Source organism: Acipenser ruthenus, chromosome 53 (assembly GCF_902713425.1).
Source record: "Acipenser ruthenus chromosome 53, fAciRut3.2 maternal haplotype, whole genome shotgun sequence".
Classification (NCBI taxonomy): Eukaryota; Metazoa; Chordata; class Actinopteri; order Acipenseriformes; family Acipenseridae; genus Acipenser; species Acipenser ruthenus.
Window position 1 is genome coordinate 5,222,672 of NC_081241.1, and position 72,089 is coordinate 5,294,760.

A 72,089-nucleotide genomic window follows, 5' to 3' on the forward strand; every position below is an offset into this window, starting at 1 on the left:
GTCAACATAAACTCCTAGGTCTTTTTTCACAGATTCCTTCTTCAGTTTCAGTATCTCCCACGCAAGCCTAGTCTCTATGCTAGTTCTCTCCACCCCCACCGCTGTGCTTCTAGCTCATATGATTTGATTACAAATACACACAGGCTTTGTATACTGAATAGATATATTTCAGTTATAAAGCCAATTAACTGCTATCTCTATATTTAGAGAAAGCGAAGCCTGTTTGTTCAGCACTGGTGTGGTTTGAGATTTCCTGTTTGAAATGTTTATGTGTATTTTCTAATGCAATGAAGTAAGCGTTAACACACAACAGGGAGTGCATTAAGCTACCCCAACACAGACCTTCTCTATATGTATTGTATTGTAACATCTTCCCCTGGGAAAAGAATAACCAGAGAGAATAAACATCCGGACTAGCTAGCAATGAACAGAACACTCTTTAAATCATTTTCTGAGTCGTGTAAGCTGCTAGTTTTGGTTTTGCAATGTGTCTGTTACCTGGACCCAGGAAAGTGTTAGCTGTGGCCCTTGATTTAGATACTTAATGATCTGCTACTTTCCATGTGCACAATATCAGCCAGGAGGACTGCTGATTGGTCAGTTACCAGCTGCTATTCCTTAAGGGAATTGACTGAGCCGTTTAAAAGACCAGAGTTAAAGGAGAAGGCTTGCTGGCAGACATAAGCAACAACATTGAAAGTGTTTAATTGTAAAGCTTTGTTTAACCAGTTAGTCATTTTAAAGACAATCTTGTCTTTGTAAGTTTTGAAAGTAGTTGTGTGTTAGCTTATGTTTTAGCCCTCTATGTAGTTATGTAGTTGATCCCCAATACAGCAAAGACAGCCTGAAGCCTAGCACCCTTTTAGAACATAAGAACATAAGAAAGTTTAAAAGTGAGAGGAGGCCATTCAGTCCATCTTGCTCGTTTGGTTGTTAGTAGCTTATTGATCCCAGAATCTCATCAAGCAGCTTCTTGAAGGATCCCAAGGTGTCAGCTTCAACAACATTACTGTGGAGTTGGTTCCAGACCCTCACAATTCTCTGTGTAAAAAAGTGCCTCTTATTTTATATAATTAATTTCTTAAACTAAATGTATGCAATGTGTATAGACTAGGAGAGAAGTGCCCACTCTGGTAAAACAGCTTCTCTATCTTAATGAACAATTGAATCATTTCACTGAAACAACGTATTAGTATCAGTATGAAGACAATGATGCTGATAATAAAACACATCGGGCTCTATCCACAGTACATTTAGCACTGTGATAACCGTCCACCATTGTCAAAGCAATGCGCTTACAGAGATAGCCAGAAACAATTGCATGTATGAACTCTTTATTTGCATGCAGGAATTACGTGTTGAAGTTTTTTAAAATCAACATTGTGTTATCTATGTAGAGTAAAAAAAAAAGCATCTTAGCATCGGCTCATTGTGAACAGTTTATCAACATTCATTATTTAATACAACACAAGAACTGTAATCCTTTAGTTTTAATTGTGTGGGTTATCAAGACATCAGAAGAAGTTGCAAATTCATATGATACCAGGAATAATGCATGTGCCTCTATGCAGAGCTTAAGAAGCCTGCTCTGTATTGAAGGGTTCAAGACTGTGGAGCACAAACTGTGATTCTCATCCTTCAAATAACACTGAAGGAATGTGAAGCTCACAGCACTTTACTGAGCAGTTATCATTGCTGCGTTTTCTTTTTCCAGCTTTCTTTTTTGTGCTTCTCCTTGGATGCGTTGTCTTTCCTCCATCTCCTTTTGTCTTGCTCGTTGTTGCTTTTGGATTTCCATTTGCTCATTTTGTCTTTTCGCTTCTGCACTTGCCCTTTCTGCTGTTTCAGTATTATGACATGATCTGCAGTAAACTGCATTGCCGTATGTGCCATAATCACCAGTGATTTGACAGCTGCATCTGCAACAATGATATACTTTAACATATTCTTTACTAGGACCACTGCCACCCATATTTATTCTTCTCTTGAATGTATTCAGTATGCAGACCTAGCTTTTCTAATTTTGCATTAGAAAATACATTTCAAACAGGAAAACTCAAACCACACCAGTGCTGAACAAACAGGCTTCGCTGTCTCTAAATATAGAGATAGCAGTTAATTGGCTTTATAACTGAAATATATCTATTCAGTATACAAAGCCTGGGTGTATTTGTAATCAAACCATAGGAGCTAGAAGCACAGCGGTGAACTAGCATAGAGACTAGGCTTGCATGGTGCAGTGCTCCCTCCATAGAACAGAGTGTTAAATTTGCAGACGACACAAAAATAGGAGGAGTGGCAAACACTGTTGCAGCAGCAAAGGTTATTCAAAATTATCTAGACAGCATTCAGAACTGGGCAGACACATGGCAAATGACATTTAATAGAGAAAAGTGTAAAGCAGGCAATACAAATGTGCATTATAAATATCATATGGGAGATACTGAAACCAGAACTGAACACAATATTCTAGATGAGGTCTTATTAATGCATTGTAAAGTTTTAACATTACTTCCCTTAATTTAAATTCAACACTTCTCACAATATATCCGAGCATCTTGTTTGCCTTTTTTATAGCTTCCACACATTGTCTAGATGAAGAAATTTCTGAGTCAACATAAACTCCTAGGTCTTTTTTCACAGATTCCTTCTTCAGTTTCAGTATCTCCCACGCAAGCCTAGTCTCTATGCTAGTTCTCTCCACCCCCACCGCTGTGCTTCTAGCTCATATGATTTGATTACAAATACACACAGGCTTTGTATACTGAATAGATATATTTCAGTTATAAAGCCAATTAACTGCTATCTCTATATTTAGAGAAAGCGAAGCCTGTTTGTTCAGCACTGGTGTGGTTTGAGATTTCCTGTTTGAAATGTTTATGTGTATTTTCTAATGCAATGAAGTAAGCGTTAACACACAACAGGGAGTGCATTAAGCTACCCCAACACAGACCTTCTCTATATGTATTGTATTGTAACATCTTCCCCTGGGAAAAGAATAACCAGAGAGAATAAACATCCGGACTAGCTAGCAATGAACAGAACACTCTTTAAATCATTTTCTGAGTCGTGTAAGCTGCTAGTTTTGGTTTTGCAATGTGTCTGTTACCTGGACCCAGGAAAGTGTTAGCTGTGGCCCTTGATTTAGATACTTAATGATCTGCTACTTTCCATGTGCACAATATCAGCCAGGAGGACTGCTGATTGGTCAGTTACCAGCTGCTATTCCTTAAGGGAATTGACTGAGCCGTTTAAAAGACCAGAGTTAAAGGAGAAGGCTTGCTGGCAGACATAAGCAACAACATTGAAAGTGTTTAATTGTAAAGCTTTGTTTAACCAGTTAGTCATTTTAAAGACAATCTTGTCTTTGTAAGTTTTGAAAGTAGTTGTGTGTTAGCTTATGTTTTAGCCCTCTATGTAGTTATGTAGTTGATCCCCAATACAGCAAAGACAGCCTGAAGCCTAGCACCCTTTTAGAACATAAGAACATAAGAAAGTTTAAAAGTGAGAGGAGGCCATTCAGTCCATCTTGCTCGTTTGGTTGTTAGTAGCTTATTGATCCCAGAATCTCATCAAGCAGCTTCTTGAAGGATCCCAAGGTGTCAGCTTCAACAACATTACTGTGGAGTTGGTTCCAGACCCTCACAATTCTCTGTGTAAAAAAGTGCCTCTTATTTTATATAATTAATTTCTTAAACTAAATGTATGCAATGTGTATAGACTAGGAGAGAAGTGCCCACTCTGGTAAAACAGCTTCTCTATCTTAATGAACAATTGAATCATTTCACTGAAACAACGTATTAGTATCAGTATGAAGACAATGATGCTGATAATAAAACACATCGGGCTCTATCCACAGTACATTTAGCACTGTGATAACCGTCCACCATTGTCAAAGCAATGCGCTTACAGAGATAGCCAGAAACAATTGCATGTATGAACTCTTTATTTGCATGCAGGAATTACGTGTTGAAGTTTTTTAAAATCAACATTGTGTTATCTATGTAGAGTAAAAAAAAAAGCATCTTAGCATCGGCTCATTGTGAACAGTTTATCAACATTCATTATTTAATACAACACAAGAACTGTAATCCTTTAGTTTTAATTGTGTGGGTTATCAAGACATCAGAAGAAGTTGCAAATTCATATGATACCAGGAATAATGCATGTGCCTCTATGCAGAGCTTAAGAAGCCTGCTCTGTATTGAAGGGTTCAAGACTGTGGAGCACAAACTGTGATTCTCATCCTTCAAATAACACTGAAGGAATGTGAAGCTCACAGCACTTTACTGAGCAGTTATCATTGCTGCGTTTTCTTTTTCCAGCTTTCTTTTTTGTGCTTCTCCTTGGATGCGTTGTCTTTCCTCCATCTCCTTTTGTCTTGCTCGTTGTTGCTTTTGGATTTCCATTTGCTCATTTTGTCTTTTCGCTTCTGCACTTGCCCTTTCTGCTGTTTCAGTATTATGACATGATCTGCAGTAAACTGCATTGCCGTATGTGCCATAATCACCAGTGATTTGACAGCTGCATCTGCAACAATGATATACTTTAACATATTCTTTACTAGGACCACTGCCACCCATATTTATTCTTCTCTTGAATGTATTCAGTATGCAGACCTAGCTTTTTTGATTTTGGAACCCTTTTGATTGAAGTCTTCTGTTCCAATGATGAGATGATTCCTACAAGATGGAAGTAAAATGTCAGCAACATTCATCTCCTGCCACGGCAGTAAATTACAACTTTGTCAAGTCAGGTCTTAAAGGATCGAAGTGATTCTGTCACCCATACCATAATGCAAGATGATGATTGCTTCCATTCACTTCAGTCAAGCAAAACAGTGGGGTTATGTAGCTATGAACTGACTGCTCTGCTCATAACCAACATTAGATAGCATGTTGGAATGTTACATTTCAGTGTGAATTCCAACCCACAGCTTTCATAGCTTTGAAACAGAAAGATACAATGTCAGAATGTTGGCTTTCTGGTGACACAGCCTGCTCTAACAGCTCCAGCCACTCACAGCTGAACTTCCATTTGCATTCCAGTAAGAACTCCAATATTCAATGTGTAGTATAATAGAGACAAGCAAGCAGACTCAGCAACATCGTGACTCCTGTACACTCACCAGACCCTTTTGTTATCTCTTAAATACAGTTTAGAAGATTGAACACATTGAAAATGAGGAATTTGATGATGTCGCTTTTTTAGTAATTTGTGTCCTGCATTATGCCAATGACAACCCCCCACACAAATAAAATCAATAAACACAAATACATGTTTGAAAGTGTGAAGCATTCAAATGCATACTGTACATGGTTTTCAATTGGCACTTAAAAGAAAAAAAAAATAATGATGCAAAATCAAAGAGAAAGGGAGAGAACACCAGCTGTATTTTTGTGAACATTGCTTTAAGTTTATAGACTGCAGTGAAACATGAGAACTAAATTCAAACCCTTATTAAAAACGCTGGGTGATAAAGAGTTCATAAATGCACAGCACTTTTTTTCTAATAGGGACCATTGTTATTTAATAGTATACCATGGTGTTCTCCTTAATACGGCATTCATTACAAACTATCTTTTCCTTTTATGGTAATTTTAACATTTATTGATTTTAGTTTAATTGGACACATTATTTAAGTCCAGTTTAGTCAAATGTCAGTTTAATGTATCTTATCTTCACACATTATTTATTTAAAAAAAAGAAATTGAATTGAATATAAGCTATCCCAGTAATGTATCACAGTTATGGAAAGAAGAACAAAACATGTTAATATATTTTACCAATAATCCTGAAGAGAATATCCTAATTCTGAGCCCAGTTACTTTACCAACACAACTGCATTTATTTTATACCTTTACAAGACTATGGTCACAAAATAGTAAAATGACAGAAAAACTAAAGCTTCTTACCTGTTTAAAAAGCACCCCTTTAAATAAAGCTATGTCAGTCACTGTCTCCGTCTTATCTTTTTCACTAACTCTCCCTAGAGTGGTGAAAGCCAGGACCTGACCTCAAGAAACTCATTTTAAACCTTGTGACTTGGACAGTAAACAAGAATGCAAAAAGAAAGAGCAAGCGCTTTTCTTGTTTGAGGAACTTTGTTAAGCAGAAGCAGAAAGTATTGTAGTCATTTTGATATAGGAAATCTCATTTTGAGATTTCAACACAGCTTAGTAAAGGGAACTTGGAAATCTAGGGAAGATAACTTGAAGCAGACGGTGAAGCAAGACCTCCTTGTGCTCTGTCTTTCGGGTGAGACGTAGTTGTAAGTGATTCTACACCCTAGTCTCTGTAAGTCGCCTTGGATAAAGGTGTCTGCTAAATAAAATAATAATTTTGTTTTTTATGTCCACCTTTTAAAGATATTCTTTTTTCACCAGCAGTAAATTGTTAAAACACAATAAAAACATAAATACATTTCAAAATAACTAGAGACAAGTGAAATGTCTCCTTCTTGTACTGGACAGAGCAATCTTTAGCAGAAATATATCTCCCATCTTTGATGCAGCTGGAGTCTTTTTTCATTGAAGACATTTTAAAGAAATCGAGCAGCTCTTTGCAGTGTGTTCAATCATTTACCGGAAGCAAACTAAACCGGCTGCCAGGTTTCTAAATGCAGTGTAACAGGTAGTGTGTCAATATGGCAAACGTTTGCTGTATTTATTTTTAAGTGATACAAATGTGTATATTTACAGTATTCATTCAGAAATGCTCAAGGGGAACTACATATTATACGTCAATAGGTACATTTCACAGAAACTGTTAAATCCGTAATATCTTTGAAAATAATACAGGTACTTATTATGTGTGTTCTTTATACTTCTCTATTGTTGTTTCTGCTCAGATCAGTATTTGTCAGGCTTCTTGCAATCCAATGGAATGAGATGTAATAATACAGGTACCTATTATGTGTGTTCTTTATACTTCTCTAGTGTTTTGTGGCAAAATAAACTGGTTTCAGAAGATTTTTTTTTTTAAATTTTGTAAAAAAAAAAAAAATCTGTACAAACAAAGCCACTATGTTAGCTTTTACTACTTTACTTTAAATACAGAGGAACTACAGGGCAGTAGCTTCCTGTGACATCGGTACAGGGTTTGTGAATTGCATTTGTCATTTTGCAGTCTTACATTGCTTTAATGTGGCAGGGCGGTTTGATCCCCTGAGGATATTTAATTACATGTTTATTACACACCCATTAACAGTCATTGTGTCTGGATGTAGAGCTGAGAGTATCAGTGTGTTGGAAAGATTGCTAGTTACTGGCACCACCTTGTGGCAAGAACACATTCATCTTACATTTGAATAGGTATTGGGATCACTGAAGTGCACAGACATACAGAGCTCTCTTTATAAGGTTCATGTTAGATTTGAATAGGTATTGGGTTCACTGACGTGCACAGATATACAGAGCTCTCTTTATAAGGGTCATGTTAGATTTGAATAGGTATTGGGTTCACTGACGTGCACAGATATATAGAGCTATCTTTATAAGGGTCATGTTAGATTTGAATAGGCATTGGGTTCACTGAAGTGCACAGACATACAGAGCTCTCTTTATAAGGGTCATGTTAGATTTGAATAGGTATTGGGTTCACTGAAGTGCACAGATATACAGAGCTCTCTTTATAAGGGTCATGTTAGATTTGAATAGGTATTGGGTTCACTGAGGTGCACAGATATACAGAGCTCCCTTTATAAGGGTTATGTTAGATTTGAATAGGTATTGGGTTCACTGAGGTGCACAGATATACAGAGCTCCCTTTATAAGGCAGCCCTTTATACCTGGCTCCCGATTCCCACATACTGTCATTACAGGAGCCCTTTGTCTGGAATATTTCCTCAGAAGTGATTATTTCTCTATGTTTCTATTTGTTGCCCAATAAGGCTTCATTTATAATAATAATAATAATAATAATAATAATAATAATAATAATAATAATAATAATAATAATAATAATATGTGTACAAAGGAAAAAAGGAGTTCTGTCCCAATTTATAAAATCTTAGAAACATTAGTTTAATATACAAAATCACATAAGACTGTCCCATTGTTGGCAGAAAATTGAAGACTAGTGCTATTAAAAAGGTGAAGAGGGAAGTGTATCACAAGATTCCTGTACTCTGCTATTTCTCAGATAACACGTGCTATTGAATAGGGAATAGAACGGTTTCAGTTCTGTTTAACTTCTGCAGTTGAGTAATGCCACATAAGCAACTACTGAAGTCAAGAGAGTTAGCAGTTCAGGTATAAAAGGGGTTATTCAATGTGAGCAAAAACTACACTTCCGTCAACTGCTTTGAATTTCACAGGTTTCAGTACTATGGTGAGTATTATTTTCTGTTGTTTTTTTTTATTATTATTTCAAGTTGATTGCCTTTTCTTATTTTAAAATAAATAAGTACTATTAAATGATTCTTTACAACATCTACATTTTCCAAATCTGTAATGTTATGGTGTTTAATAACCGCATGTATGTATGATCGCAGTCGCTATTTTTTTTTCTTTTTTTGCTTAGATCATTACATGACATACTTATTAACATACTTATATATATATATATATATATATATATATATATATATATATATATATATATATATATATAGTTTGAGAAAAAGGAAAACTGCTGTGTACCAAAATGATCAATAAGAAAAAAGAAAAAGAAAAGGATATTCGACTGAATACAATATATATATATATATATATATATATATATATATATATATATATATACCGTATTTGCGCAAAATGTTTTTTTTTTTTTTTCTAAAAAAAATGACACAAGCTATGTATTTCCTACGTTGGTGTCTAGTCATTTTACATTAGTGGCTTGTCATGATGACGTATTCGCTTGTAATCGCTTCTTATTCACAGCGTAATTGGCACAGTAGTCAATAACCTTTGGTGTATCATTTAGACAAGACATCAATTTAAAATAAGGAATATTAGTTTAATATACAAAATCACATAAGACTGTCCCATTGTTGGCAGTAAATTGAAGACTAGTGTTATTAAAAAGGTGAAGAGGGAAGTGTATCACAAGATTCCTATACTCTGCTATTACTCTAGACACATGCTACTTTGAATTTCACAGGTTTCAGTGCTATGGTGAGTATTATTTTCTGTTGTTTTTTTTATTATTATTATTTAAAGTTGATTGCCTTTTCTTATTTTAAAATAAATAAGTACTATTAAATGATTCTTTACGCCATCTACATTTTCCAAATCTGTAATGTTATGGTGTTTAATAACCGATCGTGCATGTATGTATGATCGCTATCAATGTTTTTTTTTTTTTTGCGTAGATCATTACATGACATACTTATTAACATATATATATATATATATATATATATATATATATATATATATATATATATATATATATATATATATTATATATATATATATATATATGCAGGACCACCATTTTTTAAAGTTTTGTATTAAGCAGCAATATCATTTACAGGTAGTATATTATGTATACTTAATTTCCTGTTTAGAGTAATTTAAATGTATTAATTTCACAGACTTGCGAATATATGCAAGATATTCAAAATGGAAGCAGAGCTGCATAAAAGTTGCTCACATTTTCACAATCTTTGAATATCTGGCAAAATAACTGTGCTACATTCAGTGTCGTAGTCCTACATTATATTTGCTGTATTTAGAAGAAAATAACAAAATAAAGACAATAAAGTAGACGACAATTAATTTGAGCCTTTTTAGGAGAGCACAACGTTAATAACTTAACTCACCACCTCCTCCTGTACTGTTTCTGAATAAAATCCAATATCAGGTTGGTCTTAAAATAAGCGAGTAGCCTACAATATCAAGGTAACCGAACACGTGATACATTATGTACAAAATAATTGTGTGTGATCCGAGTTCTTATTAGAGACTTGACTGTACAATTAAACAGCACGTTTACTGATAAACAATTCATTAGACTACATAAACGTATTACAAATGCATTAAGCTGAGCTGTAGCCAGATGCAAGAGAGAGACTGGGAAGGTGGCTTGTGATTAGTGAAAAGGAAACATCATAGGTAATAGCTAATCACGATTTGTTTTTAACTGTTTGCATGACTGGCGGTTTTTAAATTGTCATTATTATATATATATATATATATATATATATATATATATATATATATATATATATATATAGCGTATTTGCGCAAAATGTTTTTTTTTTCTAAAAAAAACAACAAAAAAACAAACAAAAAAAAAACAACAAAAAAAGTTAATGTACTCATATATACAGCCGGCTGTAAACATTTTAAAAATTGAGACAATTTTATCCCGTGTTTAAAAGGAATGTCTTATCCAGACAGGCTAAAAGAATTGAATCTATTCAGTTTTGAACAAAGAAGACTACGTGGTGATCTGATTCAAGCATTCAAAATCCTAAACGGTATTACGTAGGTCATACAGGTGATACAATTAACTTGTGTCATTCTATCACTCTTGCAGTTAACCCTTTTGTGGCCACTGTAAAATGTTCCAATTTGGAAGGACTACAGGTTGAGGGGCACATTTGTACATAGTACTTGTACTCTGCACAATAATGTCTGTAATCTCTCACTAGGCAATCATTAGTATTTTACAATGTGTTTATTTTTTTCCATTGTATTTGCATAGTCCAAACTGTTTAAACATTATGTATAGCCTACAGTTTAAACTATCAGGAATAGAGAAGGACTATTTGACCAGTACAATACAATAGTATTTGTGTTAAGTTGTTGAATGCCACTGGTCTCTTAAAAATAACTGATCAATTATAACCAATTCACCATAAACAAAGAAGCTGAAAATACTGAGTGCTTTGTAACCTTTGCTTGTATCACTCAGTCATGTACTGTAATAGAACACTTAATTTAAACCTTAAATGACAAGCATTAAGAAATATTACACTATGCAGTAACTGCGGTAGAGAGGGAGTTTTGTTTCAAGATATCCTAAAAAAGGGATGATGTTATAAAAATGTCTAAGTCAAACAATGCACAATAGGGGCTAAAAGTCCCCTCAGATGTATTATGTACCGGTAACAGGTATTACTACTACTAATGATGTACTTGGCCATTTTAATCTCCATAGTATCTCCATAGTATCTCTGTATATCTACAACAGGACCTGGCCATGCTACAATAATAACCTTGGATTAGAACATATATCCCTGTTTCTTTTATTTATTTTGTACTTATTACTTCTCTTAGAATAATATGTTATGTGTGCTTCTCTGTTGTGTTTCTGTGTAGATTAATTACCATGATCTATTCCAGAAAAAAATATTTTTCAGAAGAACAGTATAAAAGTAGACTTTTTAATTTTTTATCCCTGGTATTGTGGTTTCTGCACAAGAAACAAAGTGGCAAAAGACACATTTTCATAAAGTAATATCATTACTGTGGTTTACTTCTGCCTTTTTTTTGTGGTTATGCACGGAAGTGAAAATGATAGGTTGCGGATGCAACCCCGGTTCCCTGAAAGAGAAAATAACCATCAAGGTATGGGATATTGCTGTCAGGCAGTAGGGATTGGCTGAGCTGTATAGCAAAGCTGCCAACAGGCCTCTGCACGAACTGCCGCATAAACCCGTCCCCTAGGAGCTTGCTATACACAGCGCGCAGAGACTCTCTTCCTCTTTTGCTCTTCAGGTCGTGAAGGCTTCCGGAGCGACCTCGAGGCTTGATACTTATTTTCTCTTTCAGGGAACCGGGGTTGCATCTGCAACCTATCGTTCCCTTTCAAGTCGAAAATAACCATCAAGGTATGGGAACAGTGTACCCAAGCCTTCGCGAGGGAGGATTCTCGGCAGTAGGACAGACTAGGACAGTCATAACGCAACTGCGTAGGCAATACATCTACGCATATGCAGAGCCGTGCCTCAGCGTCTACGCTCGCAATGACACGTGTCCTAAGGTGAAATCAACACCATATTGTAACAATATTCAATATGACTGCCAACTAGGGCATCATAGAGTGTAACACGGATGCTCCAAATGACAGAACAGAGGATTCCAGTACATTTAAACGATAGAACCTCATAAAAGTATGTGGTGTAACCCAACTGGCTGCAGCGCAAATGTCAGACACCGGCACCCCTCTAAAGAGGGCTCAGGATGTCACCATAACCCCAGTGGAATGCGCCTTCAACTGCCCTGGTGGAGGAAGGCCTGCAGATTCATAAGCTAATTTAATAGCATCCACTATCCAATGGGAAAGGCGTTGTTTAGACAACGGCTGACCCAAAGTCCTAGAACCATGGAATATGAACAACTGTTCTGTTTGCCTCACAGTTATTGTACGGTCAATATAACACCTCAATGCCCGAACTGGGCAGAGCATGTGTAACCGTTCTTCCTCTGTGGAAGAAAAAGGAGGAGGATGGAACGCCATCAACTAGACTGGTTGGTTCATATGAAACGGGAATATGAACTTGGGAAAAAAGGCCGGATTTGGACGCATGGAGACCTTAGAACCGTCTCCTGCGAAACGAGAACATGATGAATGCACTGATAATGATGTAACTCACCCACGTGTTTGGCTGATACCACTGATAGCAAAAACACAGCTTTTATAAACACGAGCTTCATATCCACACTGTGGAGAGGCTTGAACGGTGCCTTGATAAGGGCTTCTAACACCACGTCAAGGCTCCATGACGGTAAACTGGTCATCCTTGGAGGCCGCAAGCATCTTGCGCCTTTTAGGAACTGAGATGCGAGAAAATGGCAACCTGGTGATAAACCGTCAATGCGTACATGGCAAGCCAATATGGCGGCTAAATACACCTTAAGTGTAGAGGGAGATTTTCCGTCATCCAACAGTTTCTTTAGAAACTGTAGTATCACTGCCATAGGGCAGGATATTGGGTCATGCCCCTCAGCCAGACACCAACTTTGAAACAACTGCCATTTGTACGCGACCGAGTAGAGGGAGCTCTGGCACTCTGAATGGTCAAAATCACCGCCGTTGAAAGCCCTAAGGCTGACAGGCGCTCCCGCTCAGGGGCCAAGCCCATAGCTGCATGAGCTTGGGGTTCGGGTGCCACAGCCTCCTTGGGCTTGGGACAACAGGTCCGCTCGCAGAGGGAGCTCCCCTTGGCGACCATGCAACAACTGCACCAGACTCGGGAACCATATTCTCCGAGGCCACCGAGGAGCAGTCAGAATCACTGTCGCCTGCTCCACCCTGACCTTCTCTAAGAAGGCGGGGAGCATAGGAATCAGTGGAAATGCATATAGGAGCCCTGGTGGCCATTTGTGAGCCAGTGCATCGACTCCTAGGGGGCTGTCAAGGTCCTTCACTGAGAACCATAGGGGGCAGTGCATGTTTTCTCACGAGGCGAATAGATCTACTTGCGCTGTGCCGAACCATTCCCAGATGCGCTCTACCACCTGAGGATAGCAGATCTGCTGCGTAATTGACTCTGCCCATTTGGTGAACTGCACGCAGAGAGGTTAAACGCGGTTGTGCCCATAGCAACATCCGTGTTACCATCCGGTGAAGAACGGGGGACCGCAAGCCGCCCTGGTGGTTGATATACGCCACAACTGTGGTGTTGTCTGACTGCACTAACACGTGCTTGCCTAGAAGCACTGGCAAGAAATGCCAAAGGGCGAGGTCCACCGCTCTGAGTTCCAGAGCATTGATGTGGACTGACCTCCAGGGTCCTGACCACACTCCACGGATCCCTGCCCTGTTCCAGACTGCTCCCCAAACTTGGTTGGAAGCGTCGGTCGTTATAACTTCCCTCCGGAAGATGGGACCCAAACGTACGCCCTGGTGGATGTTCGACGGAACTTTCCACCAGCGCAGCGCATTCCAGCAGGTTCGGGATACCCTCAACCTGCGGTGTTTGTCTCTCCACGGATGCAATGCGAAGGCATTGAACCAGGCCTGCAGAGGTCTCTGGTGTAGTAATCCCAAAGGAAGGGCTTGCGTGGCGGCAGCCATCAACCCCAGCATGCGCTGACACAGCTCCATGCCAAGCGCGTCCGCTGCTGGGGGATCTATGACCAGATGTCAGTTGGGAGGACGGACTCCTGGACAGCCACAGCCTAACAGGCGGAGTACTCGCAAGCGGTGTCTCTCCCTATTCAGGTTGAGAGAAACAGTGGGCGCTGCGTTCGCTGCGTTGGTGAAGACGCCAACGCTATCTGGGCTGACCAAGGATCCTGCATGCCTGAACAAACAATGCAGGATCACGGAGGTGCACCTCAAAAAGGGGTATGCTGCGGCCACAGAGGCAGTCAGGCTGTCAAACATGGCCAGCCTCCTAACGGTCTACCAGGCGGCGTTCATTCGAAACCTACCTGAATGCCGATTCCTTGCCCTTAGGACCGAGCTGGGTACAGTCGCTCAGCTGCTGGTGAAGCTGGCTCAGCTAAATGCGCGAGCTCAGGGCAGGAGCATCGCATCCCTTGTGGGGGCAAGGAGGCAGCTCTGGCTCTCGCTGGCGATGGTATAGGAGCCTGATAAGGTTGCTGGATGCCCCAATCACACCGGGGCACACATTTGGCCCAGCGGTGGAGGAGATGCTGCAACTCTCCGCCAAGGCGCGTAAGGCGTTCAAGCAAATGGCTAGGATGTGGCCGAATAAGCCTTTCCAGCCCAAGCGGCCACAGGATCACCAGTGGCGTAGGACACCACCACAACAGCAGGTGCACCCACGGGGCAATAAAACCTTCCCTTCAGGTGCATCAGCGCGCGGCCAACCCGCGTTTGTAAGACCGCAGCGCGGAGGGTGGCACCCTAGAGGAGGTGGCAGGCCACGCCCCCGTGGCTCTGGCCAGGCCCCTCGCAAACCAGCGCAGCCCTGAAAATCCCAGGCAGCTGTTAACCCACCCCTACACTGTCCCACAGCTCCAGTTCTCCACCAACGACATCTAGGTGGTAACTGCAGTGAAGGACTCGGTTCAGTCCTCAACTCTGAATGTGGAAATACAGGCATTGCTCAAGAAGCGTGCCATTCAACAAGTAGATCCGGCTCTGATCGACCCAGGGTTCTACTCCAAATACTTCCTGGTGCCCAAAAACGGACGACGGGCTCCGTCCTATCTTAGATCTGCAAGTACTGAACAAATACCTGAGAGTGTTATCGTTCAGGATGCTTACGCACAGGCACATTATCCAGTCAGTCCGACACGGCGATTGGTTCACCACCGTGGACCTGACAGATGCGTACTTTCACGTTCCCATCTGCCCGGGTCACAGGAAGTATCTGCGTTTCGCATTTCAGAGCAGGGTATACAAGTTTTGTGTCCTTCCATTCGGCCTGTCACTAGCTCCTCGAACCTTTTCGAAATGTATGGATGCCATTCTAGCTCCCTTGCGTGCTCAAGGCGTCCGACTGCTGAACTATCTGGATGACTGGCTCGCCTGCGCGCAGTCGAAGGAGCAGTTGGCACAGCACACAGTGATGGTTACAGACCATCTTCACTGGCTAGGTCTGAAGGTCAATTCAGAAAAGAGCCGCCTCATGCCGAGCCAACAGACCAAATTCTTGGGTCTGCTTCTGGACTCAGTGTCCATGGAAGCGACCTTGTCGACACAAAGAGTTGCCTCGATGGAGCGGTGTCTCTCCTTATTCAGGTTGAGAGAAACAGTCAACATGGAGCTGTGTCAGCGCATGCTGGGGTTGATGGGGCAGACAGGGTGTGAGACGACCCTGAGGAGGGGGAGTGATCCCCACCTGCCTTCCTCGCCCTCTGGGAAAGAGTGTGTGGCTGAAAATTGGCGCACAATGCGCAGAACGACCTGTCCGCCAAGGCAGACACAGCGTGCTCTGGTCCCAGGCATGCCACACAGTCCTCGTGGGGGTCACTCGCCGGCAACTTGGCAACTTGGTGATGCAACGGTGGAACCCAGACATGCTGAGACATCGCGCGCTGGAGCGTCGAGGCGCGTGCACCGAGCGTTGGCGCAACAAGCACCGAACGTTGAGGGAGCGTGCACCTAGTGCGAACACCGAGGGTGTGTGCACCAAGCGCACCGAAGGTGCGTACACTGAGCGCCGAGCACCGAAGGTGCGTGCGTCGAGCGCCGACGCGTCGAGCGTCGAGCTTCGAGCACCAAAGCATCGAGCGCTGAAACGTCGAGCACCGATGCGTCGAGCGCCAAGCACCTAGCGTCGAGCACCGAGCATCGAGCCTCGAGCGCTGAAGCGCCAAGTCCCAAGTGCTGAAGCGCCAAGCACCACGCGCCAAGGTGCTGACACCAAAAATGCTGGAGCGTAAGAGCCGGAGCGCGAGTACCAAGCGTAGAGACGCTAGCACGAGACGCCTAAGCGTCAGCTGACCCGCAGACCGGAGAAGCTAGTGCTGGTACGGTGTCTGATGCTGTGCAATACTTACCTGAGGTGCTTAAGGGAATATGTGCTTGGTGGTCATCTTCCTCAATAGTGAAAAGGGAAAAAGTTTTTTTTTTTTTTTTTTTTTGGGACGCAGCAAACACTATGTAGTGATTATGTGACTGAGCACAGTACAGCGACCATGCGGTTGGTGGAACACACCGCAGAGGTAGTATGTGGGAGACTGCCGTGCAGGCTCCACACGTGGTCTAGCCAAGGTAAGACTGGGGCTGCAGATACACGCGTGGCCAAAACCAACGCAACGCGCATCCTTCACAAAAAATATATACATAATATATACAATTTTTATTTACAAAAAACCCCAAAACACAAATAATAATAATTATAAAATAATTATTAACAATTAACACAGGAAAGACGAAGACCACGAAAGTAAACAAAATGCGATGCCAAAGCAAAGCGTGAAGGAAATATATAAGTGTAAAATACAAATTATATAATCCTTAATACAAATAATAATAATTACTCCGAAGAGTATAACTGAAATAAACTCGGAGAAGGGGCAATAACCAGCTTCTCAAGCCTAAGCTTAGTGATTACAATCAGTTAAGAGCTCTATTACCTACCGCTACCGATGCTGAAGACAAATGAGGAAATGAGTCTCTGCGCGCTGAGTATAGTAAGCTCCCAGGGGGGCGGGCTTACGTGGCAGCTCGCGCAGAGGCCTATCGGCAGCTTTGCTATAATACCTTGATGGTTATTTTCGACTTGAAAGGGAACTCACATTTAACTTAAATAAACTCTTCAAAATGCTTTACAAAAGTGAGCATTGTACAAAGAAAAAAACACCTCACCATTCTGTTTTTTGTTTATTACAGTCCTCATAACAGAAAATACTAGGATCACAACAAAATGTTGATCACTATGCTTAAGATGTACCTTGCAAGTTGGGCAAGTGTTTGGAAAGCATGAAGCACACCTCCATCTGTATCCCGATTCTGACTCGCTTACCAAATCTGAAGCTGCACTTTGATCCTGTTTTTTTATGTTATTGTTAATCCCTAATGTCCCACACATCACTTGCCGTTTTAGAAAATTCCGCGCAAATTCTGGCAATGTAGTAAATCAATGCAAGGCCAAACGTGTTATGATAATTATTTCTAATATTTATCAGCTATGTAATTTATAGTGAACACCGACGTGGATTTTTGCCTTCAAATTCATGTGCAGCAATGTTAATTTCGAATATTTCAGATAGTTTCTCTCCACATTAAAGAAAAGAATTATTACTTCATAATAATGATAATTGCTCCATACCGCTGTTTTCACGTTGCACTGCTAAAGTCTTTTCTCGTTGATCAGCCAATGAGCACTGACACAAAGCGAAATGGGCGGAGATTTGTGACTCATGCCAAAATGAAATCTGATGAGAATGGAAGCTCGGCCAATCAACATGCAGAGATTATAATTGTATTAATAGTGGCCAATAGCAGCTAACAGAAACAGAAGCAGTATGAGGAAACAGAATGCAAGCAGAATGAACTGTGTTGAATGAAAGCACATTTGAGAATCATTGCAATAGTGGACTGTGTGAGTGAATGGAATGCATCGGCGTTGGATGAAAAGCAGATTAAATAAGTCCCTGTACCCAGTACCAGCATCAAAATAAGTCCCGGTACAGAGTACCGGTGAGTACCGGCAGAATTACACCCCTGCCATTCTATTCATGTTGAGGTCTGATAAACCCCTACGTATGACTATATATTGATGGACATTACATAATCAAATGTGTTTTAATATTAACCTTTAATAAAGGAAAACACCTGCATTTTGATGTATCTATTTCAATGCAATGTCATTTCTTCATTGTAATAAAGAAATAAGCTTTTTAAAAACATTTACATTTGATTTCTGTGTCTTCTTTGAAAAAATTCTGGGGAGAGTCAAAAAATACATTAACTTTGATTCATGTACCAAGGGTTACTTTTAAATGAATTCACGATCCAGTTCTGGTGTACACATGTTCATGGTAAACCGAGCATGACCTAGAAACTGGGCTGTCATCTGTAAGAACAAAAGATCCCAAAAACTAGGCTGAATTTGGAACAGCAGAACGGCCTAGAATTTGGGACGTTATCAAAAAACCAAATCGGACCGTTTAGCCAGGCTATTTATAGTTAAAAAAAACTCTTAATTAAAATGATCCATGAGTGATATAGCATTGATTACGTGGTGCTTTATGGTTAATTCATGGAAAGTTACATTTTTGCTTTGCTATATGTGCATTATAGAGAGGGAGTTATTTTATTTTGTATTTTAGTCAGATGTCTGTTATGTGTCCCACGGATCAATTTTTTCCCGCAAACGCGCAAAGCAGGTCTAACTAACATATTTCTCGTTTTCCTACTGCGCAAGTAGGGGCAGCTGGGATATCAAAATCAACACTGTGCTATAGGCAGTGCCTACAAAGATACCACCAAATGTTCCTGTCAGGACAGCTGAGCAAGTCAGCACCTCCGGGCACTTTTTTTTTTTAAAGTAACAAAAACGCTTATTCACTGCCAAACATGAACTACATTAGATGTGTAATGGCTGCATTATAGGATACTGACCTTAGGTTTACGGTTTTGCTGTTGGGCGAGGACTATTCATTGTTTTATTAACAATAATATGATAACTAATCAGACTGCAGTGTCCTGACAGGAACATTTGGTGGTACCTTTGTATGGACAGCGTAAGATAGATACAGGATTTAGTTGCATTTCAGATACACAGGTAAACAAGGCTGTGACAGTCACTTTGCAGTATCACCAAAGTCCAAAATACAGGATTTAGTTTTAGCATTTCAATGTCATTCGAGGAGACAATGCTTGGCTGGTTTAACGTCCATTCTTCCGCCGATTTGAGCCCCATATAACGTATAATAGCAGGTCTATCTCTCTCTCCGATCACAATGTTAAAAATGCCTCCACATTTCTTTTATTTCTTTCTCTTTTCTTTACCTGCTTCCCTGGTAGTTTCAGCAGTATTTATAGTCTACCATGTAATTTGCTCACAGTTTAGACCTGCTTTTCCCATGTGAATTGAAACACAAACGCTAACACTGCTGATGGTTTGTAAATGAGGACACTCCCCTAAATTTGCCAACTAATGCTGACTTGCCGGGCGGGCACTAAAACATGGTAGCTAAATCACATAGGTGGACAAAGTCTGTTTGCCCACACATGTGCTTGATTTTGGTGCACTAAATGCCCACAAAAGTGTTTTGCAATTGCCTTAGGGGTTTGCGAACATTGCTAAATAGGGCCCATAGTGTATCCTTAGCTGTGATAACTTTCTTATCAAAGAACACATCAAAGACCCTGTCCACACTACATAAACAATCTGGAGAACAATACTCGAAACCAATGTAATTAATCCAGCTCAAAGCGTCCACACTGAAGTACCGTTTCATGTTTAGTGGGGCATAATAAGTCCACACACTATTAGAAAAGTCTGGTTACAGTTCCTAGCAGCACAGTGAACAGTGAAAATGAATACGATAGTATCCCATCATGCACTGTATTATATTTTAAAATATTGTGTTATGCCCCATATTAGAGGTCCATATTGTTAAAAAGAAATAAAACAAGTATTTTGGAAAAAAAGGAAATGCAAACACACAGACACACACGCACACAAGTAGGGCTTGAAGTTTTCTGGTTTTATTTTTAATCAGGTCACAAAAAAGCTGTTAATTACAAAACAGTCTTTGTTTTTACATTCCTATCTTGCCTGAGCTTAATTCTGGTTTTCTTAATTTTATTTCAAACAGAGCTGACAAATTATGTGAATTGTTCATCCCTGATCATAACTCGCATTTCATTTTTGCAGTCAACTAATTTAACATTGTGATTTTGTTATTTTCCCCACTAGTTTAACATGGATGTCCTGACTAGTTTTTTTAAGCATAAAAATGAATACCTAGTGCAGAGTGTACAGTGATAGCAAGTCCTTCAGGCACCTGTTCAGGCACCTGTTGTATTTCACCAAACATAACACAAAGCATATTGGAGGATACACAAAAAATGTAGTTTGGTATTACAGCGTCCACACTTCGGATAAACCGCACTACCTTATGGGATCTAATTAGAACCGGACTCAGGACTACTTCCTGAGGTGGTCTCAAGTCCGGTTGTCGAGTCCTGTATTAAATGCTGCATAGTGTGGATGCAAACCGTATTTAGCACTTTTAAGCCATTTTAAAGGCAACTAATATGGTGTAAAGGCATAATGTGGACAGGGCCAAAGAAGTGTTTTTTTTTTAATTAAAACAAACCACAGCTGATTATACATCACAAAGGAATTTTTTCATCCTGTCGAAAACTGATATATGGGTTAATGCAGTGTTTGCTCCAGGACTTACAAACTGAGGGTCAATGTGGTCCCCTCTTAAAAATTTAGGGGGACATTTTCTTCAGTGAGGGGGTCAATATGGTTGATTCAGAACCAACCACTATTTCTTATTTTTGTTTGTTTTAAATATGCCAACAGAGTTTAGAACATAAGAACATAAGAAAGTTTACAAACGAGAGGAGGCCATTCAGCCCATCTTGCTCGTTTGGTTGTTAGTAGCTTATTGATCGCAGAATCTCATCAAGCAGCTTCTTGAAGGATCCCAAGGTGTCAGCTTCGACAACATTACTGGGGAGTTGGTTCCAGACCCTCACAATTCTCTGTGTAAAAAAGTGCCTCCTATTTTCTGTTCTGAATACCCCTTTATCTAATCTCCATTTGTGACCCCTGGTCCTTGTTTCTTTTTTCAGGTCAAAGAAGTCCCCTGGGTTGACATTGTCTATACCTTTTAGGATTTTGAATGTTTGAATCAGATCGCCGCGTAGTCTTCTTTGTTCAAGATTGAATAGATTCAATTCTTTTAGCCTGTCTGCATATGACATGCCTTTTAAACCTGGGATAATTCTGGTTGCTCTTCTTTGCACTCTTTCTAGAGCAGCAATATCCTTTTTGTAATGAGGTGACCAGAACTGAACACAATATTCTAAGTGAGGTCTTACTAATGCATTGTAGAGTTGTAGAGTGTTGAATTCAACACTTCTTACAATATATCCAAGCATCTTGTTGGCATTTTTTATAGCTTCCCCACATTGTCTAGATGAAGACATTTCGGAGTCAACATAAACTCCTAGGTCTTTTTCATAGTTCCCTTCTTCAATTTCAGTATCTCCCATATGATATTTATAATGCACATTTTTATTGCCCGCATGCAATACTTTACACTTTTCTCTATTAAATTTCATTTGCCATGTGTCTGCCCAATTCTGAATGCCCTCTAGATCATTTTGAATGACCTTTGCTGCTTCAACAGTGTTTGCCACTCCTCCTATTTTTGTGTCGTCTGCAAATTTAACAAGTTTGCTTACTATACCAGAATCTAAATCATTAATGTAGATTAGGAATAGCAGAGGACCTAATACTGATCCCTGTGGTACTCCACTGGTTACCTCACTCCATTTCGTCACTAATCAGTACTTTCTGTTTTCTACCTGTTAACCACTCCCTAATCCATGTGCATGCATTTCCTTGAATCCCTACTGCATTCAGTTTGAGAATTAATCTTTTATGCGGGACTTTGTCAAAAGCTTTCTGAAAATCTAAATAAACCATGTCGTATGCTTTGCAGTTATCCATTTTCAATGTTGCATCCCCAGAAAAGTCAAGTAGGTTTACTGACCTTTTGTTTCTGAAGAACAAAAAATAAAACTGTAAAGCTGTAGATACAACCAAGGTGTCTCTACAATACTCACTGTCACTTTTGGGGAACATACTGGGAAATGTGTCACAGTGATCACATTAGAACAGGGATTTTCAATCTTTTTAAGCTACGTACCCCTTTCCAAAAAATGTAGTCTACCGCATACCCCCATCTGAGATAGAGTCATAATAAAATGAAAACAGAAAAAAGGTATGTACAATAACATGATACAACAAAATGCACAAGCCTTGGTGTGTGTGATGGATAATTAGTAATCTATGTTATATTTACGGTTGGATAAAAATAGTCCCTCAAACAGGTTTCTAGTTGTTAGAAACATCAACATCATTTTATTGTAATTACTAATTAATTAAAATCAACAAAGTCTCTGTGCTAGCCTCAATCACTCAGAAATGACTTAGGACTATTCCATGATAGCAAATGGCAATCATGTATTTTTATTGATAATAAAATTACAGAAAAGAAGGCAAAGAAAAGTTCACTATCCACCCATATCTACAGCTGACCTCATTACGATAACATATTATTGGCATTTTTAAATTCTTGGTGACTAAAACCTACAGTAGTGATGCTAATTAATAATAATAATAATAATAATAATAATAAAACGCTTACCTGTGTCAGTGTGATGGATGTCCCTTTCGTTACCACACAAATCACTGATAATGGCAGAGAAATTGGAGAGAGTTTCAGTCGCAAGACATTTTTGGTGTTTTTAATCTCTGACGGTATTTCGTCTTGATCGCCCTTTGCTAGTAATGTACTAGTGTTGAGCCAACAATCCATATTTGTTCATTGGATTGAAAGCTAAAAACTCTTAGTCTCACACCAGGCTTGTCAAATTAGAACCTATGGCAATACTTTGGTTCCTGATTGGCCATACATCCTGTATTTTGAAATGAACCAATAGTACTTAAGTTACAATAAACTTTAATCGGGTCCTTGAAAAAAATAAATATCGATTTGAAGGCATGAACACACACAGGAAATAAAATGAGTTAAAGACGAGGCTTTTAGTTTTTTTTTTTTTTTAATATGTATTTTTTTTTATCCCAAAGACTGCAGTAACTGCCCAACTGTTTATATGACATTTAAACAACAGGGCTTATTTAAATGTACATATTTAATATGTAAATTGGTCATATGTGCAATGAACGCTCTGTTACAGCACAATAGTCTGGTGTTAGCGATTAAACATTGACTAATTGACAAAAGTTTGCAATAGATTGGCAAGTGGAGTCAAGTATCTTGTTAAATAAAATATCTTTTGAAACACCCTTCTAATAAACTCCAATATTACTGGCTGAAGCAGCTTTGAGTGATGCTGGATTTTTATGGGTTAAAATAACAGTGTGTGCTGCCATTGGCTAGAAAGGTTGCAGTGTTTTCGGCACAGTGCGAGATTGACAGTTGGAAGTTTGTCTGTTTGTTGAGAAGTTTGCATGGAAGTTCGTCTGGTTGATTGGAAATTTGTAGGTCCGTACAGCCATTCGTATTAATGAATTGATAAATGAATGAATTAATTATTAGATGAATTAATAAATATATTTATGAATTACTGTATGAATTGACGAATATATGGACAAATTGCTGGACAAATTGACCAATTCATGAATCGATGAATGAATGGCTGGATAGTTTTGGCACAAAAACCAACAAACCAGGTTGGAAGCAGAGAGAATGGAGAGGGCAGAAAGAAAAGCACTCCTGTGCCTTGTGTTCGATGGCATTTGTTTGTTTGTTTGTTTGTCTGTTGTTGTGTGGTTTGTATGAGATATGAGCTACCTTCGGTCTTTTGTCTTTTTAATTCTGGTTTGGTTTTGTAAATCTAACAGCTTGCAGACCACGTGTTGCCGATGGTGAGAAAGCAGATTCAGTATTCTATTACTTGACCTTGTTACGTGAGCAAAGGGATATTGTATGTAACTCTTATACATTATGAGCTATAAAGGTCTTGTGTTCAGAAAATGGTTTGCAATTGAAATGATACATAAATGATATGTTTACAGTGAGTATGATTATTCTTCTTTGTACGGAGAAAACTGAGGTTCGCACGTTACCTAATGAATAATATACAGGAATCTAGAATGTTAAAAACGAAACTGGAGGTACTTAAATTAATTATACAATCGATTTGAAAACTATAATAAGAATGAAAAGGAACTAAACATACTAGTTTTGAGAGTGATCTATGTTTTATGGGTAGTCTTTTTTGTATTTTATGTTAACAGTCTTAGGTTTGTGGTTTTTAAATTAATGTTGTATGTAAATTAACAAGATGATCACGGTCCTAGCCTGGTTGAGGACTGTTTAATTGATTCAGGAGGGAGGTTATTTGAGCTAAATTGTATTCTTGGCGTCCTGAGGTGTGTACTGAGTGCTGCTACCTGTAGTGGAGCAGGAGCTTTTCAATGTACCATCCTCTGTACAATAAAGGGTTTGGTGGTGATTGGCTGGTCAGGTAGGCAAAAAGCTTAGTCAATGAAATGGCGCCATTCAGGTCAGGAGGAACTGGTGGTGCTGTGCTTGGCTGCCCGGGCCATCCTGGCTATAAGTGCTTTTGTGTCCCCTCAGGATATCAGGACCCTAGCCATTGGGGTGGGTAGTGATTGGTGCTTTTTAAATGTACTAATTCACAAGAAACTGCTATTATTTATTGCTAGTGATTGTTGCTTCCTTATTGAAATATTATGGTGTTATTAATGTTTATTGATATAGATATATTGAAATGTTTGATGTGATTGAATGATTATTGATATCTATTGGAATACTGTTAATTGATGATACCTGTTGAAGTATTATTCAAGGCTGCTAATCATGACCTGTTCATATATCATCCTTTCTGTGTATAATTGCTGAGAAACATTGGCTGTTTTTTTAATTGGATGGTACCGTGACAACAATGAACTGTTCCATTTTAAACAAACCTTTGTGTTTGGTAAATTCCTTGCTGCGTATGTGGCGAGAGTACATCTGCTCTTCCAAATAAAATAGCCTTTGTGTGTCGAACAACTTTATTCTGGATTGCATTTATAGTGAAGGGGGGGGGGGATTAATTAAAACATTCTAGGGGATCTCTCACCTCTATATAAAAACTAAAGAGATGGTGTAGTCTGGACTACATTTATTACCTGCCGTTGACTGTAATAGTAGTAATGAAATAAGTCCATTAATACATTAGGTATGTATGTTTTTTATCTTTTGGTAGTAGGGCTCCGACAGCCCCCTTACAAGGGCTCAATTCCCCATGGCAACATACTTTTTTCAAATATTATCTTATTACAATTAAACATTAAAATAAATATATGCCTGTGGCAATGTGCCGTGCCCCTGTGTGCATTTCTGTGTTTTATGTTACGTGTGCTGTGTTAATGTTGGTGTATAGGCATTGGTACAGGGGATATAAACGGGTCTGTGTTTCACGTGTGATTTAAAATGTATAGTTGTATTTAGGCACGGGATTGCACATCACTTCACGAGCATTTAAAGTATATAATATGTGAGCACAAGGTTGCACATAATTAATTCACGTGCTGGGATTCAAGTGAATAATTATTTAGTAATTGAATCCCGGCACAACAGTATATATAGATAAACGTTTTACTCACTCGGGGTTGTGTGTTTGGTGAGTGGAGAACAGGTGTGGAGAGGAGTAAAGTAAAGTAAATTGATAGTTGTTTGTACTCACCGTGTTTGTTAGTGTCTGTTCGTCTGTTTTATTTGGCCTCAAGTGCCGTGTCCTGTGTTTTGTTCAAACCTTTTTATTTATAATAAACCGGCGCAAGCAAGCGTCTTCATCATTTCACCTCACCTGTCTGTGTATTCATTTTGTGGATCTGACGGCACCACTCAGCCAGCCGTGTGACAATGCCAATAACACTTAATTAGTTTAATTGTGTACTAAACACTCAATGTTTTCTCTGTGTGAAGAGATTTGTTTGAGAACCCCTGGTCTAGGGTAAATGGACAGTGTCTGAGGTACAACTGAACGTATTTCAAGAAAGCTAGTAAGTTAGGTCATTAGCTATAATAACCCCTTTAAACAACTAAACTGTGGAAACATCCTGTATTTGCTTCTGTTTAAACTGGTGATGCATGAGTTATTGTAAAACAGGTAATATATTAAATATTAAGAAAATGTGAATGTGAAGCTTTACAAACAATAATAAAAGTTTTGCTTTTCTTGTTTTACACTTTCTCAATCAATCTGAATTGCAGTTTATCTTCAAGCAGTCTGAACTTCATTTCTGCTCAGTTTCATGCTTTAATCAAAGTGCTCAAGTCATCTGAAATATGGGCTCATCTGCTACACGACAGAGTGTAACTGGCAGCTGCATTTACCCATGTGCATCACTCAAGTTTGTGTTTTATTGTGCCATAATTAATCAAGTGGTTACATGAGAGAAACAACAAAACATGTAATACTGTTTTTCTATCAATCTCAATTGCAGTTTATCTTCGAGCAGTCAGCCGTGTAGGATGATGGCTACCGCAGACAGCAGCATTGAGTTGGCGACTCTCAGTCGACCTTTCCAATTAGGAATGCTGTACGACTGCCGCAGCGACTCCCTCATTCCAGGTACAGTGACCTTTCATGGACAACGAAATAAAACCAACAGTAGTTTTATCGATTTATGTTATTTATTTTCATTTATATTTAAGAACAGCAGTAAAGATTTTGAAAAACATAGCGTCTGGGAAACTTATTTTTACATATAATGGTGAGGAGCTAGACTTTGCTACTAAATAGTCATATATATTTTTTAATTGTAAATATTTCATGTTTTATATATACTATGAATGAACTCGCATCGCTCACGGTGCTTTGCCGCTTTAAAAATTGACCCAGACACTGGATATGGCGTTTTCACATGCTGACGCGCTATTTTTAATTCACCAAACAAAATAAAAATACACAAAATAACCACCTAGCTCTACTGAGCACTAACTAATCCGCAGGACGGCTAAGCCATTTACCTGCCCAACAACAAAACACTCTGTTCTGTAAACTTACTTTTACTGGCCTTTTCACAACTGCTTGGAACCAGCGCACCCCTTCTGCCTCCTTTTCCTCAGCAGCCCTAAGCAGACTGACTGCTTCTCCTAATATCCAGGTGCAGGGGATAATTAAACAATAGAACAATTAAAAAATTTAATTAAACAATAACACAAAACAATTAAATTAAAACAAATGTGCATTTGCACATGTTTTTTTTCCTGTAGGGAGGATTAACCCCCTCCCTGCTGTGTTACAATACTCATATATTATTTATATTTATGTGTGTGAGGCATGGAAGTAATTATCCTGAAGGCGTGTGTGGTAGGAATTGTTGGTAGGAAACTATTAACATCATATTAGATGTTTGTGAATACTACAGTTTTTATGATAATTGACTTTTCCAGCATTTGTCAGGTTGCTATGCAAATGTGACAGTAATCAATATAACATGATATAAGCTACATTCATGATAGGTTGATAAATGAATGCAATTAAAGCCATGATACTGCACAATGATAACAAGTCATATATCTTCAAATGATCCCACAGCAGTCTGCACTTCAAACTGCAGCCAGACATTACACAAAGATAAAACATTGCCAACATGTATTTTAGTTAATGATCTAATTCTCATTTATATTTTCTTCACCTACCTCTAAAAGTTATTAGATAAATGTATTGAGAATTGTTTTTTGTATGTAGGTTCACCACAAGTCTCTAGTGTCCTTCACATTGGAAGATCATAACTTGGTTTGCAATATGCTATAAAAATTCAGTTATGTCTTAAACCAGGGGATTATAGATCAAGCCAACAAATGTTTTGGACGGAGTTTAAAAATGTAATTTATACTTCTGAAAATGCTCTGCACAGTGAAATATGGGCTCTATTATTATATGGAAAAGAAGGATGTTTAATAAGTGGGATCATTATAGGAGGCTGTGTGGTCCAGTGGTTAAAGAAAAGGGCTTGTAACCAGGAGGTTACTGGTTCAAATCCCACCTTAGCCACTGACTCATTGTGTGAACCTGAGCAAGTCACTTAACTTCCTTGTGCTCCGTCTTTCGGGTGAGGTGTAGTTGTAAGTGACTCTGCAGCTGATGCATAGTTCACACACCCTAGTGTCTGTAAGTCGCCTTGGATAAAGGCGTCTGCTAAATAAACAAATAATAATAATCATTAATATTCAAGTGTTTGTTAAGTGAGTTCATTAATATTTAAGTGTTTCTTTATTTCTATGCAGGTGTTACTTTGTGGAACTTGGAGGAGCTGCAAAAAGACATTGATGTTCGTCCAAAACCTTATACAGATTTCCAGATTATTGCATCAGACTCTTTAGAGGACAAAACATCTGCTTTGAATGTTGAAGCATCACTGGCAGCAAGCTTTTTCAGTGGTTTGATCACAGTTAAAGGATCTGCAAAATATTTAACTGACAAGAAGACTTCTAAAAGGCAATCCCGGGTTTCCCTGCAGTATCTTACAACCACTCGCTTTGAGCAGCTCACCATGAATCACTTAGGGTACAGCAATGTAACTTATCCCAATGTATTTAAAGAAGGCACAGCAACTCACGTTGTTACAGCTGTTCTATATGGCGCCCAGGCTTTTTTTGTGTTTGACAAGCAGGTTTCTTCTGAAGAGAATGAGCAAGATATTCAGGGCAGCCTGAAGGTTTCCATAAACAAAATACCCTTCATGTCAATTGAAGGAGAAGGATCCCTAAAAATGACAGACACAGACAGGAAAAGCACTGAAGGGTTTAGCTGTAAATTCTACGGTGATTTTGCTCTTGAAAACAATCCTGTCAGTTTTGAGGATGCAATTAAAACATTTGCCACCCTCCCACAGTTGCTTGGGGAAAATGGAGAAAACGCTGTGCCTATGAGAGTCTGGCTTTACCCATTAAATAAACTGGACTCCCAAGCGGCTCAACTGGTGCAGCAAATCAGCATAGGGTTAGTGCGTCGTTCACAGCAAGTCCTAGAAGAATTCAATGAGCATGAGATGCAATGCAATGACATGATGAACGACTCGGTTGCCATCCAGTTTCCTGAGATAATGAAAAAAATGAGAAAATTCAAAGACATGTGTTCAGAGTACAAACTGGTGTTCCAGAAATCTTTAGCACGAGCGCTACCCTCCATACGAGGTGGCGGGGAAGAGGAAGGTGTACTGGTAGACATACTGAGTGGAAAGGAACAGTCACCATTCCAAAACACAATGTTAACAGAATGGCTGGAAGACAAGGAAAGAGAAATGAATGTGATGAGGTCTTATCTCAGCATTATGAAAAATGCAACAGTCGTGTCATCAAGCAGTGAGCTGGACCAAACAGTCCTGGATTCCAACAATGAGTTTGTAGTGTGCTTCACATTTACTTCATTAAAGCAAAAAGAAACTTACCTAAAAAGCTTAAAAAGCTACTTGGCATCCCAAGCTTCTGGGATCAGTGAAATGAAAACACCAGATGCTATTGATTCAAAGGAAGAACCTGCGAAATGGTTCAGATCTGTTGAAATATCAAGGCAGACAAGGGAGCGTGTACGAATATTTTTGGATTTTGAGGAAGCAAACAAAAGTAAAGAAAACACCAAGTTCATTGTAGCCTCCATACAAGATGACCTGAATGTTGGTTCTTCAGTTTATCTCTATGAAAGAGGAGTTTTGGTGACCAGTAACTTTGAGCTTCCATCTAAACCTGAAACACCAGCTGTCTGTAGAACAACACATGATAGTGTGGAGCTAAAGTTTCCTACTCTACGAAATGGCTACAGTGAGATTATTAAGTATCAGGTTATGTACCAGAATGTTAAACATAGTGAATGGATTACACTGGATACAGAAGTCAAAACGGAATCATTCACTGTATCAGGTTTAGAACCAAACAGTCACTACCGGTTCAGGTACCAGGCAGTGTGTAAACCAGGTGTGAGCTTAAGTAGTGACACAACTGAAGGGAAGACACTTCCAACAAGCCCTCCAGGTAATCTCTCAAAGAACTACATTGACCCACATTCTATAACAATTGTTTGGGATAAGCCGTCTTTCATAGGAGAGGGTGTGAGTATTCTTTGCTACACAGTTGAATATAGAGAAGATAACGGGGAAAGCAGCACTGATGAAACTACAAAATGGACTGAAATGAAAACCGAGACAACAAAGTGTCTGTACACACTGGAAAAACTAAAGCCCACTCATTCTTACAGATTCAGGGTGTCTTCTGTCTGTGGAGAAGCAGGTAGAAGTAGACCAAGTGCTGAGGTTGTAATAGTAACGCCAATGGAAAAGGAAGCTAAATCAAAGAGTGTACCTCAAGATAAAATACAGAGTGAAAGATTTCTACAGTTCTCTACATCAATAAAAGAGGGTCCGCCTTCAGTTCATCGACTATCCTTACATGAACAGCCCCTTGGAAACAGTGAACATTATCAAAAGTTTATATTCGGAAGGGGGGTGGGAAAAGAGACGAATAAAGTAGTCATGGTTGTGGGAGCAACGGGAGCAGGAAAGACCACCCTTATCAATGGGATGATCAATTACATCTTGGGTGTGCAATGGGAAAACAAGTTTAGATTCAAATTAATCCATGAAGATACAAACCGAACCCAAGCCGAAAGTCAAACCTCTACCGTGACTGCATATGAACTCAGTCACCAACAGGGTTTTCAAGTCCCTTTCTCTCTCACCATTATTGACACACCGGGGTTTGGAGACACAAGAGGCATGGATCAAGATAAACTGATCACTCAGCAAGTCAAAGATTTCTTTACAGACCCAGATGGAGTTGATCATATTGACGCGGTGTGCTTCGTGGTCCAGGCTTCATTGGCTCGCCTTACAAAACCGCAACAATATGTTTTTGATTCCATTCTCTCCATTTTCGGAAAAGACATAGAAGAGAATATATTAATACTTGTCACATTTGCAGACTGCGATGATATCCCTGCTTTAGAAGCAATCAAGGCAGCAAAGTTGCCATGCCACAAAGATAAAAAGGGACAGCCAACCCACTTTGCCTTTAACAATTCTGCAACATATACACAGAATTGTGTGTTGAAGAAGCTTTCTGATGATAATGATACATCTGATTCTGAGAGTGATGAAGAGGACAATAGCCTTCGGAAAAAAAAAGATGTCTGGCTCGACAGTTCAAAACATATGAAGAGATTCTTCAGGACCTTAGAAAAAGTGAAAGGAAAGAGCTTACTTTTAACAAAGAAAGTGCTTGAAGAGCGCCAACGCCTTGAAACTGCCCTGAAACAGCTGGTGCCTCAGATTCGAATGGGTTTGTCCAAGCTGAATGAAATAAAAAGCATAAGGTCTAGTCTGGAACAACACGAGGCAAGCCTCGCTGCAAATAAAGATTTTGAAACAGAAATAGACGAATTGAGAGCAAAAAGAAAAAAGACCAACATTGTATCAACCAATTGCAATACCTGTCTGTTCTCATGTCACTCTGCTTGCTATCTTCCTACCCCTGAAGAAATTAGCTCGTGTGCAGTCATGGACAATGCTGGGAACTGTGTGATATGTCCTGGTAACTGTCACTACTCTGCCCATTCGTCAGAGATGGCTCTATGGGAATATGAATCGGTGAAGGTCAAGAAAACAATAGGACAGCTAAAAGATAACTTTGTAAAAGCATCTGGTGAGTTTATGACGACCAAGGAAATACTTGAAAAGCTTGAATATGAATTTCATAAAATTGAAGACAAATTGATGCAGCTAATTGAAATGTCATCCAACTGCCTTGCACGGCTGGAGGAAATCGCTTTAAAACCAAACACTCTGTCAACAGTGGAGTACATTGACCTCCTCATTCACAACGAGAAAGAAGAACGCAAACCGGGTTTTGAGGACCGCATCCAAAACTTAACTGAGATGAAGAGTCAGGCTGAAATAATGGCTAAAATTGCAAAAGGAGAAAAACTGCTCCCTGAGGAGAAGAGGAAATACAAAGAAAAAATGGAAAAGCTCAAAAAAATTGCAAGTCAAATGAAGCAAACGTCATCAATTGTGAAAGCCTGGCAATCAGGACACTGAATCCTTCAGTGCTGATTCCGGAACAGGGCTTTATCACATTCATATGAAAGAACTGTTTCCTGAAATACTGGTACCTTTGAACACACATAGAAATGCAATAGAGGTGCTTGTGGGATGAGACTGTGTGTCAACTAATTCAAACTCTTTCACTATCATCCAATTCTCCAGTACACACCAGTGTTCATCTGAGCGATTTTTATACATTTCAAGTACCTTTACAAGACTAGTTTGCTTTGCTGTTAACAGCTGAGTCTAACAGATTGAGCACAACAATGGCAATGTAGCCTATGCTTAAAGCAATATAGTTGATCAAGTAAACTTTAATTTGTAGTTACAGTATAAAATGCAATTTATTGGTACAGCAAGAAGATGATTTTATGTATTGTTTTGGGTCACTCTAAAGATGCTATTATCAAATGCTTCAGTATTACTGCAATATGCAGTTATTTTGCATGGTATAAATAACTGATTAGATTTGTGTATGTACCTCGATAATACATACAGCAGGCAGTTCTTCCATTATATCTATGCTGAGGGTGCTTTTTATTAAGTAGTCCAGATTCTGTCTATTCAGACCCCTCACAATCTGAGTCAGAGCTGTATTTACATGAACTACATTTCTATATGTTTATGTTTCTCATTTCTTTTGGATGGATTATGAAGACCTTGCTGATATGTAACATGAACGGGTCTATTGTGCTACTGATGCACCTCCCTTATGAAGGTTTTCCACAGTATGTTAGTCCATTATTTTTACAGTTTTACCATGCATTTCCCATGGTTATACCATATAGTTTACCCTGATTTGCCATGTTCTTTTAATATGCTTTAGCATACTGGTCTTTACAATGTTTACCTATGCTTTAATACATTGTGCTATGCTTCTTCTAGGGGGAGTTTTTGTAAGGACAGGGAAACCAAACAACTGATCCCTGGAGCCTAACACTTCTGAATTATAAACTTTTTCATCAGACCTGTGCTATATTTTGTATTGTTTATCAATGCTTTTACTTTACTAAATGGAGGTTTTAAATTGAATCGTGTTTTATTGTTGATTGCAACATAAAGTGGACAGAGAACCTGGAAAATGTGTGTTGTTTGTAAATTATTGGGATGGGGTTAGAATGAGTGTCATGAGAAGCCCTTGTGAGCTGTGCATTCAGATCAGAGTGTCATGAGAAGCCCTTGTGAGCTGTGCATTCAGATCAGAGTGTCATGAGAAGCCCTTGTGAGCTGTGCATTCAGATCAGAGTGTCATGAGAAGCCCTTGTGAGCTGTGCATTCAGATCAGAGTGTCATGAGAAGCCCTTGTGAGCTGTGCATTCAGTGTCCATGTTTACATTTCATCCTGCAGTACCGCTCTACACCTTTCATTGTCCTCAAGGTCACACTTCACTTTCTCATTGCAGTTCTGTGAGTTCAAATAAATCATTAGTTTTTTGTTAAACAGCAATGTTCTGTTTCTAGTTAAATAATAATTCTGATACTAGCTGCTGCACACATTTACTTTTAGGAAAGGCTAGGATACTCGTGGAGTATTTAGGAGTATGAACAGGAATAAAAATAATGCTCTTTTACATGAAGTAAAATATACATATTACAGTATCTTTTTATTATCCTAAATTCAAAACCCCATATGTGGAATGCGTGCTTTTTCTTTTAACTGTGTTTCCTACATGCTACTAGGCAGTATAAAAATAAAAACACATATTTATTTGTATTATATTTCTCATATAATACTCTTTAGCTGGAAAGTAAAATATTGCTTGATGGATGTGGTCCTCTGCCCAGATATCACATGTCCCATTTGGGCAGGTCAAAGGTCAAACATAAAACAGTTTTAAACATAAAATAATTAGTCATATATATTTATATAAATATGGATGCATACACAATTATTTTATATATATATATATATATATATATATTAATGAAAATAAACAAATAAACAAAGAATAGTGCATTTATAAATCAAAACATATCATAAAACAAACTTTCAAAAAAACAAAATATGCCATCCATCCATAATCTTCTTTTAATCTTGTAGTTATCTGTCTAATAACAGGAAACAACAAGAAAATATACTTATTGGGCTCTATGTTGCTTACGTGTTCGTAAATACTGCAAATTTGTAGCCTCCGTCCTTCCTAGAATTTCTGCGTGCAATTTACTAAGCAACTCTTTTTCGTGAACAACTATCTTAATTTCACCGTAAGTTTATGAACAGCATAAATTACTGGTCATTATACAGGAGATATCAGAATTTGCATCTCATTATAAATAGAGTCACAATGCCGAACTGCAACGCAAATATAATAGGATTGAGCTATGGCTTCTATGCTAGTTCTCTCCACCCCCCACCGCTGTGCTTCTAGCTCATATGGTTTGATTACAAATACACCCAGGCTTTGTATACTGAATAGATATATTTCAGTTATAAAGCCAATGAACTGCTATCTCTATATTTAGAGAAAGCGAAGCCTGTTTGTTCAGCACTGGTGTGGTTTGAGATTTCCTGTTTGAAATGTATTTTCTAATGCAAAAGGTAAGTATTAACACACAACAGGGAGTGCATTAAGCTACCCCAACACAGACCTTCTCTATATGTATTGTATTGTACCACCTGTCACTGGGAAAAGAATAACCAGAGAGAATAAACATCTGGACTAGCTAGCAATGAACAGAACACTCTTTAAATCATTTTCTGAGTCGTGTAAGCTGCTAGTTTTGGTTTTGCAATGTGTCTGTTACCTGGACCCAGGAAAGTGTCAGCTGTGGCCCTTGATTTAGATACTTAATGATCTGCTACTTGCCATGTGCACAATATCAGCCAGGAGGACTGCTGATTGGTCAGTTACCAGCTGCTATTCCTTAAGGGAATTGACTGAGCTGTTTAAAAGACAGATCAGCGGTAAAGAAGAAGGCTTGCTGGCAGACATAAGCAACAACATTGTGTTTAATTGTAAAGCTTTGTTTAACCAAATAGTCATTTTAAAGACAATCTTGTCTTTGTAAGTTTTGAAAGTAGTCGTGTGTTAGCTTAAGTTTTAGCCCTGTATGTAGTTATGTAGTTGTTCCCCAATACAGCAAAGACAGCCTGAAGCCTGGCACCCTTTTAGAACATAAGAACATAACAAAGTTTACAAACGAGAGGAGGCCCCATTCAGCCCATCTTGCTCGTTTGGTTGTTAGTAGCTTATTGATCCCAGAATCTCATCAAGCAGCTTCTTGAAGGATCCCAGGGTGTCAGCTTCAACAACATTACTGGGGAGTTGGTTCCAGACCCTCACAATTCTCTGTGTAAAAAAGTGCCTCCTATTTTATATAATTAATTTCTTAAACTAAATGTATGCAATGTGTATAGACTAGGAGAGAAGTGCCCACTCTGGTAAAACAGCTTCTCTATCTTAATAAACAATTGAATCATTTCACTGACAAAATTTATTAGTATCAGTATGAAGACAATGATGCTGATAATAAAACACATCGGGCTCTATGCACAGTACATTTAGCACTGTGATAACCGTCCACCATTGTCAAAGCAATGCGCTTACAGAAAGAGCCAGAAACAATTGCATGTATGAACTCTTTATTTGCATGCAGGAATTATGTGTTGAAGCTTTTTAAAATCAACATTGTGTTGTCTATGTAGAGTAAAAAAAAGCATCTTAGCATCGGCTCATTGTGAACAGTTTATCAACATTCATTATTTAATACAACACAAGAACTGTAATCCTTTAGTTTTAATTGTGTGGGTTATCAAGACATCAGAAGAAGCTGCAAATTCATATGATACCAGGAATAATGCATGTGCCTCTATGCAGAGCTTAAGAAGCCTGCTCTGTATTGAAGGGTTCAAGACTGTGGAGCACAAACTGTGATTCTCATCCTTCAAATAACGCTGAAGGAATGTGAAGCTCACAGCACTTTACTGAGCAGTTATCATTGCTGCGTTTTCTTTTTCCAGCTTTCTTTTTTGTGCTTCTCCTTGGATGCGTTGTCTTTCCTCCATCTCCTTTTGTCTTGCTCGTTGTTGCTTTTGGATTTCCATTTGCTCATTTTGTCTTTTCGCTTCTGCACTTGCCCTTTCTGCTGTTTCAGCATTATGACATGGTCGGCAGTAAACTGCATTGCCATATTTGCCATAATCACCAGTGATTTGGCAGCTGCATCTGCAACAATGATATACTTTAACATATTCTTTACTAGGAGCACTGCCACCCATATTTATTCTTCTCTTGAATGTATTCAATATGCAGACCTAGCTTTTTTGATTTTGGAACCCTTTTGTTGAAGTCTTCTGTTCCAATGATGAGATGATTCCTACAAGATGGAAGTAAGATGTTAGTAACATTCATCCCCTGCCACGGCTGTAAATTACAACTTTGTCAAGTCGGGTCTTAAAGGCTCCAAGTGATTCTGTCTCACAGCATGACTAGGTAGCCCATTCCATACCCTTACCATAATACTGCAAGATGATTATCGCTTCCATTCACTTCAGTCAAGCAGAACAGTGTGGTTATGTAGCTATGAACTGACTGATCTGCTCATAACCGACTTAAGCATTAGGTATCATGTTGGGATGTTACATTTCAGTGTGAACTCCAACCCGCAGCTTCCATAACTTTGAAACAGCAAGACACAGTGTCAGAATGTTGGCTTTCTGGTGACACAGCCTGCTCTAACAGCCTCAGCCACTCACAGCTGAACTTCCTTTTGCATTCCAGTTTGAACCCTAATATTCAACGTCACCACATGTAGTATAATAGAGAGAAGCAAGCGGACTCAGCAACATTGTGACACTTCCATTATCCCTTAAATGCAGTTTAGAAGATTGAACAGTTTCAAGATCGGAGGAATTTATGAAGTCACTTTTAGTCAAAAACAGCCCAGCATATGGCATGTATTACAAACTGCATTTCGCTTCATGTTCAATTTATCAGTTTGAGTGTAATGAGACATTATCTAGTCCAATTCAGTCAAATGTCAGTTTAATGTATCATCTGAACCCAGTTACTTTACCAAGAAAACGACATTTATTTTATAAGCAGCCAGAAAATCAAGTGCAGATACATTATCCCATTTTCACACAGGGACTTCAGAATGTTGAGTGTGCACTGAAGCAAGACTCGCAACCTGTTTTGTTCACACTTATCTTAATGTGTCTTTGAGTGTGGCTGACTACTGGACTAACTAATCCAACTCCCGGGGTAGATTCGAGTCATTTTACCCTGCATTAGTGTGCGTAAAGAAACAAAGCCACTTAAAAATGAATGCAACTTACTTTTTTAATCGTGCATGTGTCATGTACATAAAGATATTACACACAAGCATAACAAAGAACTGCAGAGTTATGCCAGTGCTAGTGTGTCTACACTGAAGAATAAAAGAACAGTGTTCAATCTGTTTGTAGTGTGAGCAAGGCTGCATTAATAAGTCCCGGATCAACTTTGCTCAAGTGTGAAAAAGAATATTGTCTGCATGATAGTGTAGGTAGGTACAGACATGTGAAAACAGCTGTTCATGGAAGGAAATTAAAGAGATACTCCAATTTCAAGCAATAGTTGGATGCCTGATATCAAAAGCAAGGATAGGCGGATGTCGGATTATCACATTTTCTTTGCTTGTTTGCATATCCTATTGTGCTGTATTTCTGTACTGTAAAAATTGCTTATTTCACGGCATTGCACAGTATAAAACAACATATTTTAAGAGGCTAAATTCAAGAATATATAGTTTTTTTCCACCTTTTAAAGACATTCTTTTTTCACTAGCAGTGAATTATCAAACAAAATAAAAACATAAATACATTTAAAAATGACATGTGAAATGTCCCCTTGTATTGGACAGAGCAATCTTTAGCAGAAATATTTTTGATCTTTGATGCAGCTGGTGACTTTTTAGTTGAAGACATGTTAAAGAAATCCTGCAGTTATGTGCAATGTGTGTTCAATCATTTACCAGAAGCAAACTAAACTGGCTGCCAGGTTTCTAAATGCAGTGTAACAGGTAGTGCAGGAATAAGACAAACGTTTGCTGAATTTTTTAAGCAATAAAACACATGTATATTTACACTATTCTTTCAGACATTTTCACAGCAATGGATACATTTCACATAAACCGTGAAATCCATGAAAGCAGTGAAAATAATTCAGCCTGACCTATCATGTGTGTTCTATTTAATTATCTAATTTGTCAGGCCTACTTCAATCCAATAGGCTGATATGCCAAGTTATTACAGTGGCACCCTATGGGGAAGAGAGTCCCTTTAACTACTGAAGTGAGGTAGTTTTAGAAATGACCACTAGATGGTGCACTTGTTATCTCTGCCCCTTCTACACTTGTGGTAACTCTAAATTAGTAAATGAAAAATCCCACTACATACATACATACAAATATACATACATAGATGAGAGCTGTAGGGGGAGTCGTGCAATCACGGTTCAAATCTCACTCACTCCTTTCTTGATGTAGGATTCACAGGTAATGCTGCATTGGCTAGGGTCATTTTTCAGTTTTTTCTGATGCTTTGCCTTTGGTTTTCCTCTGCATTAAAAATAGCTTACCCTGATTTGTCATATTTTTAATTTGCTTTACCATACCCCTCTGTGCTGCACAATGCTAACCTGTACTTTGCCATTCTTTCAGTGTGCTTTATTACACTCTGCTGTGCTGTTACTGTGGGGAACATGTATGAGAGTCAGTAGAGGAACATTGGTTGCTTAGATTTGATGGAACATTGTCTTGATAGGTTGATCTTTAATTTACAATGACATTGAAGTGAAAAAAAGTGGTTGTCGTGACTCTAAAACCAGTTTATTTGACCACAAAACAGAAGAGCATGACTTGCTTCTGAGCCACAGAGCTGGATCTCATAAGGAGTGATGAGGTTAGTTTCATATTCATTTAATAATGAACAAAATGCTCCTTGGGACACTGCTGATCTGTTGTGAAATAAATAAATAAACCAGCACACAAGAATTGTAGATGATTGTGTCATTAATTATTCAAAATAGAGGATTTTAATAAAGTAGCCTCAGACACTTTATTTTAGTTTAATTTTCCAGTTTTTGCTGTAAATAAGTTCGGGAATCACTGTATGAGCACTACAGTCAGTAAGTTACACTGTTAAACAGACAGAACCATATTTTAAAGTGTTACCTCTATTCTAGAAAAATCATGTTCATTTTACAAAATTAAATACAAAACACCTTGACAGTGCTTAAGAGAAGTTGAAATACATGCCAGTTTGGTTTAAGTTTTTTCACATTAACGGGTGTTTTACTCCTTTCAAAAGATACCAGTCAATGGTCTGTATTGCACTAAAACAAACGTGCTAATTGGATTATTTTGATGATTTAATTTAATTTTGTTTAATAATACACATCCAGTAACAGTCATTGTGTCTGGATGTAGAGCTTGGAGTATCACTGTGCGTTGGAAATATCTACTAGTTACTAGCACCACCTTGTGGCAAGAACACATTCTGCTTAGGTTTGAATAGGTATTGGATTTCTGATGCGCACAGATATACAGGCGGACCTTTATACCTGGCTCCCGTTTCCCACATACTGTCATTACAGGAGCCCTTTGTCTGGCACATTTCCTTAGAAGCGATTATTTCTGTATATTTATATTTGTGGTCCAATAATTCTTCATTTGTAATACTAATAAATAGTTGTAACCTTCTTGTGGCACAAGTTTATTTTTGGCACATTACTTTCTGTAGATTTTGCACTGATCCCACTGGCACATTGATGTTCTCCTGTTCTCAGCCCGCATAGGTGTAATTTGAAGAAGCTGAGCACCTGGTATAAAAGTTTCTGATTTCATCTATTCGAGAGATTGGATTGTGTCATGGATGTGAACCCGGGTTTGTCTGGAGTGGAGGTTGGACGCACAGTCAGCAGGAGCAGAGAAGGAATTACAGTTGTTTGTGTTCGGTGATGGGTTGGGAGAAAAATTAATGAAACAGCCGCTGACATTTAGAGCAAGGCTCCTGCTGTGCTTCCTGTCTCCCTCCGTGTCGTGTGTGTGTGTTTAACTATTTTAGACTTAGTATTTTTAAAAGGCATTAGGGATTTTGGAGGAGTGCTGGAGACAGGGTGCTTTAAAGTATTGGTTTTATTGTTGTTCTTAGTAAGCCCTGTCTCTTCGATCGTATTGAGCAGCACTGCACTTTGTTTGTTTATTATAATTAACTATCTATTGTTTTTTATTGAATAGTGCAAACCCCATGCCGTGACTGTGTAATCTAGACTTGTCCTATTTGTTCAATATAGTTAACCACCTGTGTTTAATAAAATGATGTTCATTGCCCTGAATATTGTTGTGGTCTTAGTTTATTTCCTTCTGGTATTCTGCCTGACTGATCTCTAACTGATCAGAAAGAACCAGTGCCCCTCCCGGGTGCTACAAAAGTGAATTCCTATTCAAACATTGCTTACGACTCTTGCAAAATCACACTTGTCTAAAGGCGTATGAGAATAGCACCCACATCTGATTGACAGATACAAGTGCAACAAGTGCTTAGGGTCGGGGAGAAACGTGATAAAGGTGCGAACCACAGCTTAGATTCTCCAACAATACAAGTATATGAGAAACTGGGTTGAGACTGAACTATAAAACCCTGTAACAGGACGAGCAGCCCTGTACATTGATTTGTTTGTTTTATTTTAGAACGGGGTCCCCCTCCGCCCCTGTGTTATTTTGTATTCTTTATTTGTTTTATTGTATTTATATGACGGCGAAGCGCCGGTTGTTTTGTTGTATTTATTTAAAAATGTATTTACAGCGTTTCCTCGTGGAAATGCGTGACTGTCAGCTGGCGATTATTGAATTAGCTGGCAGTCATGCTACCTGTGCAGACTGTGGCCGAGGGTTAATGAGAGAATTGCCAGCTAGTTAAACCCCTCGGCCACGGTATAAAAAGCCTGCAGCTCTCCATGTTTGGGGTGGGTGTTGGAAGGAGAGAGTGAGCGAGAGTGGAGAGAACTGAGAAGAGCAAAAATGAAACTTAAAAAAAGAGCGATACAGGAACAGTGAAGGCTACAGCCCAGCCTGACCTGTATTTTTTATTATTTGGTGTTCGAGATTTGTTTTGTTTAACTATTTATTTTGCTCTGTGAGCACGTGTTCTTTTTGTTAAAATATTTGATTTATTTTTGTGATTTGTTAATAAAAACGACGGCCAGCCGATTCTTTCTTGTTTGTTTTCCCGTCCCTGCTTCTGCCGTGACGTCACCGCTCAGTCACCCTGTCACAAACCCTAATCGGGAAATCACCCCTCTATTACAACCTTCGATTCAGCAATTTGATTGGTTTAATTGTCCCTCGTGTTTTTACTGCTGTTGGGCATAACTCATTCCAATATGCAGCTGCTCACGATTGGAATGAGTTACAATCAAGGCTTAAACTCCCTGGTTTTATCTCAGAGGGTGCTTTCTTTTCTAGACGTGAAGCTCTTTTCCCTGTTTCATGTGCTTGTGAAAGCAGATGCTGATTTTATTAGGTTTTTATTTTTTATTTTATTGACTTCATATTGCTGTAATGTCTCTAACTGCCTATGTATTGTTGTTTGTTGTATTTATGTTGCCGCTTGGCCAGGTCGGCATTTTAAATGAGAACTTGTTCTCAATGTCTTTACCTGGTTAAACAAAGTTTTGAATAGAATTGAATTGAATATAACCGAAAAAATAAAAGCAACCTCTTCCATAAAAAGGTAAAATAAATAAGTCCAAAAAAGATTCTGGGACCTAAGGTTGTGAAGAACCCCCTAGTCTCTGCAAGTCGCCTTAGATAAAAGCATCTGCAAATGACTAAATAATAATAATAATAATAATAATAATAATAATAATAATAATAATAATAATAATAATAATAATAATAATAATAATAATAATGTGTGCCTATAAAGAACAATCCTTAATTTATTTCAAAATCACAATGTATTCTCTGGTGCAATACTAATATTCATATTTACATGCAATATCTGAATGTTTATGTATGTTGGTGAAAAATCATAATAAAAATGTTAAACATTAATATGCGTTTGTTACATATGTTTTTGAATGGTGTATATGGTGTTTGAATTATGTATATATTCTAAAATTAGCCAGCCTCCACTTATAAGCCCATATGAATTTTTTGAACAAGGCACTGTTCTCCACGATAAATGAGTCGTGGCATGAGCCAGGGTACTTGGCAACTACAGTACATCCGTGATAATACATTGAGCATCATATAAAACTTGTACAGTTAAAGATTGATGATGTTTTCATTCCTTGAATCTGGGGATATTGCAAGTGTGCAATCTATTACACCGAGCACGTTTGGGAGGCCAGACAACTGATAATATTTGTGTTTGGTTCTATTTTGTTCCACATCCCCAGTTGGAAACATTATACAGTCTACACTTGCCCTATGACGAAGTTATTACCTAGTTATTACCTCAGAAAAATCAGAGGTAATAACTAGTCATGCATTTTTTTTAATGATCCCAATGGTTGCATGATTTTAAATTGTGGTGATAATTGACGGAGAGCTAATATTCATTCCCCTTGGTGTATATTCAGATCGAATATGAAAAATAATAATGTCTATCAACAGGGAGACTGGAGGGGATAATTATTGCCGTGCACTCTGCAACCATTAGTGCTTAAACCGTACTCCTCAATAAATATCACAGAAGTACAAAATACACGCATATTAAATACATAAACTATGAGCTACTGACTCATATACCTCACATGTATAACGCAGGCTAAGTTGTAACTAAGAAGAAATAAAACTTTTTTGAACACCAACACTGATGAAAAGAGACTGCTTTTTGTACCTTTAAATGCATGACTGCTGTAACAATTAACCCAATATCTGTGGTAATAAAATCATCTGTCACCACTACAACATGTCAATATGGGTTAGCTCTTGAGACAAGAGTTCACAATCCAAAATACACAAGTTTATTTAGAATATTAAAATGTACTCACTTCTACTATTAACCGTGCCCAAGTTTCCAGTCTTCAGTAATGCTGCGTTGAAATGCAGCTTTTCAATACTTCCTCTGTTCTCTTTGAATACAACAGACATGTGCCGCCCACACACCACCCCTGCACTTATGCTCACACAATGAACGCCACATGAAAGAGCAGAAGTATCTTTTGATTTACAACTCGCCAAGAAAGCGTTGTTAATCACTTACATATTGATCAGGTTTTAAATATAGGTACCAATTCCAACTAATACAAAAGCATAGGTCAGATGTTTACTGACTCACTTAACTATTAGATAATTAGTTAAAACCAAATACAAGAGGATCGCAAGTCATTATAAAGTAGAACTTATTTAGCCGTTAATTATCCTCTCACCGTTTTAATAACGTTAATTTAAAGAACCACGTTTCCTTTGTATTACAAGAAACAGGCTGTCATTAAACAGTTTGTTTTCTCTTAAACTCTATAAACTAAACTAGCGTCTACTTTATTAGTCTCCGTGATAAGGACATAAGTAGATAATTGAGCATTTGGATCATAATATCAAATAATTAGTTTACATGGATACACATATACTGGTAAGGTGCTGACCGATATTTAAGGTGTGCTTTCTTTTGTGTAACACTTTTAAACCTGATGTTGAGGGATCAAATCCAATCTCACTGTGTTCTTTTATAAATCTCAACAGCCTATATCATTTTAACACAGATAATGCAAACCTGAATGTTATATTTCATATGTATCTAACCATTGGCGGTGTTACGATCATATGTACAGCAATACACACATCACTCAATTGAACCTAATCTCTAATATATACACATATGTTGTCCTAAAAGTGATAATGGAGCTTTATTATCACTGTGGGTATAAAAACACCAAGAAATGTATCATTTTTAGCATCAGTTTCTCATTTTATACCGAGGCATCATAAAAGCACCGGAAAGGCTATATTTGCAGAATTACCAGTTTAGACTTAACAAAAAAACTGACTTGCAAAATCACACTTGTCTAAAGGCGTATGAGAACAGCACCCACATCTGATTGATTTTTTTTTTGTGTGTAATGGCATGCAGTACGTGTAACACACAATACCGGTACTAACACTAGAAAATGAGTATGCTACTTTTATTAATTAACTCTTAATTAAACAGCTGCCAATCTGGTGTTTATATACAGGGTGCATTGTGTATTTATTTATTTATTTATTTATTTATTTATTGAGCAAAGACGACAGAGGGAAGGTAAAAAAAAAAAAGATCCAGAGAAGAAGACAAAAAGAACCCTTACCAGTAAGTCAAAATTCTTCTGAAATATTATTTACACAAACTCTGATGAGTTCTCACTTAGTCATATTTGGATCATTCATTACATGCAGATACTGATTTAAAACATACCTGCACCAAGGTATTCGTGCCAAAAACGTTATTTTCTTTTTTTCATATGCGAAAAACACATAATAAGGCTCGCTAATATTTATGGCTTTTCAGTATATAAATGCTCACCGGGAAGACTATTGTTACCTCCTGCGGCTTCGGGCATCATAGTCCCATCAGTAACAATAGTTTTCCGCTATAGCCCTCCTCTCCCGTCCATATATATATTGGCTCTTGTAATGCCGATATTTGCATATCCCGATTACCCCTAATTGTAGTTATTGCTTTCTCACATCTTAACTCGAAAGGTACTTGTATTTACTTACTCTCCTGAGATTTTCACTAGTCAAACAGGATGAAACATGAATGCAGTTGCTGTATTTTGACTTTTAAAACGCTGTGAACGTACAGCGTAATGCTGAGATTTCCATATTCCAATTACCTATAATTCTATAGTTATTGCTTTCTCCTACCTTAACTCGAAAGCTAATTTGTCAAGCGATTAAAAAAAATGATTAGAACAATTAATCTTAGTTAATCCCTGTTTTTAATCACATATTGAATTGTTACAATTACTACATCCATTGAATTTAAATTTGTTTGATGCTATTGTTTTTATTATCCTTAACTTTAATTAAAATTGTTTCAAATGTATTTATTTATGTATTTATTTAACCAGGAAATTTACCCATTGAGACCACCACCAAAATGTACTAGGGGCAATAATTTAGAAATTACAAATCCAACCAACACAATACAATGTGCGGTTCAAGCTTGATCAGCAGCATACAGAGATCAGAAAACATAATAATTCACAGGATATCTATTTTTAAATATCATTGTGAACTGAATTTTTTTTTTAAATAAAATTATAAATATGTAGCTATAATAAGCACTTCTAGGAAATGAACTGTTAATTGTGAAGAGAACATAAAAAAATAAAAAAAATAAACTGTCATCATATCCAAAAACTGCAAACTAACAAGAAAAAGGACCAGCACAGCCTAACTAATTAAAAAAAAAAAGTATTATCATACTTTGCTTGATATGGGCTTGCAATGACCCTGCATTTCTGTTGAAACTGTTGGGTTTAATTTGTTGTTGTTATTGTCTGTAGCAGAAGAGCTGCTAGTGTATTTTGAGAGATGAAGGCGTGTTCAGCACGCAGCAGACTAGATGTACTCGTGTTTGATACTGGAACTCACTTTGACAGTAGACAAGTAAGCGTCTTTCTGTCCAGTGAGCCGTCAAAAAAAAAAAAAAAATCCCATTCATTTTTAGTTCTTTTCTCCATTAAGCGGTTCAGTGACTAGCTTTCTATTTAAACAATAACAGCACTCAGACACTCAATACAATGTTGCCGCGGACGGGATTGAAGTACGGTGTGCCGAAAGGCTCAAGACACAGCAATGCGATTAACGCGCTTTAAAATAATTCTCAAAGAATTACGAATTAATCGCATAAGTTAACTGTGATTAATTGACATATATATATGAACCTGATGAAGACAGGTTAGGCGTCGAAAAGCATTCTTTGTTCTACCACCATGTTTTTAAATGAATATTTTGATGAATATAAAATCAGCAGCAGTTATGTCTTGAATCCTTTTGAAGAAAATGTTGAGAATGTGACTATAAATGTCCCTATGGAAACTTATATGGTAAGCCATTAAAATGGAATGTTTGGCTCAAAGAGTTTTGTACTTTTGGATTGCCATAGCGACTCTACCTACACCACATACAATTACCTAACACTGGTCAGCACCTCTTCAATATTAAGCATTGTAGTTCACAAATGACTCTTGTTGCAATATATATATATATATATATATATATATATATATATATACACACACACACACACACACACACAGGATCCCAAATAAGCCTATACAACTCTGCAGTGGTTGAATCTGGGGGGTGATGTAAGTGTAGGCGCAGTGCAAATAACTGAGGATGCAAAATTCAAATTGCATTGTGGCCAGTCAAGTACTTTGCACTTCGCCTTATGTAAGCGTAACAACAATGCAAATTACTTCACACACACAAATAATGATCCGCAATTATGAGCGCATCGGTCTATTTAGTGATCGCACTTGCAGAGTTTGGAGTACAGAGAGCAATAGTTGCTGTATGACATTTGTGGAGCACGAAAATACAAACCAAAAAAAAAAAAAAAAGTCAGGGTAGCAAAGTCCTCTTGGTGCACAAAAAAAATAAAAGTTTTCTGAGAAGGAAATGAGTATACTTACAGCTGAGGTCACGCAGCATGAATCGGAATTGTTTAGAAAAGCCTCAGCCAACGTCAGTTACGCTAGCAACTGATGTGAAATGATATGTATATTGGCATGCTCTTTTTAGCATGACATCCAGAAATGTGCCTAGCACTCTAGGTGGATTGGGCTATCCCTCCAGATAGTGTGAAAGGAACCAGAGCCTAAGTTGCGCAATCTTAGTATCCAGATCCCGCCCAATTCCATGCTCTTTTCTTCATTTAAATGCATTTCAATATAATTAATAGATTAATGATGGCAAAGTGCAAATTTGATAGCGGATACAGAATGTCAGGTCAACATCATTCTTTACTTATGCTGCATTTTTAGCGGCCAGTAAAATCAGACTTTATGGTTTCTAAACACAATTTATGGCAGCATTAAGGGGGTTTTGTACCTGCAGTTCACTTTGCGCGTATCCTTACATCACCCCCATGAACTTAACAGTGTATTAATTGGTTTTGCATGTGATCAATACCATCAAATAACTGGGAATGTCTCATTTTAAACAGGCTACAAAAGGCTATGCATATAGATATATAAAACAGATGTAACTGACTTATCAGAGGACTTACACAGACGGAATGGGTTTAGGAATTCGCCTGTGAGCTAGTCAGTCTTTTCCCCTCAAATAATGCAACGGTTTATTTCAGTAAAAAAAAAAAACACAAAAAAAAACACAAACCAACCAAATTCAATAATAGTAAGTGTTAAAAAAAATACCCAAACTAAAAAAGTATAACTCACCTGTAGTAGTTTGGTTTTTTTGCGCAGTGCTTTCTCTTCTTGTATAACGCTGATCTGCACGATTTAACCCCCTTTTTTCTTTAAGAAAACATGACACAATAGCTTACCGGGTAGTTGAAGCCCTCAGTGACGGTTACACTTAGCTGAGGAGAATGTAAACGAGCAGACACTTTTCTAAAGTTGGAAATTAGATAGACATTGAAATCAGTTTTATCTAGCGAAAACACTTCAACACATTTCACAATGAGCATGTTTCTTTATGCTTTAACTGCTCTGTTGTACACATCCATTACACTATTAGCAAACATCTTCATCATTCCTATTTTATTGCAGATGTTGAATAATGAAGCAAATTATCAGTTCAATTAGGGGGTTAGGTTGTTCTGTAGGTTACTAAAACATGTTACTAAGTTAGTGTAGCAATTTCTGTATACTAAAGGCTTGTGGTATCGTACTAACTGTAACAAATATGAAATCCCAAAATGTATTGCTAAGTTATGTCTGTCTATCTATATCTATATCTATCTATCTATCTATCTATCTATCTATCTATCTATATATATATATATATATATATATATATATATATATAATTTAACGGTAAAACGACTGGCAGCAGTGTTGCCAGTCAAATACCTTCAAAATAACTGGTGTTACCGTATAAACTTATTTACAGCAAATGATTTGAATGTAATATCCGATGACACTTTATAAACTGATTTACAGCAAGTAACCGTAAAGCAATACATACGATCACACTGTATATACTAAATTACAGTAAATGACTGTAAAGCAATATACAGTCATAGCATAAAAATGACTGACCATATTTAGAATTACTAAAACAAGTTTACAGTCTGACAGTACATCAAATGACGGTAATACGTTTTACAATATAGAACACTTCTGACTCGCCGGCTTGTCAGTATATGCTGCATACTTAAAAGAAAGAATTGTGGACACTCTCGTTCCAGTGTGCAATGTTTCTTCTGAAAAACAATAACATAAAAGTTAAAAACTTTACAGCAGCACACATTTCTATAACACAATGCAGTCACCACGGTGTTTCATTAATAATGACTAGACAGTATTTTTATAATGAAAAATAATAAATGCTCTCATAACATTTCCAAATATAATCATATTCATACGTTTCAATAATCTCAAATATAAATCAATATCCCTATTGATTCCATTAGAAATTATTCATTCTAAATCATACTTGCATATATTTTCAATAATAACCTTTTATTTTTACTGTACTTAGCATATTTAAATAATATCACTGTATTTACATTTCTCTTTATACATTAACATAAGAATTAGCAACATCCTGAAATGATACAGCCTCATTGATACCTAACAGTACATAATATATACACACATGCACATAGTATATAGTATAGCATCAGGCGCATAAACACTCGGTTTTAAACATTTAATTTTTTACTTTCCTAATATCAATAGCAATGGTTGTTTCCCGTAATACAGCTTATTTAACTAAAAAGACAAAGTCGCAAATTAACTCCCATCATAGTTATTTCTCATTTACTTTGCTTTAACACTGTGTATTTCAATAAACAAAAATAATACAACACTAGTCATCTTTCATACCGCATGTTCCCGTTTGTCATAAGATTAATACCCTGTTGTACATTATACCTTCCTTATACAGTAGTTTAATGGTGTGTTTTCCAAATATATACCAACATTAAATGTAAACGGACATTTTGGTATTTCAACCACGTTGTCTATATACAATATAGAGAACTTTCACTTTCAGTGTCGCACGTGTTTACTATCGTATATATATATATATATATATATATATATATATATATATATATATATATATATATATATTGTAAGAAAGAGCGGCGTCGCCTTTAAGAAATGGCCATTAGAAAAACTACATCACCCAGGAACCTGAGCACTAATGGATAGGGCGGGGTTTCTGGGTATATAAGGAAGTAGGACAGGACAGTAGGGGGGTGATTGTGGGGAAGACCGCTGGATTGTCCTGCTGAAAAGAGCCTGCAAAATCAAGTGTGTATCGTAAAGTATTGTAAGGTAAAGTGAATGTTTTCATTTGAACAAGAGTTCTTTATTTGAGTTTACACCGAGTGCGTTTTCCCTCTTGGTGAGGTAGTCTTTTGTTTTGTAAAGTTTAATTTATTTTTATGAAATGTTTGTAGATAAAACGTGTATTCTCGGTAGTTAGTTTAAACACGGTCCCGCAGTTTCCGTGGTGGTTGGTTGTGCATTGTCACAACTGCCATTTGTTTGAGTGTTGTGGTTGACACGGGACCCGGAGGTGAATTACTGTTTCACTTGAGAAGGTACAGAGAAGGGCAACTAGGCTGATCTCAGGACTGAATGGCATGCACTATGAGGACAGGTTAAAAGAATGACATCTCTTCAGCTTAGAAAAGCTCTTTTCAAAATGGCTGCTCTAGTGCACTGAGGTTTGAGATCTGTCCTCAGAATCAATGCAGGAAGAGCGTTAATATAAAATAAAAAATGTGGTCTGGCTTTTCTGTTCTGTATCACATCTTGGACTGTTATTGCTGTGATACCTGTTGGACAATGTGAACAATAATCCTTACACTATCAGAGCACTAGAGCAGACATTTAAAAGTTGCTTTCAAAGTTTAAAGTTATCAGTGTAAAAAGCTGTCAGGATGTTAATTAACAATGAAAAGAAGAATTCCAGGCGCATTGTTTAAACAGGTGTAGAAACACATGGGGATGTGTAACTCTACATTTTTTGGAACCCCACTACTTACTCTTTAATGGGCCCCTGTTCTGTGTAGTGGTGAACACTTCATTTTATAAGCTGTGAAATCCCTTATAACTTTCATTCAGTGTTTCAGTCTAAATGAGATTGCTGTATTTGACTGTAACCCTTGCCCACTCTTTACTCAGCCATCAGGCAACAATAATGGATTTGTTCATACCTGTGCTCCCACACTGCACCTTCTTTTAAAAGAGGTTGATGTAGAGATTGTTACACCTAAAGTACAGGACATGACAGTATAACATCAACCTGAAAAAAAGAAAGATTACTTGATTACATTGTCCACTTAAATATTTCTCCATGAGGTCACCAATGTTCTTTGCTGTTTCCATGTTTTGGAAAAGTCAAAGAGCGACACCATTGCATCTTTAGGATTCCTTGAAACATAAATCACCTGCAATGGAAAATACAGCCTTGGATAAAACATGGAGCTGACTATAACTTGCACGGAATCTGAAGTATTCACTGAGAATTTGCAGCTAATCTAAGATGGAACAAACTGAACAGAAAGCACAATTAAACTCAACCCTGGTCACCTTCTGGTCACCTCGTTACAAAAAGGATATTGCTGCTCTAGAAAGAGTGCAAAGAAGAGCAAACAGAATTATCCTGGGTTTAAAAGGCATGTCATATGCAGACAGGCTAAAAGAATTGAATCTATTCAGTCTTGAACAATGAAGACTACGTGGCGATCTGATTCAAACATTCAAAATCCTAAAAGGTATAGACAATGTCGACCCAGGGGCCTTTTTCGACCTGAAAAAAGAAACAAGGACCAGGGGTCACAAATGGAGATTAGATAAAGGGGCATTCAGAACAGAAAATAGGAGGCACTTTTTTACACAGAGAATTGGGAAGGTCTGGAACCAACTCCCCAGTAATGTTGCTGAAGCTGTCACCCTGGGAGCCTTTAAGAAGCTGCCTGATGAGATTCTGGGATCAATAAGCTACTAACAACCAAACGAGCAAGATGGGCTTAATGGCCTCCTCTCGTTTATAAACTTTCTTATGTTGTTATGTTCTTATGAAAAACAAAACCAAAAAAGATATAAAATACAACACGCGATCATTATAAACCGTTCTTTAAAAAAAACACCTCTGAAAGCATTTCTCTGAAGCTGTAAAATGAGAAATACAATAAAAGTGGCAAACTTACCTGACACTGACCTCCTCCGAGTGCCACGAAAGCAGAGGGTGTCTAGTGAACCCACACGTGGACTTTTCTTTCACTAGGCAGTGACACTGGTGTTCTGACCACAGAGTGCCCTGTTAATGACAAACCAGGAAGTTTATTAGCAGTAAAACTACCTTGTACAACGGCACTGAATGCCTCCAACTTTTCCTTTTGCTTTGCGTGCCGTGTTCCATTTAATGATTTGTTGCCTCTGCCCCCTTTCAAGGCCCAACCCCAGAAATACTTGTCAACTTTACCAAAGGTCATCTGTGACACTGTCACAAGATGGCTGGGTGGGTGACATCAGGCCAGGAAATACACACAACGAAGTACTGCGGGGTGAGACGTAAATGCACTTGTATTTATTAAATAAATAAACAAAACACTAAACACTTAAACAAAAGGGCTCAATGGCCAAACAAACAAACATATGGAAAATAAAACAAGTACCGTGCTGGTGCAAATCCAGCACACGTAGCAATTGTCGTCTTTTAGTTATTTCTCTTCATCTCCTTTTTCATTCTCTCTCCTACTCTCCACCACCACTTTTAATATATACGTGGCCATCTGTAAATTGGTAATCACTTAATTAATTTGGAGATGGCCATATTACGCACGTGTTTAGCTGGATGGGGAATTTTAACCCCATCCATGCTGCAAAACAAAACACCACATCATTTTTAAAATCAAACACAAAACAATACATTTAAATCATAATAAAACACAATTCACAATAATAATAATACGAAATACAAAATAAACATAGGGACAGGCATACCCCGTCACACATTGACATGACCGATTTGGATTGGATTAAATCACGGAGGTAGCGGTGTTCAATTTTCTAAAGGAGAAACTGACATGCCCTGTTGTCACTAGATTACATTTCTCAGAAGTTTGGCTGTGATGCAGAGATCATCTCTTAAGTGGTGATTTTTTGTTTTGTGTGATTTTAAAATTGCCCCTTTGGCTTGTCCCCCACAGGCATGCCAAGCAAGAAACATACCTTTTCTTTGATCCCAAAATAGACCTTTCTATGGCAACAAATGCCTCTTTCACTGAATAGAACAAGCCTGGGTCTGTAATGCTACTCACGATCTACGACTATTAAATGCACTATGCTCAATTGCAGGTAACCAGCTAGACAATACAGTATTTTTTTAAGCAGTCTCCAAGCAGGGAATACAGATCAGACAGACAGGTGTGCTACACACACACAACCAGCCATAGTTATAGCTATAGCTGGCACTACTTGGCAAGTGTTTTGAACATGCCTTTAAAAAAAGAAAACCTTTTAAATAAATATTAAAATAAAGTGTATTTCAACACAGTTACAATTTCGAACATAATATCCTAATTCACAGAACAGGAGCAAGGTCTGCGTGATGGAAAAACCTCAGGAATTAACAATAGAAGTGCTTTGTGAGTACAAAAGAAGCAACTGACAAGTGGCAACACAAACAAAAGTATAACTTGCTCATGCATGCTGCGTCAGTTTGATTGTAGCCATGGGCATGATTCCTAATCAAACCAACGCAGCATGCATGAGCAAGTTATACCTTTATTTGTGTTGCCACTTGTCAATTGCTTCTTTTGAATCATATAACTGATGAAAACTAGAAACAGATGGAGACTTGCATGGATCAACTTTTTATTGCTGTTTTTATTGCTGTTAGCAAGTCCTTAGGCTACACAGCTACCCATACATATTAAACACACAAAGTTATTTGAAATGTTTCAGCAATTCTCTTCAGTTTTTCATATCTACCAAGTATTTGCATTTTTGGGAGATGGTTTATATCTTTTGATGCTGGTTTTTAGAGAGCTCCTTTTTGTCTATACACCATCTGGGTCCGTAATCACAGAGTTTGTGCCTAGCACTGACCTAACCCAAATTGTCTAATGCGTGCCAATCCATGCCAAGTGTGAAGCAAACATGGCTAGCAAATCAAGAAAACGTATATTCTCTTTTATAGCTCTTGCCCCTGCACTTGCGTCTTCTGTGAGTTTGTTTATATATATATATATATATATATATATATATATATATATATATATATATATATATATATATATATATATATATAATCATTTTAAGAACCCTGATTGAGTAATAATAAAGTATGTATTTGTTATTTTTTTCTAATAGTAATATCTCACCATGGGATTGTATATTAGGACGTATGGCAACTGTATGGCAACATTCAAACAGGACTGCATAAACTTTAGTGGTGAAAGTAAAATGAAAGGAAAAGTTTTTTTTTTTTTTTTTTTTTTTTAAATAGTCATTGATTCTGAATCCGATTAAAAATGTATTTTGTATATGGTGTCATTATTTTAATGAAATAGTGCTAATTATAAATCATATCACTTTGGAATAAATTACTTCACACAGAATCCTTTGCTTTAGATACACTGTGGACACGCAAGATAAACTCCAGGTTACTTTGTAACTGTTGAGCTTACAATTTAAAAAATGCTCATTGAAATTATTTCAAACCTTTTTTATTAAAGTAGGTAGTTGGTTCCAATTGCAATAAACAGTACATTTAAGTCAAATCTGCTAAAAATGATGCAACCAACATAGGTATTTTCAGCTGTGTTGCTCAATTTCAATGCAAATTGAGGAAGACAGTGGTTCGAAATGTACCGGATTGCAACCTCCAAGATTGTCAAGCTTCTATTCTTGCAGATGGAAGGTAACAACAGTGTGTACCAAAGGAGTTGTACACTTACAATCTGTTCATTGCACTACTGAGCGAGAACTAAAGTCTTATATTTGTTTGCTTATTTTATACACAAGCTGTAAGTAGGTTGCAGCAAGAAAGTTCAGTAAATTATTGAGATCATGTTTGGACATCACCTGGCAGTCGCGCATACAAGCAAGCTCAGCACAAAGCATGGTCCCGAAATCCCTTCACAGAACACCTTTCTAAACCCGGTAGTCCGGTATAAAGGACAAACAATGTGAAAGTATTGTCTCTAGAGCAGTTAGTAGCTGTTGCCAGTTCCCTTGCAAAGTGAGGTTGGTACCTATTTAAGCCGAGTGAATCTACTTGTGGTCAGTCTACAGGTAACCGGGGTCTGAGGCAGATAGGCAAGCTTCTGCTTCAGGTAATTTTAAATTAACTACATTCAGTAACATTGTAAGTTGGTGTTTGAATTAGGTGAGGTTCTGTGTGATTAGTACCAGGTGAGTGTGGTTAAATTGAATCGAAGTTGATTTGCTATTTGATTGGTTTCCACACAATTTAGTTCTTTCTTTTCCCAGCCAGTTGTTATATTAATCAGGCAGGCTATTTCCGTGTGTGATCAGGTGCAGTGGTGCAGTAAATAAATCAAGTCCACACAATTCTTTCTCCCAAAACAGTCTGTGGACTTTAATAATAATAAAAATAATAACAAAGAACACAAAATAAGTCCACCCCTTTACCAGCGATGGTATTGGGGGGTACACGGCAGCTCTCTCAAAAATAAACAAAAACGGGACTTTGTCCGTCCCCACGTTCTCTGTGCACGCAGTGCTCTCGCTCCAGAGAAGCGTGGTGCCGTGCGTGGTGCAGTGCGGTGCTGTGCTGTGCTGTGCTGTGCTGTGCTGTGCTGTGCAGTGCAGGGACGTGCTTTTTATAATTGCCGGTCCACGGCTCACTCCTCCTCTGCAACACAAAACACACGTAATCCAAAATCATAAAAACAATACAGGCTCCGGCCGTTTGCGTTTCATTCTCAGCGCAAGGGGAGGTTTTGACATAGCTGCTTCCCCTTTGTACCCAGCAAACTCCTCCCTGCAGCCAACGCGTCGCCATGATTTCTCCAATAGAGGGCTGCCCCGCAGCTGACTGCAATGGAATCGTCCTGAGTACTTGCAGCTACGCGCCCCTCCTAATATGGTCACCTTCCGGTTTCCACCTACCACCGAGGTGGCAGATCTAGGAGACAGCATACCTTCCCCCTTACACAGCGCCCTTTCTAATTGCGAGGGAGATTTGCAGCATCGATCCTTTCTCTCTCTATCACATATCTCACCCCTCAGAGTGATGCCGAAGGAACACTCGGCCATCTCTACATTCCCCAATGGTCCCCCCTCCCTTGAAAAAAAATCTGCATTTTGATGCTCCTTACCCGCACGATGTTTCACTGTATAGTGGAAGGGTTGCAGCGCTAGATACCACCGAGTTATCCGAGCGTTATTGTCCTTCATCGTGTGTAACCACCTTAAAGGAGCATGATCAGTGACAAGCGAGAAAGACCGCCCCAACAAGTAATAGCGAAGAGCATGAGTAGCCCATTTGATGGCTAAACACTCCTTCTCAATGACAGAGTAGTTAATTTCCCTAGGAGCCATTTTTTTGCTCAAATAAATGATAGGGTGTTCCACTCCGTCAACTTGTTGGGACATTACCGCCCCCAGACCAATGTGGGAGGCATCAGTCTGAAGGATGAACTCTTTGCTGAAATCTGGTGAAATCAGAGCGGGGGCTTGACAGAGTCGCTTCTTAATCATATCAAATGCTTCCTGACACTGCCCTGTCCATTTAACTAATTTTGGAGCAGCCTTTCGGGTGAGATCAACCAGGGGGTTGACTATGGTGGCATACTCGGGGATAAAACGGCGATAATAGCCGGCTAACCCCAGTAGTGATCTCACCTGTGACTTGGTTCTCGGGATCGCCGTCTCCACCAGCGCCTGGACTTTGGAGGCGATAGGCTTTACCCGGCCATTACCCATAATGTAGCCATGATACTGGGTCTCCTGTTTGCCAAATGCACACTTGCCCAGCTTGGCTGTTAGCCCAGCCCCCCTTAGAGACTGTAGGACGGCTGAAAGCCTAATAATATGCTCCTTCCAGGTGGAGCTAAAAATCACTACATCATCGATGTATGCGGCTGCGTACTGATGATGAGGAGCTAAGACCTGGTCCATCAGTCTCTGAAAGGTGGCGGGAGCTCCATGCAACCCGAAGGGCATGGTCCGGAAATGGAACAAGCCATCTGGGGTAGAGAAAGCAGTTTTCTCTTTTGAGCTCTGAGTGAGTGGAATCTGCCAGTACCCCTTCGTCAGATCCAAAGTCGAAATTAACCGCGCCTTACCCAGTCGGTCGAGGAGCTCGTCCACTCGGGGCATTGGATACGCATCAAACTTAGAGATGGCATTGACCTTCCGGAAATCCACACAGAACCGAGTGGAGCCGTCCTTTTTGCCCACCATCACGATAGGACTGCACCACTCGCTCCGGGAAGGCTCAATGACTCCAAGCTCGAGCATATCCTCCACCTCCTTGCGAACGGGACCCCTGCGACTCTCCGGGATCCGGTACAGTCTCTCTCGGACCCTGAAACCTGGCGGAGTAATAATAGCATGAGAAATAACATTAGTTCTGCCGGGCAAATCAGAAAAAACATCACTAAACCTTTCCACCAACTGGAAGAGCTCACGTTTCTGATCCGGAAGTAACTGTTCTCCCATCGGAATGTTAGTTGTAGCTAATGGATTGACAGTGGGACCAAAATCCTCTTCTAAACTGTCACCAGCTATAAACAGGGCCTCCCTTTCATTCCAGGGTTTTAGCAAGTTAATGTGATAAATTTCTGTCTTATTTCGGTGATTGGGTTGTCTAATTTCATAATTCACATTACCAATTCCCCGTATCACCTCATATGGCCCCTGCCATTTAGCATACAACTTAGACTCTGATGAAGGAAGTAGCAGCAGTACTTTATCACCTGGCCGAAAAGTCAGAATTCTTGCTTGTTTGTTGTGCTGCTGCTCTTGGCGATGCTGAGCTAGTTTTAGGTTTTCTTGTGCCAAAAGACCAACCAATTCCAGGCGGTCTCTTAACAGGATTACGTATTTGACTATGTTTTTGGAAGTTTTTGTTTGCTCCTCCCACCCTTCTTTCACAAGATCCAGAATGCCCCGTGGTTGCCTCCCATACAGCAGCTCAAAGGGAGAGAACCCGGTCGAGCTCTGAGGCACCTCTCTCACTGCAAACATCAGGTAGGGGAGGAGTTTAGCCCAATGTTTCTGCTCTTGGGTGACAAACCGCTTTAGCATCTGTTTTAAAGTCTGATTAAAACGTTCCACCAAACCGTCCGTCTGCGGGTGATAAACAGAGGTTCGAATGGACTTAATTTGCAACAATTTATACAATTCTTTCAAACACTGTGACATGAAGTTCGTTCCGTGATCAGTGAGGATTTCTTTTGGAATCCCTACTCTTGTTATAATCTGTACTAACTCTCGAGCAACTGCTGCGGCACTAGTGGATCTCAATGGTACTGCCTCTGGATATCTGGTCGCGTAGTCCACCACTACCAAAATGTGTGTGTATCCAGAGTCAGACTGGCTCAAGGGACCCACTATGTCCATAGCAATTCATTCAAAGGGAACTGAGATCAGGGGCAGTGGGACCAGCGGGGCCGGGCGAACCCGCCCCGGCGCTACTTGCTGGCATTCCGGACACTCCGCTACATATCGCGTCACCTCACTATAGACTCCCATCCAATAAAATCGAGCCAATTTTCGTTCCCGAGTCTTATCGCTACCTAAATGGCCCGAACATGGGACATCGTGAGCCAACCGCATGATCTCACGTCGAAAAGACTGAGGAACGAGTAATTGTGTTACAATCTGGCTTGTGCTTGTGGCTTGGGATACCCTATACAGCAAATGCCCGACAATAATGTGGTGAGGATATGTAAGCGGCCGGTTATCCTCTACATCCTTCCCCTCGATAGACCGAACCTGATCCCAGATGTGTGCCAGCGAAGGATCATTCTTTTGTTCCAACGCTAGGTCCACATCTCGGTCCCAGAACTTCGGGATATCGAGCGGAGCTACAGTAGCTTCAGCACTGGGGGCCCCAGTAACCTGCCCCCACAGGTCACACTGAGTCCCAATCCCCTTTCCCTTACATTTAACAGACTCTGAAGTTTCCCCCACCAAACCCCAGCCTTGTCTTATTGACATTCCTTCCCATTTTTCGACCCTTCGCTCTTTTTTTGTTTTTTTCGGGCGAAATCGGGAATGGAACAAATCAGCTTGCAGCGGGAATATTTTCCCAATAGTTTCCCCCGCTGCTCCCATGGTCTTACCGGAGACTGGCGTTACCGTTTTATTAATCATTGTTTCAAAATATGGCCAGTCTCGACCTAAAATAACTGGATATGGCAACTTTGCAGCCACTGCCACGATTACGCGGCGGGTATGGCATCCAATCGTCACATCTAATTTAGTGATTGGGTAGTCCTTGTTATCCCCGTGAATACAGGAAATGACCACGACCCCGCGTGACCACCAAGGTACCCCCGCCAACAGAGCTTCTTCAATTAAAGTCTGCCCACATCCTGAGTCCACTAACGCGTGGGTACTCACATCACCAACCCGTACATCAACAATGCAAGGCCCCTCCCAATCATTACCCCTGGACTTACCTGGTGCTGTTGGTAAGTAATGGGAGGCCGCACCACATTCCATCGCCGCCGGACAATTCCGCGCAAGGTGGCCGACCTCATGGCACCGATAACACGTGGGGTGAAAGGGCGCCCACGGAGCTTGTATGTCCCGCTGCCGGTTCGGCAGTGGGGAGGGGTTCTCTGCTCTCACCCCGCTGGGGGTCGACCTCGCCCTCCATTGGGGTGGAGGAAGGCCGCCCGTGGGGTGCCGATGAGAAGTAGCCCCGTGGAGGGAGGGGGTGAAGTGCTGTTGGGGTCCTGTCCTTGGAGTCGGTCCTGTCCGGGGTCGGTAGGAGGGAGGAGCGGGGGTAACGACCACGGGAGCTGATGCCAAGGCATCCTCATACCCCTCAGCCAATCGGACTGCTGCCTCTAGCGTGGTGGGTCGGTGCCTGGTGACCCAGTTCTGGGTGTCCGGCCCCAGCACCTTCACGAACTGCTCTATGGCAATCAGCTCGGTGATCTTTTCTGCATCGTTGGTGCCGGGGCAAAGCCACCGGGTCACATGATCCACTAGTTGCTGGGCCACCACGCGGGGTCGCAGTTCTGGGGGGCGCTGGTACTCCCGGAACTGGCGGCGGTGTGTCTCCTCTGTGATGTCCAGCCGCTGGAGAATGGCCTGCTTCACCTGGTCGTACACCAGGGCTTGCTCATGTGTCAGGGCTTGGTAGGCTGCCTGGGCCTCTCCGATCAAATTGGGGCCCAACTGGGTAGCCCACCACTCCCAAGGCCACTGAGCTGCTGTTGCCTGCCTTTCAAAGGCAACTAAGTAAGCCTCGGGGTCATCCTCCAGCGACATCTTCACTACCTTTACCCTTGGTAGGGGTACTGCTGGTTGAACCGCCGGTTCCCTCCCCCGATTGGCCTCCAGGAACAAGCCATGCATCCTCTCCATCATGGCCGTCAATGATTCTTGATGCCTCCGCTCCTGCGCCTCCAACAGCGCTGCCAGTGCGGTTGGGTCCATTGTAATCCCTCTTCTTGACACCAAGTGTGATCAGGTGCAGTGGTGCAGTAAATAAATCAAGTCCACACAATCCTTTCTCCCAAAACAGTCTGTGGACTTTAATAATAATAAAAATAATAACAAAGAACACAAAATAAGTCCACCCCTTTACCAGCGATGGTATTGGGGGGTACACGGCAGCTCTCTCAAAAATAAACAAAAACGGGACTTTGTCCGTCCCCACGTTCTCTGTGCACGCAGTGCTCTCGCTCCAGAGAAGCGTGGTGCCGTGCGTGGTGCAGTGCGGTGCTGTGCTGTGCTGTGCTGTGCAGTGCAGGGACGTGCTTTTTATAATTGCCGGTCCGCGGCTCACTCCTCCTCTGCAACACAAAACACACGTAATCCAAAATCATAAAAACAATACAGGCTCTGGCCGTTTGCGTTTCATTCTCAGCGCAAGGGGAGGTTTTGAAATAGCTGCTTCCCCTTTGTACCCAGCAAACTCCTCCCTGCAGCCAACGCGTCGCCATGATTTCTCCAATAGAGGGCTGCCCCGCAGCTGACTGCAATGGAATCGTCCTGAGTTCTTGCAGCTACGCGCCCCTCCTAATATGGTCACCTTCCGGTTTCCACCTACCACCGAGGTGGCAGATCTAGGAGACAGCATACCTTCCCCCTTACACAGCGCCCTTTCTAATTGGGAGGGAGATTTGCAGCATCGATCCTTTCTCTCTCTATCACACCGCGCCAGCACAAAGCACCAGCAAACCGAGGAGCCTCAACAAAAGAGCCAGGCGCCTAGCTGTGGGAGTCCAGCGAGCAGAGGCCTGCGCCGAGACGCTGTTCGAATAGATCCGAACTTAACAGCGCTCTGGAAGATGCCATCAACTAGTCAGGTCTGTACCCTCCACCCCACCGCTCCCACTGTACCTATTTGTCTCACCTGTCCTGCTATGACTGTCTCTCACATCCCTGTTCTGTCCTCTTGCCCTCACTGGACGGGAAGATGGGACTTGTCTTCTCCTCTCTCCCTCCTTACTCTCTTCTGTCCCCTCCGACCTCTCCTCACTCTCTGTTAATACTTTTGAATTTCATGCCGTCCAACTAACCTCTCCCTGTCAACTCCTGCTAATTGTACTGTACCGTCCCCCTGGACCTCTCGCTCACTTTCTCAAAGAACTCGACTATCTACTCTCCTCCCTTCCCTCTCTACCCCAACTGACCTGTTAGGTGACTTCAATATCCATCTCTCCAACCCCAGCCACTCTGCCGGATTCTTCCCTCTCCTTCACTCCTTCGACTTCTGTCTCTCTCCACCCCCCCCCACCCAAAAAGCTGGCCGTCAACTGGACCTCACCTTCTCCAGGGCCTGCTGCCCCTCCACCCCCTCTGTCCCCCCCTGGACCTCTCTGATCATTATTTAATCTCTTTTTCTCTGTCTCTCCCCTCTCTCCCTGCTCCTCCTACCCCCACTGTCATCTCTCACCGTAACCTCCGCTCTCTCTCTCCCCCTCTGTCCTTGCCTCCACTGCTCTCTCTCACCCCCCTCCTATCGACTCATTCTCACAACTCTCTGTAGACTGCTACCTCCACCCTCTTCTCCTCCCTCACCTCCTCCCTCGACTCCCTCTGTCCACTCACCTCCCGACCTGCTCGCCCCTCAGCAAGAATCACACTGCGATCTGCTGAAAAGAAATGGAAGAGAACCAAACTCCCTGCTGCCCTAGACCTCTACCGCACTCTCCTCTCCTCTTTCTCCTCTACTCTTTCCTTTGCTAAATGTACTTATTTCCAATCTGTAATCCAAGCCTCCACTAACAACCCACGTAAACTATTCTCTACCTTCTCCTCCCTCCTAAACCCTCCCCACTCCTCCTCCCTCCTCTATCTCCTCTGATGACTTTGCCTCTTTCTTCTCTTCTAAAATCTCAGATATCCGCAAACTCTTTAACACCTCTCCCTCCCCCGCACCCCCTCCTACTTCAACCCCTACACCCACTGCCTCCCCTACTAACTCACCCTCCTTCTACACCTTCTCTCCCCTCTCAGACTCTGACCTCTCCTACCTGCTCCAGGGTAACAAACCCACCATGTGTGCCCTGGACCCCCTCCCCACTCACCTCTTTCAAGCTGCTGCTCCTGCTCTACTTCCCTTCATCTCCTCCCTACTCAACACTCTCCGTCTAGACTACTGTAACTCCCTCCTGGCTGGCCTCCCTGCATCCGCCACCCGTCCGCTCCAGCTCATCCAGAGCTCCGCTGCTCGCCTGGTGTTATCTCTGCCTCGCTTCTCCCACGCAACTCCACTGCTCCGCTCACTCCACTGGCTCCCGATCACTGCTTGCATCCAGTTCAAGACGCTTGTACTAGCCTACAGATGCCTTGACCAGACTGCACCCAGCTACCTCCAGACCCTCATCTCTCCCTACACCCCCACTCGATCTCTCCGCTCCTCCTGCACTGAACACTGGCTTTACCTCCTTTACGCTCCCCTGCCTCCAGAGCCCGCTCCTTCTCCACCCTCGCCCCGCAGTGGTGGAATGACCTTCCTACAGATGTCAGGACTGCCCAGTCCCTGACCACCTTCCGGCGCCTCCTCAAGACTCACCTTTTCAGACAGCACCTGTAGAACTCCTCTTTTTTCCCCCTGGACACATCACTCTTCCTTAAATGTGCTTTACTTGCTCTTATCTGCCCCCTATTTTACTGCATTTAATCCTGTACTTTAGAGTACTGAAATCTGTCAAGTGTTATTTAATCTGTAGTATTTTGTATTTAATTATATCCTGATGTAACTATCACTGACACTGTTATCTGCTCCGTTATTGAATCGTATTTTGTCATACTTGTACTTGCTAGAACCAAAGTCATTGTATTTATCTTGCTCTTAATTGTATTATTACTTGTACTGTGATCCTTGAAATGTATTTTTGTTTACGACTGTAAGTCACCCTGGATAAGGGCATCTGCTAATAAATAAATAATAATAATAATAATAATAATAATAATAATAATAATAATAATGTCAGTGGAATCGATAGTTTAAAACAAGACACTAGGGGGTAGGTGTACTAAAGTGTTGCAACCTTCGCAATAGTTGCAAACGAGTCAGAAGTCTTGGGTGAAATGTACAAAACAAGTGCAATGCTATTTGCTATTTGTAATTATGGGTGTTCCTGCATAAATTCGCAAAAAGGGGGCAGAGACAGTGTAAATGAGGGTTCTTACGTCCAGATTTATAAAAGGATTGCACATGTTTTATGACCATAACACGGGCGCTAAGGGTTCTGAATTCTTGGATGGCTTTTATAAAACACACGCAATGGCATAAACACGCAATTAATATGTGAGTTGTGGGGCAATGTCTCTGTGTGTTTTATCCCTTGTAATTTTGTATATGCATAAGTAATTCTGGGGTGTTTCTGAATAAACTGCTAAAATTGGGAGGGGATATTGCGAATTAGGTCTATTATAGCTGCTGGTAATTGAGGGCCTTGTATTTGCTTGATTATTTTAAGAACTCTGAAAAGCAGGTGTTAATTTGCCGCAGTCAGACCTTTAGGTTGGGTTTCGAGGGGGCGCTGGTGAGTCAATCACTCTCCCTCTTCGATATAAGTCTCCTGTTTCCACTTCCGCCCTCTCTAGAGTTTGTTTGTTTTCGTACGAGCCGGTAGGCTACCAGTCTATTCATACTCTGTGTGTTTACTTTTCAAAAAAATGGGGAGCGAGAACTACCACCTACTTGCTATCACACTAGCAGATATTTCACTTCAATCAAGCATGGATATTCCTCCCAGTACCTCTCGTCCATTGGATTTCGGAGACAACCGAAGTCCTTCATGGTTTCCAGACATCTCTTCTGCTCCAGTTCCAGCAGCAGCTCCAGTTCAAGAGATCTGCTCAGTCTAATCTAATCCAAGCTGCCTCTTCTTCAAAGACTGGCCAACTAACAAGTTACTTAAATCATTGTTTGATCTTAGAATATCCATACCAGCACGTACTGACAGAAAACCAATGTTTGCCCTCCTGTGCGAGTCCCAGTCAGCTGATCTAGTCTTTCCTGCCCCGGCAGCGTCAAGAGCCCATCCCTCCACTTCCAAGGTACAGCCCCGCTCAGCCCCACTCATCTGCGCAGTCCACCGCATCTACCGTAGCTCTAGCCACTGCAGCTGCACCAGCTTTTCAGCTCCTTGCCCAGCGCTTTCAATCTCAATGCCAGGCTCCAGTTACTTTCTCTGTGCAATCCAGCCCTACTCTCTCTCTCTCCCCTAACCTTCTCATGGATCAGCCTGCAGACGAGCCTGCAGCAGCAGATGAGCACGAGCCTGCAGCAGCAGACAAACATGCAGCCAATCTTCCCATGCTTCACAGAGAGATTTTCTCAGACATTAAAGGCCTTCTGCAGCCTCTCACATAGTCTGTTTCATCTCTTTCCTCCCATCTCCAATCCATCGAGGCACAGCTCAGACACAGACCCGCACCAGCCCTTCCCTCCTCGGCCTCAGCTCCAGCCTCAGCCTCCATTCCAGCCTCCGCCTCAACCTCAAATCCCACCTCAGGCCCTGTTCTCCCAGCCACCGATCCTGAGGCCCCGCAGTACAACTTGGCCACAGCTGCCTCTGCTTCCTCGTCTTACCAACCTTCTACTTCCTTCAGATGCCACTCCATCTCCTCTCATCTCCATTGCCTAATAATCCAGGGTAAGGAAGTCAACCTTGTCTCCATTCTCATTGCAGCCTCCGAGTACCGGTTTGAATTAGTGCATTTGTATTGTAATGCTGCTGTTGCCAGTGCTGAGCCGATTTGAGGTTGTCCTGGGCCAAACGACTGACCAAATCCAGGCAATCTCTTAGTAGGAGCACATGCTTCACTACATTTTTGGACGAGCCTTTGTGTTCCTCCCATCCCTCTATCAACAGATCGAGGATGCCGCAAGGCTGTCGGCCGTACAACACCTCGAAGGGGGAGAACCCTGTCAAGCTCTGCGGCACCTCTCTCACTGCAAAAAGGAGGTAGGGAAGAAGCGATGCCCAATGTTTTTGCTCTTGTGTTACAAAACGTCTCAGCATCTGCTTCAAGGTCTGATTAAATCGTGCCACCAAGAGTGGAAATAATCGGCAGTGGAACCAAAGGGACGGGGCGCACTCGACCCGGCGCTACTCGCTGGCAGTCTAGGCATGTGGCTACATATTTCGACACATCTGTATGAAGACCTACCCAATAGAATCGAGCCAATATCCATTCTTTTGTCTTGTCAGCTCTGAGGTGCCTCGTACTCAGATCAATGGTATAGATGCTGCGCTTAAAACACAGTGTCAAGAGGAACAGGCATACTGGAGTGAGGTACTCAGGCGGGTTGTTTCTGTGATCAAGTTTCTGGCAGAGCGCGGTCTTGCCTTTAGAGGAGACAATGAACTCTTCGGTTACCCCAATAATGGTAATTATCCTGGCATTTTGGAATTACTTCAGTTCAATCCTTTTCTCGCTGAACACATGAGGAAGTATGGGAATAAGGGAAGGGGGACTCCCTCATATTTATCATCCACTATCTTTGAGGAATTCGTTGCTTTAAGGGTATTAGCTGAAATAATACTTCAGGTCCAAAAGGTGAAGTATTTTTCCATCGTAGCTGATTCTACTCCCGACATTTCACACATTGACCAGTTGACGTTTGTTATTCGCTACGTGTCACAGGAGGGCCAGATTTACAAACGTTTCCTGAAATTTCTACCAATCATTAGCCACAAGGGTGAATCACTTTTTCAGTCAGTCACAAACGTTTTAGAGAGCATGAACTGTAGAGGACAGTGTTTTGACAATGCCAGTAACATGTCCGGAACGTATAAGGGATTGAGATCGCGCATACAAGAGGTGAATCCTCTAGCAGACTGGGTTCACTGTGCAGCTCACTCTCTAAGTTTAGTGGGAATGAGCAGAGTGGATTGCTGCACGGAGGCAAACAATTTTTTCCGCGTTATTCAGTCACTCTTCAATTTCTACTCTGCGTCACCCCGCCGCTGGAAATTGATCAAAGATGGACTTGACCCAAACAAAAACAAGCGTGTGGAGACACTTAAAGACCTGTCTGACACACGATGGTCAGCTCATGCACAGGCCACCAAAGCCCTTTCCCTGTATTATGCAAATATGCAGGAGTCCTTGAAAAACCTTTCAGATGATACAACACAGAATTCTAGCACACGCGCTGATGCGCAGTCCCTTTTCAATAAAATGACAAAGCTAGAAACGGCCGTTCTATGCATATTTTGGAATACAGTACTTCAACGCTTTCAGTCCACTAGCGTTGCCCTCCAAGCTGTAGATCTAGACCTGGTAACAGCAGTGAACTTAGTAAGCTCCCTCATTGATTTTGTTGAGGACCTGCGTATGCAGTTTTTGCACATTTGAGGAAAAAGCAAAGGACATGTCAGATAACGTGTCACAAGAGTTCAAGGGCGAGAAGAGTTGACATATAAAGAGAAAACGTCAATCAGATGAGTCAGTGGAGCCAGACCACATTTTGTCAGGAAGAGACAAATTTCGTGGTGAGGTGTTTTTTGCTATGATTGACAAATTGAACACTGAGTTAAAACACAGGCACGACACATACAGAGAAACATGCGCCCACTTCAGTTTTTTGATAAACCTAATGTCTCTGTCTAATGATGAACTAGGCACGGCTGCCCACAGATTACAAGTGAGGTATCACAATGATCTACAGGAGGACTTTGTTGATGAATTGATACAGTTATATACCAGTGTGGCAGGATGGCTCGCAGTGGTGAGGTGTGGTGACGTCACGGACCAGGAAGTAACTGAATCAAAACAATGGATGGGCGGGTGAAGCTGAATGCAACGGCACTCAGCGTGGATTTATTAAATAAACAAACTAAAAACAAAAGATTTAAACAAACAACAAAACATAAACAAAAGGGCACAAGGGCCAAATGAATAAACAGACAAACAAGTAAGTGTTGTGCTGGCTAATCCAGCACGTTTTAGCAATTGTTTTTATATTCTGTCTCCTCTCTATCTCCCTGTACCTCCTCTCTGTACACCCCAACCCTGCAGCAAGGACAGCTGCAGGTTCTTATACTCTGGCCGAGGGGTTAACTAGCTGTTAATTATCTTATTACTGCTCGGCCACAGTCTGCACGCGTTTGGTAAGGATGCGCGACTGTCAGCTAGTTAAATAATCAGTAGCTGATCAGCCACTCATCCTCACAGGGTTTTAAATTATAAATAATAAGAAATATGCGGCGCTGTTATAATAATAAATAGAGGCGGGACACTCCGCCACAACCAGGGGTAGAGATGATCCTCAAATAATATAATAGTATATAAGAGAAGCCATGTTTTAGCAATGTGTCATATTTAATCTCTAAATTATACATTTTGCTTTTAAACGTGAAATGTATATTTTAACTCCCAAAATGGATTCATTTTTTAAGCATTGATGATTAGGCTACACAGTGAACATATACCAGACACAAAACATTTAAATAATATCTCGGATAATAAACAAAAGTCTTAATTCTAACCAGGAAGCACTGCTCCCTTATTTCAGGACATCGCTTTACAAAGCACTAAGCAAAAACCACACAAGTACAGAAGATGCCAGTTATTAGCAACCCTGATAAAGACAACTTTACGTTATTAATAACATTTTCTCAGGAACCGATCCCGTCCCATAGACTTTAATGTGTTATGTGCGTACTTCATGCTGGTTTTATAACACACTGACTTCGCAACTGCATATTTCTGGTGAACTGAGTCAGAATTGAGGCTTTGAAACTGGCTACAAAGCTGCAAGCAAAATTGAGATGGATTTACAGCGGGAGGTGGTACATTGTAAAAAGTAGACAACGTTGGACAATTTCTTATTTTAAAAGTGTGTACTTTAGAATTGTTTGTAAGTACACGTGACAGAAATACAATGATTCTTGGTTGTAAATCTCCCTCCCGACCTGTGAGGGCGCTAAGCAGCGAGAACAGAGTTCTTTGGACAGGCTGGTCTGACAGTTCTTTCCCAGGGTCAGGAAGTTGTTCAGCCTGGATGAAGGCCAGACTCCTTTGCAAGAACGCATTGACACAGAAGGAAAACGACGTGGCAGCCGCAGATTGGAGAGGCGATTGCACTCATTTACAAAGGGATCATGTGTGACCCCTTTGTTCCTTTGTTTGGTTTAAACATTTGAACTGTAAGGACTGTGAGAAACCCTGTGAGAGAGAAAAAAAACATTTGTGAGTGTTTTGTTTTGTTTGTCTGTAATTGTCTTGTTTTGTATATTGCTAGATGGCTAAACACGATTCCAGAGCTGTCGCCAAGGGCCAGCACTAACCTGGAACAGCACTGCACGATTGTCATTAATAAACTGTATCACCCACCACGAGCACTACTGCACGCACCCAGGACTGGTGACTGTGTTAGTATTATTGTTGGGTGGATATTTGTGTTTATTATTTGGGACTGTAACCCCTTGTTATTTACGCCGTCCAATCCACATTGTTGTGTTATTTGGTCACCAGACCTGGATATAATAAAAAAAGTACCTTTCCAACTGAATTATAATCCTCCTTGTTTGTTTCATGACTCACTGCAACACTCCTGCACCTGTACCCACATAACCACTTTGCCATAGTACAACACATATTTTTTTATGTTTGCTTTACTCATTGTAAGGTCAATTGTAACACATCGTTGTGTAGTGCTATTTAAGCCTTTTTTGTGTTTCTCATGTTCATTTCTTAACACTGTAACATTTAAAACACATGTATTTCAGTGCCATATTTGTACAACTACAATATATAGCGTTGTTCCATATAAATACACTTGAAAACGGGGGCTTTTCGCTTATTGGCAACTTTTGGTTAATAACAACTTTTTGCTGGGAACCGAGAAGTTGTTCATAAGCGACATCTACTGTAATTGTATTACACCAAAACAATACAAACCTGGCTGCAACTGCAGTATGAAAAAAAAACACAGACGTGCTTCTTGCAACAGATTCCCCCGCACAGACACACGTGTGTCAGTTGTATTATTTTTTAATCAATCCCGGCTCCTGTAGCTTTTCCTCATTGCATCATAATGTTCCACATTGATACTAGTAGGGCAGCTGTGTGGAGTAGTGGTTAGGGCTCTGGACTCTTGACCGGAGGGTCGAGGGTTCAATCCCTGCTGGGGGACACTGCTGCTGTACCCTAGAGCAAGGTACTTTACCTAGATTGCTTCAGTAAAAACCCAACTGTATAAATGGGTAATTGTATGAAAAAAAAAAATAATGTGATATCTTGTAACAATTGTAAGTTGCCCTGGATAAGGACGTCTGCTAAGAAATAAATAATAATAATAATACTAGTAGTAGTAAATGGTTTGGCTCTTTATGCCATCTCCAGGAAACTACCAGACTTCAGCAAGAGTTCAACTATAGTAAATCATTTAAAAAAAGCATTTTGTTGTGTTTTGAATAATAATTAATTAATTGGATAATTAATTGGATAATTAAACAGCACAAGATTCAATCAAATCATTGTTATTGTTAAAGTGTAACTACAGCCCAATCTAAAATAAAGTTTCGATCTCACCATTGATTCGATAGTGTTTTTTTTTACCGCACCAAATCAAAACGATTTCTTCTTATTAATGAGTAGTATACATACATGGAAGTTTGCTGTATCTTTACGGCTGTCACTAGTCTCTAATCACAGCCCACGTGATCTGTACCACCCCACTTTCCGTTAACTCTTCATCATATAATAGATACACATATTTCTATTTGCACCAAGCAGCTGTCACGTTGTAAATGTGCCGCATTTTGATGGATGGAGCTCCATGATTTCTACAGTATTTGTTTAGGGCAGTGTGATAGAGATTTGATCGTAGTAAGATTCGCTCTATATTGCCCCCTCCCCAGATTTGATGGAATTCCGTCTACAGATGGAGTACTTTCACCCATGCACATTGTAAAAGTTTCCTATTTAAATCCTCACCCCTTCTACCTATAGTTACTTTTTCAATACCCACACATCTTAATGAATGTATATTATGCTTAAAGTCATTAAAGTGTTTTGCAACCAGAGATTATTTTAAGTCTTTGCCTCATATCAAACTTTTATGTTCACTCAAGGGAACTTTTACAAATAAATCAACATTGGTAATACAGGTTATCTTATCTACAACAACAACTTAAAGGGTACATAAGGACCTTTTTTATTTAATTGTGTTACATGTTCCCATGCGTTGCTATAACTGTTTATGTAAGGTGTGTGTATATTGTTTTTGTTTTTTTTTTTTTTTTACATTTTTACCACTTTTTAAAAAACTTTTAAATTGCATTCCCTGCTTCAATATGGCTTCACATGTACCCGTGTGGACCTCTCAGAACTACATTTCCCATCATCCTCAGGAGGATGGTGGGAAATGTAGTTGTGAAATGTCTAGAAATTAAATGTTCTCAAAACCGAATTTAAAGTATTTGGTAACACTTTAGGTATCCGTTATATGTGGTTATAAACAATCTATAAACATGTTATTGGCTATGTGATTAACGATTATAAAGTATGATTAGAAATAATAAGACTGTTATAATACACTTTTAACATGTTTTTTGTTGCTATAAAATGTTATAAAATGTCATAATATAGATTATAACAGTATCCATAATGTAATATATAACATGTCATTTCCCCACTAATAACAATATTTTGTGAAAATGTCAAGGTCAATTTATATAAGCTGTGAAGTATCTCTAGTACGTTTAGAAGTGAAGTGCAGTGAAGCTGTGAAGTACCTCTATTACAGTTCAGAAGTGAAGTGCAGTGAAGCTGTGAAGTATCTCTAATACAGTTCAATAGTGAAGTGCAGTGAAGCTGTGAAGTATCTCTATTACAGTTCAGAAGTAAAGTGCAGTGAAGCTGTGAAGTAACGGTGTTACAGTTCAATAGTGAAATGCAGTGAAGCTGTGAAGTATCTGTGTTACAGTTCAGAAGTGAAGTGCAGTGAAGCTATGAAGTTTCTCTATTAACATTTCAAAGTCTGTTATTCAATCATATTCACTCAGCAACTGTTCAAAGGTACAAAGATTGCATCATTAACAAACTCAATCTAACAATGTTAAATAACTGCGTTTATGATATTGAACATACAAATATGAAATGCTATCTTTTTTTCCTTTTAATAAAAAAACAGGGTGGCACTCAAATAGGCTGTATGTTTGATTTGGCACAAGAATGCTTGCAGTTTGTTTTATTAAAACAGCAATACAGTCTGTATTCACTACGCCCCAACCCTCCAGACATCTTACCTCAAAATAGGACTAGTGTAATTATGCCTCTTTAGAAGAAATCAAAAAAGCCTTGGGAAAATGAAACTTTACAATCTACTGCTAGGCTACAATGGGTTACAGTACACAGCTCTATTAAAACAGATTAAGAAAAAGATCAAGAAAGAAAAAAAACATTCCCAGCACAGAGATTACCTGTAGATTTTTTTTAATGCATTTGTAGTTTGAAGCTTATATCGATTACTGGATGTAAGAAACAATAGCTATTGGTTTGGTTGATAATGGTACATAGATAGGAGAATTTATAGATGGTCATTTGAGATAATGGAATGTTTTTTTTGCATAAGACAGTGGTACAATTTGGAGGTAGAGGTACAAATTAATTTTTATTTTTTAATTACAGTACTAAACAATGGAAAGATATGGCAGGTATATAAACTTTACATTTGCTTTTATTGCTGTGTCCTTACAAGTCCTTGATAGATAAAAACAAAAACTATAGTAACTATACTACAAATATACATAAGTGGTGTTATGAATGTGAAACGAGTGCTTTACAGTGGTACAGTGCAGTCCAGGTTTAATGCTGGCTTGACAGCGATAGCTCCCGGATCTTTAACAGTCTACAGTGACAAACAAGACACAGACAGTACAACACTAAACACTCACAGTTTCTCTTTATTACTCACTGTCAGTCTGTAACCATAATGGAGAGACAGATCACTGGGGCCACTTACCCTAATACCTTCCGTCACACCCTCTTTCAGTGGTACGGCCAATCACGTCTCCTCCAATCCGGGACTGACACATCACCTACCGCATTAAGGCGCTGACTTTTGGTACCGTTGCCCCGCCCCCTTCTTGGGTGGCCTGCTTCCGAATGATCCTGGAATGAACTGCCGA

General features: G+C 39.8%; 1 protein-coding gene and 2 long non-coding RNA genes across 4 annotated transcripts; 1 reads left to right on the forward strand and 2 right to left on the reverse strand.

Moving 5' to 3' along the window:
• Window positions 1–4,083: 4,083 nt before the first annotated feature.
• Window positions 4,084–6,101, reverse strand: LOC117969228 (uncharacterized). The gene is made up of 2 exons (XR_004662494.2): window positions 5,916–6,101; window positions 4,084–4,682 (listed from the first exon to the last, which is right to left on the reverse strand). It is a non-coding gene; the product is annotated as an uncharacterized LOC117969228 (long non-coding RNA).
• Window positions 6,102–8,216: 2,115 nt separating this feature from the next.
• Window positions 8,217–33,231, forward strand: LOC117969229 (uncharacterized). 2 transcript variants are annotated; one of them, XM_059016623.1, is made up of 3 exons: window positions 8,217–8,331; window positions 26,552–26,679; window positions 28,341–33,231. In XM_059016623.1, the coding sequence occupies exons 2-3, from the start codon at window positions 26,580–26,582 to the stop codon at window positions 32,141–32,143; spliced, it is 3,903 nt and encodes a 1,300-aa protein (XP_058872606.1). In that variant the 5' UTR covers window positions 8,217–8,331; window positions 26,552–26,579; the 3' UTR covers window positions 32,144–33,231. The 2 variants fall into 2 exon arrangements, with proteins under 2 accessions (XP_058872606.1, XP_058872605.1); XM_059016622.1 differs by lacking the exon at window positions 8,217–8,331 and adding an exon at window positions 8,926–9,116.
• A 2,484-nt stretch (window positions 33,232–35,715) lies between these two features.
• On the reverse strand, window positions 35,716–43,519 carry LOC117432505 (uncharacterized). The gene is made up of 2 exons (XR_004548807.2): window positions 43,132–43,519; window positions 35,716–36,466 (listed from the first exon to the last, which is right to left on the reverse strand). It is a non-coding gene; the product is annotated as an uncharacterized LOC117432505 (long non-coding RNA).
• Between the last annotated feature and the right edge of the window lie 28,570 nt (window positions 43,520–72,089).

Coding starts and splice junctions, on each gene's coding strand:
- LOC117969229 (XM_059016623.1), top strand. CDS start 26,580: ATGATGGCTACCGCAGACAGCAGCATTGAGTTGGCGACTCTCAGTCGA. Junction 26,680..28,340: donor CAGCGACTCCCTCATTCCAG/GTACAGTGACCT, acceptor ATTTCTATGCAG/GTGTTACTTTGTGGAACTTG.